This window comes from Natrix helvetica (genome assembly GCF_964273705.1).
Source record: "Natrix helvetica genome assembly, chromosome: 1".
NCBI classification, from domain to species: Eukaryota; Metazoa; Chordata; class Lepidosauria; order Squamata; family Natricidae; genus Natrix; species Natrix helvetica.
In genome coordinates this window covers 153,988,153-154,060,241 of record NC_138548.1, presented here as the reverse complement: position 1 = coordinate 154,060,241, position 72,089 = coordinate 153,988,153, and the positions used below count along the sequence as shown (strand labels likewise).

At 42.8% G+C, this 72,089-nt stretch overlaps 1 protein-coding gene across 4 annotated transcripts; it reads left to right on the top strand.

The window, feature by feature from the left end:
• Positions 1–33,842: 33,842 nt before the first annotated feature.
• On the top strand, positions 33,843–56,314 carry NR4A2 (nuclear receptor subfamily 4 group A member 2; the record flags this gene model as incomplete). 4 transcript variants are annotated; one of them, XM_081943346.1, is made up of 9 exons in its annotated part: positions 33,843–34,355; positions 34,392–34,499; positions 47,195–47,316; positions 47,937–48,934; positions 50,542–50,671; positions 51,320–51,483; positions 52,668–52,870; positions 53,157–53,335; positions 54,413–56,314. In XM_081943346.1, the coding sequence occupies 6 exons, from the start codon at positions 47,939–47,941 to the stop codon at positions 54,667–54,669; spliced, it is 1,929 nt and encodes a 642-aa protein (XP_081799472.1). In that variant the 3' UTR covers positions 54,670–56,314. The 4 variants fall into 4 exon arrangements, with proteins under 4 accessions (XP_081799472.1, XP_081799471.1, XP_081799473.1 ...); XM_081943345.1 differs by having other exon boundaries at positions 33,843–34,499; XM_081943347.1 differs by lacking the exons at positions 33,843–34,355; positions 34,392–34,499 and adding an exon at positions 45,338–45,355.
• Positions 56,315–72,089: the final 15,775 nt, after the last annotated feature.

Below are 72,089 nucleotides of genomic sequence, written 5' to 3'. Positions count from 1 at the left end.
TAGTCTCGAATAAGTTTTTAATGTCTGAAAGCCTCTTTTTCGGCCTGTAGTTTTTGGTAGGTTTTGGAACAAGAAGCCTCCCAGCTACCGCCTCTTTGCCAGCTAGAACCGAGCTGGTAGTGGTGGCTGCAGGCTTCTTGTGCCGAAAACTACCAACCTCCACTTCTTGAACACACCAAAAAGAGCTTCAGTCCCACCACTATCACCGCCCTGTTCTTCTGACGCAGCAGGCATGGGGCAAGAAGCCTGTAGCCGCTGCTGCCAGCTTGATTCCAGCTGGCAAAGAGGCGGCGGCTGGGAGGCTTCTCACACCAAAAAGAAGAGGAGATAGTTGCAGGCATCTCGCAACAAGGGGAGCAACATGTGGGTTGGGGAGCCCAGTGGTGATGGCTCAACTCTGGCTTGCTTTGCCCCCACCACCAGCCACAGAAGGATTAAGGTAAACCCTGTCAAGGGGGATTTCCACCCTGAATTAATGAGGCGAAGATCTTGGCATTCCTTAGAGCATACTTCCGAATAAGCAGAAATAAAACGCGAAGCATGTTCTAATAAAAACACTTTAATATAAAATAAAATAAAATACAAAAACTTGCTAACTCAATTAACTACATTTTGGCAGAGTTATGTTGCCCACCCTCTTGGCAGGCGAACGGAAAATCAGAAGGAAAGTAAAGAATGTGTGACTTATGTCTAACATGCGCACTAATCATTGTCAGATAAGAAACAGTTCAGTCTGCTGTATAACCCAGAATATAAGCACAAGTTGGCAAACCAATTAACGCAGTGACACCCCTTCTTTTGCCAGTTGGGCTGATGTCATCAAATCATCAAATAAGACACATCTTCTTTCGCAGATACTCGTGTTGAGCTGCTGGAAGCGGTTTGTTGAGCATGTCAGCAATTTGATCATGTGTAGATACATATTGCAATTTAACAAAACCTTGTTTAACTAATTGCTTTGTGTTTTGATATCGAATGTCAATGTGTCTGGACCTAGAACCTGTAAAATGTGACTCAGAAATATAAACCACCGATTCATTATCTTCCATCACGGTGATTGGTCGAATCGGACATGTCCAGATATCTGTGATCAAAGCATCAAACCATGTTAGAGAATTACATGCATCGGAAACACAAGCATATTCAGCTTCAGTAGATGAACACGAAACAAAACTCTGTTTTCTCACTTGCCAGTAAACAGGACATCCATTCAGGAACATCATGTAACCTGAAGTACTTTTGCATGATTTCTTATCACTTACCCAATCAGAGTCTGCATAACAACATAATTCTGCATAATCAGTATGTGTTGGTTCTAGCAATAACTTCATGTGTTTAGTGTGTTTCAGGTATTTCAATAACTTCTTAATGCATGTCCAATGAAATTGTGTTGACTTACCTACGTGTCTTGATAAGAGATTAACCCTAAGTGCAATGTCGGGTCTGGTCCAACTACTAATGTACAAGAGTGACCCAATGACTGAACGATAAAGTGTTTGATCCTCGAACTCAGGACTTGGTTCATGTGTTAAGTTGTGAAAATCTGTTTGCATGGGTGTCTTTGTTGTGTTAGTATCTTTCATGTTTCAATGATGCAGAATGTGGTCAATTTTCTCCTCTTGTGAAAGACTAAACCCCTTCTGTGTTTTGTCAATCTGAACACCTAAATAAGTGCTAATATGACCTAATGATTTCAATGTGAAGTATCTCTGCAAACTTTTAGCAAAAATCTCACTCATTTTCTTATTTGGACCAATATAAACAATATCATCAAGATAAACAAGAATTATCTCATATGCATTGTTAGATCTTTTTGTGAACACGCATTCATCAGTTTCGGACTTAATAAAGCCCATTGAATTTAGTTTGTCAGTAAGACATAAATACCACATTAAACCTGACTGTTTCAAACCATAAAGACTTTTGTTCAGGAACCAGATATCCCCTTCTTGCTGTCGGAATCCGGGATGGCCTCTCACGTAGATCTCTTCATCTAGGTCAGCATGTAGATAAGCCATGTCCACATCAAACTGGAAAATTTCTAAACCAAGAATAGTTGCAGTGGTTAAAGCAATTTTTACACTCTCAGTTCTGACTGTTGGTGAGTAAGTGTTTGTGTAGTCCTCAGGATAACGTTGAGCGAAACCCTGAGCTACAAGTCTGGCTTTGTACTCACCATTCGGTTTCTTCTTGATTCTATAGACCCATCGAGTGCCAATGACTTTTTTGTTTGCTGGAGGTTTTGCAGGTGTAAATACATTAAGTTTCTTTAAACTGTCCATTTCATCCTGCATTGCTTCATATCATTTGTCTTGCTCCGAATGAGGAAGCTGCTTGGTCTGTGTAAATGTATCAGGAGGAAGTGTAACATTGCAAATCTGTCAGTTGCCACGAATATCATTGTGGAGGGATTCCTTTTGTGACCCTCTTGGAACGTCTCGGAACAACAGTCCATTCTTCTTCTTTTTCGTCCTCGTCCTCACATTCGTCGCTAGCATCAGCATCTGCGGCTCATGAAGATGGAACATCAGGTTGTGAAGAACTGGTAGAAGGAATATCTGCCTGTGAATCTTGGTCATCAGGCTGCATGGCATCTGCAACATCATCTCTAGGAAAATAAACTCCAGGATCATTAGAATGAATTCTGGACTAGTCAATATCTTCCTCAAAATTAGCAGATTGAGAAATGACAATTACATGTTTAGGGTTAATAAATTTGCTCCATTTTGAATTATCATCAATACCCATAACTCTCAATCTCTTTGCTACTGGACCTCCTTTTCTTCTTTGAGCTAAGGCAGTGGTCGGCAAGCCGCGGCTCGCAAGCCACATGCAGCTCTTTACACCCTTTAATGCGGCTCTTCTGTGTGCCGGGCGCCCGCTCCCCTCCCTCCTCTCAGGCTTTGGAGGGAAGCTTCTGCAAAAGCCCGGGCGAGTGACAAGTTCCCGCCGTTACGAAGTCTCCGAGGCTGTAATTTTCTGAGCTGTGCGCGCGCGCCTGTTTTCCATGGCGTGGAGCAGCGGCAAGATTCTGCGTGGCCGGCAATGACTCAGGATGCCATCCGGGAAGATGAGGAACGCGAGGGGGGACCGTTGATGGCCTCTGCAATCATCGCTCGCCGCGCAGAGCCTCGCTGCTGCTCCACACCGTGGAAAACAGGCACGCGCGCACAGCTCAGAAAATTACAGCCTCCGAGACTTCGTAACGGCGGGAACTTGTTGTCACTCGCCCGGGCTTTTGCAGAAGCTTCCCTCCGAAGCGTTCCGAGGGAGGAAGGGCCAGTTGGGAAAGGGGCTTTGCTCCTGCTCTGGGCTGTAAGCTTCCCTCCGAAGTCTTGGGATGTTCTGAGGAGCCCCCCAAGGAAAAACGCCACTGCCAGGTAGTTAAAAGTACCTCTCTGATTCTGTCAGACTCTGTCAGTCTCTCTCTGATTCCCTCTCTCACTCCCTCTCTCTGTTCCTCTGTCTGTCTCACTCACACACACACACACACTGTGGTCACCTTGTTGAGTGTTCCAATCACATTTGAAACACTCAACAACTGGCCTGCATTTATGGTATTTTGCAGCATTCTGCAATCATAGGACCAATTTTGGTCCTATGACTGCAGAATGCTGCAAAATACCATAAATGCATGCCAGTTGTTGAGTGTTTCAAATGTGATTGGAACACTCAACAAGGTGACCACAGTGTGTGTGTGTGAGTGAGACAGACAGACAGAGAGAGGAACAGAGAGAGGGAGTGAGGGAGGGAATCAGAGAGAGACTGACAGACACACACACACACACACACACACAGAGGGGGAGGGAGGGAGAGAAAGATAGACAGACAGAGAGAGAGACACACACACAGAGTGAGTGATTAAGTGAATGAGTGAGAGACAGACACACCCACATACACAGAGTGACAGAGAAAGAGGAAGGTAGGGGAGAGAGACAGAGGGAGAGACAGAGACAGAAACACACACACACACACGCAGAGTGAGTGAGAGACAGACACACACACACAGAGTGACAGAGATGCAGGAAGGAGGAGAGAGAGACAGAGATACAGAGAGACAGACAGACAGATAGACACCCAGAGAAAATGACAGAGGGAGACAGAGAGGGAGGGAGGGAGAGAGAGACAAAGAGCCAGAGAGAGAGAGAGAGAAAGAAAAAGAAAAAAAGAAAGAAAGTGGGAGAGAGAGATAAAATTAAAAACAACAACATACAAACCTGACTTACTCAAACTATCCAAGGAAATGCAAGGCCAATGTTCACATTAGTGGTTGTGACTTTGTCAGTCATTGTCAGGATGTAATTTTCTCTACATTGTAAGGCAAATTTTACGGAATTTAACGTTATCGATAAATAATATCGTTCTAAAGTTTTTGTTTTATTAGTTGTGTTATTTGTATCCTCCCGACCTATGTGGATACTTGCATGCAGAATATTCTCAATAAAAACTTATTGAAACTAAAAACAGTGTACCATCCTATGTATTTTCGGTTTTAAAAATGTGGCTCTCAAAATAAATTTCAATCGTGGTTTTGGCGAGATTTGGCTCAGTTGAAAAAAAAGGTTGCCCACCACTGAGCTAAGGGAATGTTCACCATAGCGTATGAACCAAAAATGTGGAGGTTCTTGAGATCAGGCTTGTAGCCATACATCATGTAGAAAGGAGTTTGATTTATTACACTGCTCCAAGTACGGTTGACAATGTAGTTTGCATATTTGATAGCTTCACCCCAGTATATGTTAGTGAGATTGGCATCTTCTAGGAGACAACGCATCATGGTTTGTAGAACCCCTTGTCTTCTTTCTGCGACTCCGTTATGAGCCGGTGTATATGGAGCGGATGTCTGATGAAGAATTCCATTCTTACGCATCCAGTCCTGGAAATGCTGAGACATGAATTCTGCACCACGGTCACTCTGAATTCTGGCGATGCGAACTTGATATTGGGTAGAAACAAATGCTGCAAAGTCTTTAAAGATCTGAAAGGTCTCAGATTTCTCTCTCATAGGATATACAAAGCCATATCTAGAATGATTATCAACAATTGTTAGAAAATACTTTTTCTCACCAATTGTTGGTGGGAAAGGACCCACTATGTCAGTGTGTACCAAATGAAAAATGTGTGTTGACAGGCATGTAGCGTGTTCGGGAATGGAAGCTGCTTTGGATTTAGTTTTCCTGCAAACTGCACAATCCAAAAACACCTTACACCCCTTTAGATCCAAACCTTTTGCGAACTCCGGCATTTTTCTAAGAACACGGAAACTGGCGTGCCCCAATCTTCTATGCCCGTGATGGCGAACCTATGGCACGCGTGCCAGAAGGGGCACGCGGAGCCATTTGTCAGGGCACGCGAGGCGCTGCCCTGTCAGCTGGCCAGCGCGCATGCGCACGCTGGCCAGCTGAGTTCACCTTTTTAAAAGCTATTTTTCACCTTCCCCAGGCTCCAGAGGCTTTATAGGAGCCTGGGGAGGGTGAAAAGAGCCTCCCCGCCCCCCCCAGAGGCTTCAGGGACCGTCCGGAGGCTTCCCTGACGCCTTCGTAGCGCTTAAAACCACCCTCCAAGCAAACCGGAAGTTTAAAGGCAGCTGCATCCCACATAAGGTCTGGCAACTATTTTGAAAAACATCAGGCATTTACATAGGGAGATGTTGGGGGGGGGGGGTAGTGAAGTTTTTGCCTTTCTTGTATCCCCAGCTAATTTGTTCATGGAGGATCTTAGTAACCCCAGGACACGTGCCCACAGCAGTCTGAAGTGGCCAATGACAGCTGGACAGATCCCAACCTCTGATTAGATCAGCAAGATTTCAAGAAAGAATGCCAGAGGATTTCCGGTTCCGGCTGCTGATTGCGACGGGCAGGCTCTGCTCGCCCTGCGCTCTCCTGGTGGGCCCCTCACTCCTTGGGGGGCACAGGACGCCCCGTAGAGGCTCCTGCCGAGGGGGCAGCACCACGGGGGATCCCCTGAGTCGGCGGCGGCCGGGGGGTCCCCCGCATCGCCCTAGGCACCGGGAAGCATGATGGGGAGGTGCTCCAGCGTCTTCGTGAGGAGGCAGCTAGAAGAACGAGCAATCTGAAGGACGCAGTTGCTGTGTGGTGAGGTGGAAACTTCCCTCCATCCCTTTTGTCTGCTTATAAAGAAACTGTCAGCTATATTTAGAACTGCTTTCAACTTGTTTGGAGAAGCGCGGCTGGAGGGAGGGGGATTCCCCCCCCCCTCGGACAGGCGGCTGTAAACTGTTTTTGCTCTCAGCCCTAGAGGTGGAGGAAGGGAGAGAGCCTTTTAATGATTCCACGCTCATAGCAAAGGCGAATTTTGGACTATAACCTTACAAATGAAGTGATGATCTGAAAACTTTGGAAATTTTGAAAACTTTTTGTTATGTCTCTTAACTCCGAAGCTGGCAGGGCAAGATGGCACACTTCCGTTGTCTTTATAAACATTGAAAATTGACTCCACCTATAGAACTTCAGGCTTCCTGTCTTTGTCTCTGTGACACTCAGACAAATATCTTGTTGATTTGGATTCCCTGGAACAAAGGATTCATCACTCTATTGCCAGAGATTGTAACTAGAAAAAATCTCCTTCTGCCTGGACCTTTAGTCTCCTGAACTCTCTTGGCGGTTTTTCCTCTCTGACTGATTTCTCTCTGTATTGACTTTGAACTCTTTATTGCTCAGCACAATGCCACCTAAAAGACCACCCCCGGGGAAGCCGGGCTTTGCTGTCTCTGCCCCGACATCCACAGCATCTAGTCCTAGTCAACAAATGATAACATCTTTGATGCAGCCTAAACCTACTGAGACGGACTTCCAACAAATGTTTCAACAAATTTTAAAGGGACAGGAGGATATAAAAAGTCAACTAAAGGAGATGAAAGAAGAGCTTAAAGAGAACAAAGACCAGACGAGCCAAAACTCACAGAGACTGGATCTTTTGGAGGGGGGGACGGCTGAGATGAGGGGGGAGATGGAAGGGGTGCAGAAGGGGAACAAAGAACTTGAGATCCACCAGATGAAAACAGAATTTGAAAGAATGTCCTTTTTTCTTAGATTTCAAAATGTGGTTGAGGCAGATGATGAAGATTTAAGGGACATCATGACGAACATATTGGCTGAATACATTCAGAAAGAGAAGCAACAGATGGGGTGGGAACTAGAGCTGGTTTATAGAGTAAATTCAGCATATGCTAGAACACACAATGTACCCAGGGAGGTACACATTAAATTTCTCAGAAAGTCCACAAGAAATGAAATTCTGAGTGCACAAAGGGGGCAAGTTCTGAAATACCAAGATAGAGAGATAACCATTCTGAAACAGATCCCCAAGAAAGTGAGAGAGAAAAGGAAAAATTATTCGCAATTAGCAAAGAAACTTTATCAGAAGGGGGTGTGGTTTAGATGGTTGATGCCTGAAGGTATGTTAATATTCTGGGAGGATACAAGAGTTAGAATTAATACAACCATAGAGGCTCAGGCCTTTATGGAAAAAAACAAAGCACTCCTAGATAAACCAGATGATTTCACAAACAGATACACAGGACATGGGAGGGGCTGGAGCTCTGCTGACGGGGGGAGAAGGGGCAACACCAAGAAGGCTCAGATCACAAAAATGAGTAAGAAAATTTGCTTGATATAAACTGATTGAAATTATCACTTGAATTTACATGCTGACTAAATATTGCTATTTTGTATTGAATTCTGTTTAAATGTATACCATGAGTATGGGGGGAGGGGACACCTGCCACATATTGCAACTGCCAAAATTTGTAACCCTTTCCATCACCCCTTTCCTGTTTATTTCCTAAAAACCAATAAAACTTTGTTTTAAAAAAAAAGAATGCCAGAATTATGTTGCAGGAAGAGAGAATATTCTATTTTAAAACTGGGACGTTATAAGCTATCTCAGCTATGGGGTAGGCAAAAATACAACATTGTACAACACAATGGTAGCATCGCAAGGGCATGGCAGAAGAACATGCATTCTAGGGCATGTTCACATCACCATTGGAGAAAATGAGAATAGTATCATGAAAACATTTATTTTTGCAAGATTTCACTAAAAGTAGTCATGACTGCAATTGAGCCCACAAATTTTGTTGTTAAGCAATACAATTGAATTTTGCCCCATTTTACAACTTTTCTTGCCATAGTTGTTGAGTGAATCACTACAGTTGTTAAGTTAGTAACACAGTTGTTAAATAAATCAGGCTTCTCCATTGCTTATTAGGTCCCAAAGGGTGATCACATGACCCCAGGACACTGCAACTGTCCAAATTTTGATCATGTGACCATGGAGACACTGCAACAGTCCTAAGTGTGAAAAATGGCCATAAGTCACTTTTTTCAGTGTTGTAACTTTGAACGGTCACTAAAGGAATGGTGGTAAGTTGAGGGCTATCTATACATATTTTTTCTTAAGAATTTGCTTGTAAATAATAAGCTTAGTTGAAGGGCGTGATGGCTCAGTGGGTAAGATGCTGAGCTTGTCGATCAGAAAGGTCAGCAGTTCGGTGGTTTGAATCCCTAGCGCCGCATAACAGAGTGAGCTTCCGTTACTTGTCCCAGCTTCTGCCAACCTAGCACGTAAAAAGGCAAGTAGAAAAATAAGGAAGGTATTGGTGGAAGATAGCAGCATTCTGTGCGCCTTCGGTGTTTAGTCATGACCACAGAGACGTGTTCGGACAACGCTTGTTCTTTGGCTTTGAAACAGAGATGAGCACTGCCCCCTAGAGTCGGGAACAACTAGCACATATGTGCGAGGGGAACCTTTACCGTTACCTAATAAGCTTAGATCTGAAGACCAAAACATCAGCCTTGTGCATTCTTAGTAAGAGCTAGGTTACTGTGAAATTGGCAAGGGTTGTTTCTAAGGATTGGGGTATTTGTGACCTTTTACTTTTTCATAAGCTTTATGTGCTCTTGCTATGCTGAAAGGGATAGTGTCAGACTATATGGACCCTGCAACATTTAAAAAATGCTGACAATTTCTTGTATATGATAAATGTTACTTTAAAATTGAAGCTCCTGCTTTGTATGGTATATAAATCTTACTCTGTTTTGCCTATTCTGTTCATGAACACCGATAATTCTTTTAAAAGCTTAAGATTCTCTCTCTCTCTCTCTCTCTCTCTCTCTCTCTCTCTCTCTCTCTCTCTCCCTCCCTCCCTCCCTCCCTCCCTCTCCCTCTCCCTCTCCCTCTCTCTCCCTCCCTCCCTCCCTAAATGGAGAAACAAGTTATTGTGGTAGATAAGTGACATTTACAGTATATGATTGATGTCCAGGAAAATGCCATAATAACAATGCAACAGTCTAACAGGAGTATTAAATGCATTTAATTGCCATACAGCGTTTATGCCATTTAGTTCCAAGTATTGGAGTGTTCTCTAAGACTAAAGTATGATGACCAAAGAATTCTTTAAACTAAAACAACAAATTGTCCCAAAGGTGCTTTTTCGGGAGGCAACTGGACTTTCTTGTTTTTTTCTTTTGAAAATGTTTCGCTTCTCATCCAAGAAGCTTCTTCACCTCTGACAGGGGAGTGGGGAATGTAAAGATTTATATTCTCAAGGCTCTGTTTTGGGCCCAGTACTCTTCAACATCTTCATCAAATTTGGATGAGGGAATAAATGGGGAACTCATCAAATTTGCAGATGACACCAAGCTGGCAGGAATAGCCAACACTCCAGAAGATAGGCTAAAGATACAGAAGGATCTTGACAAACTTGAACATTGGGCAGTATCTAATAAAATGAAATTCAATAGTGAAAAGTGTAAGGTTCTACATTTAGGCAACAAAAACGAAATGCAAGTTACGTATAGGTGGTACCTTGCTCAACAGTAGTAACTGTGAAAGGGATCTTGGAGTCCTACTGGACAACCATTTAAATATGAGCCAGCAGTGTGCAGCAGCTGCCAAAAAAGCCAACACAGTTCTAGCATCAACAGAGGGATAGAATCAAGATCACGTGAAGTGTTAATACCACTTTATAATGCCTTGGTAAGGCCACACTTGGAATACTGCATTCAGTTTTGGTCGCCACGTTGTAGAAAAGATGTGGAGACTCTAGAAAGAGTGCAGAGAAGAGCAACAAAGATGATTAGGGGACTGGAGACTAAAACATATGAAGAACGGTTGCAGGAACTGGGTATGTCTAGTTTAATAGAAAGAAGGACTAGGGGAGACATGATAGCAGTTTTCCAATATCTCAGGGATTGCCACAAAGAAGAGGGAGTCAAACTATTTTCCAAGGCACCTGAGGGTAGAACAAGAAATAATGGGTGGAAACTAATCAAGGAGAGAAGCAACTTAGAACTGAGCAGAAACTTCCTGACAATTAGAACAATTAATCAGTGGAACAGCTTGCCTCCAGAAGTTGTGAATGTTCCAACACTGTAAATCTTTAAGAAGATGTTGGATAGCCATTTGTCTGAAACGGTATAGGGCAGCGATGGCGAACCTTTTTTGGCTCGAATGCCATAAGTGGGGGGAGCGCAGGGGGGTCGTGTGTGGGCGTGCTACACCCATAATGCAATGTGCGACCCCCCAGTGCACATGCACGCACTACAGGCGCAACCCCCCCATTTTTACATGCTTTTTTTGCCCTCCCCAGGCTCCAGAGGCTTTGCAGGAAGCTTTCGCATGGGGAGGGCGAAAACAGCCTCCCTCCCCCCGGATGCCCTCCAGAGGCATCAGGGAAGCCTCCGGACGGTCCCTGAAGCCTTCGGAGCGTTCAAAACAATCCTCCGAGCAAACTGGAGACTTCCGGTTTGCTCGGAGGGTCGTTTTGAGCGCTCCGAAGGCTTCAGGGACCATCCAGAGGCTTCCCTGAAGCCTTTGGAGTGCTCAAAACAACCCTCCGAGCAAACCGGAAGTCACTTCCGGTTTGCTCGGAGGGTCTTTTTGAGCGCTCCGAAGGCTTCAGAGACTGTCCAGAGGTTTTCCTGACGCCTCCGGAGGGCGGCTCGGGGGGGGGGGGCGGGAGAGGCTGTTTTCGCCCTCCCCAGGCTCCTATAAAGCCTCTGGAGCCTAGGGAGGGCGAAAAATGGCTTTAAAAAGGGTGAATTCAGCTGGCCAGTGCACAGAGCAGCGCCTTGCGTGGCCTGACAAATGGCTCCGCATGTCACCTGTGGCACGCGTGCCATAGGTTCGCCATCACTGGTATAAGGTTTCCTGCCTAGGCAGGGGGTTGAACTAGAAGATCTCCAAGGTCCCTTCCATCTCTGCTATTGTAATGTATATTCCTTGCAGACAGCTGGTGTGCATCCTTTTAGAGCAGGGGTGTCAAACTCATGGCGGCATGATGTATCACAACTTTTTTCCCCCTTTATTAAACTGGGCATGACGCATCTGGCCCATGGGCTGGGAGTTTGACACCCCTGTTTTAGAGGGTTGTTGAAGCACTTGGAGGCTTATCTGTGTCTTCAGGGTCACCTGAGTATTGCTCCTGGTTCCTGTAGTCTTCAATTTTTCTTCTGGAAATCCATTCCTACTCCCATACCATCCAAAAGAAAAGACAAGAAAGTCCGTTGCCTCCTGAAAAAGCACCTTTGGGACAACCATGACCTGGATGACTGAGAATTTCTACGGATTTTTAGCTATAAAGCAACAAATTGTTAAGCTAGGCTTGCAAACATGATTCGGGTAGTGCTTCCAGAAGTAGGAAAACATGCTTTGAAAGTAACAGGATACCCACAAGTGGTATTGTGCTGGGAAAAGGATACACTATAAGTGTAATGACCGGAAGCAGGCTTCTATTCCCTGTTTAAGAAGGCCTAATCTTCCTTTCCGGTTTCTTGCTCTCTACTTATAATCATTTTATTAGCCTCCCGCTTCTCTTGCATACGTGCATCATTTACCAATGTTGTTCTGACCCATGCTACCTGGGCTGCTTTCCTCTTGTTTCTTTAAAGGCTTCTCTTTCCTTATCTTCCATTCCATGCAACCTTCTCCCATGACACAAGTCCCCTCTTTCTCTCTCATTTTGTGGAGCCTGACAGTCCATGAAGATGTTGTGGCAGCCTAATGGAAAGGAAACTATTTCGAAATAAACAAAATCCCCCTTTAAAAAAAACAAACCATTGCTTACTAACCCCTGAATCGGGTGAAATGCTACTGGTTCACCCAAACCGGTAGTAAAAAGTGCTACCGGTTCAGGGAAACCAGTATTTCCGAAAATCAGCTGTGACACGCGATTTATATTAGCTAGAATAGTTGGATTTCCTGCTTTCTAGCTAATCTAAATTGTGTGGCACAGTGGATTCCCCCCCCCCTCAGCTATTCTACTTACCTTTGGAGGTGTGCTCGGTAGCAGGCTCAGCCCACCTGCCCAGATGTCATCACGTCCCCTTTTTGATGCTCTGCGCATGTGCAGAAGATCCTGTGCATGCGTGGGGGAGGCTCCTGCGCTCACATTTGCCAACCAGTACCGAAGGTAAGTTGATTTCACCCCTACTCTGAATCCCAAGTTTTCTGAGTATGAATCTATGTCAGTTTTGATATTAAGTTTGGATCTGCTTCGTAGATCCGCAGTTGGGCTTTGCCATTCCTTTCTAGGTATACTACGTATGGAATTTAACTCCTTTGTAATTGGTTGCCGAATTGGAACTACATACTTTTGTTCAAGGAAATAGGCATACGTGAAGCCAAGTTTGGGATGGTTCATAGAAATCAATTTAGTGGTCTATATACAGTAAGTGCTGCTTAGAGTACAGAAGTTAGAAATTTATTATTCATTTACTAAGCTTATATGGTGCCCATCTCACTATCAATTTGTTACACACCATGATAGATCACTTATCAAACCAGCCCAGTGCAACTTATGATGATTTCCAGCAGGCATATTTTACGTCTATTTGGAAATAGTGGGTTCTGAACCTATTTCTACTTATAATAAACAAGGACCATGTTTCTGTTGGAATTTATGAATCAAGCTTATCTTTATCAAGAGAATTATAAAGGAAAGAATTGTAATATTTGCACATATATATTTAATCAATCTTCATGGCACCTACTTGCTGATATGATTCTGGATGATTACCCTAACAGTATCTATTTACAACAAAAATAAAAAGCAACCATACACTCCAACCACTTGACACAGCGTACATTTAATGTCCTGGTTCAAATGCCCAGGGGGGAAAAATACCAGAATTTTAGTAGCTCCCAAAGGAGGGATGGTTAGCAGAGTTGGGGGTCAATCAAATTTGGGGAGGAGCGGAGCCATAAAAAAGAAACAAAAAGATCTGGAGGATTCCCATTCTGGAAGAGTGTGTGGGAATGGACAATGTAACCCAAGATAACAGTTGCACAAATAATGTTGTATATGTCATAACCAGCACCCAGTACATCCAGAATTCTGTTGGAAGCCTGTGCAACTTGCAAAGTTATAATTGCATTCCAAGCAATGGTGAAATTCAATTTTTTTACTACCAGTTCTGTGGGCATGGCTTGATAGGCGTGGTATGGTTTGGTGGGCGTGGCAGGGGAAGGATACTGCAAAATCTCTATTCCCATCCCACTCTGGAGCCAGCCAGAGGTGGTATTTGCCGAACTACTCAAAATTTCTGCTACCGGTTCTCCAGAACCTGCTGGATTTCACTCCTGATCCCAAGGTACATGCATAAGTAGCCATATTGCTGGTTCTGAACCAACTGCAGCGTCCTTATTGTTTTCAAGGAAAGCCCTATGTGGACATCATTGCAATAATCCAAAGAGAGGGAAATTAAAATGTAAGTGACCCTGAGCAAAGCTTCTCAGTCCAGGAACAGGTACAATTGCAGGCCAGTTAAAGGTGTGCAAAGCAGTCCTAGCCACAGCTGTCACCTGGTTCTTGAGCAGGAACCATGAGTACAGAAGGACATCTAAACTGAAGTGGTCCCAAGAGAGGAATGTAATGCTCCCACCAATATTTTAATAAATGTTTTAAAAACTGGTTATTAACATCAGCTCTTCATTTGGTTTTGTGATAGAAACCCATAGGTAGTCCTCAGCTTACAACAGTTTATTCAAAGTTACAACAGCAGTGAAAAAAGTGACTTATGACCGTTCACACAACTGTTGCAGCATTCCTATGGTCGTGATCAAAATTCACAAGTTTGGTGAATGGGTCCTATTTATGACGGTTGCAATGTCCCAGGGTCATGTGATCAGCTTTTGCAACCTTCTGACGAGCAAATTCAATGGGGAAGCCAGATGTACTTAACAACCATCTAACTAACTTAACAACTGTAATGATTCTATGGAAAGAAAAGTTGCAAAACGGGTCAAAATTCACTTAACAATTTTTTCACTTGGCAACATAAATGTTGGGCTCAGTTGTAACCATAAGTTGAGGACTACCTGTATATCAATATGTCTGTAAATATATTGGCTTTCTCCTGACATAATATGGAACCCCTACACTGCCCTGGGTTATAAAGTCCCCTTGGCTTACTTTTACTATAGTTTATACAGTAATTATTTTTAATCTGAATTCTAAAATCTCTCCTATTTCCTTATTACCGTATTTTTTGGACCATAAGACGCATCAAGATATTGAAGAGGTAAATTTAAAAAAAAATTGCACTCTGCAGCCTCCCAAACCCTCTGCATGCACTTTTTTTTTTTTGTGAAAAACGGGCCATGCAGAGAGTTTGGGAGGCCTGTAGAGTGCTCCTGGGGGCTGGGGAGGGAAAAAATGAGGGGAAAAACCAGCCTGTTTTTCACAAAAACGGGCCTGTTTTTTGCAAAAAAAACCCGGGGCGTGGAGTGAGTTTGGGAGGCCTGTAGAGTGCTCCTGGGGGTTGGGGAGGGCAAAAACACCCCCATTTTTGCAAAAAAAACCAGGCCCGCTTTTCACTCATTTTTACCCTCCCTAGCCCCTGGAACACTTTGCAGATCTCTCAAACCCTCTGCGCATCCATTTTTGTGAAAAACGGGATGCACAGGGCAGGGTTTTGGGAGGCCAAAAATGCTGTGTTCAGTGTATAAGACACACCCAGATGTTCACCCTTTTTTGAGCGGGGTGGGGGGTTGGGGGAGAAAGTGCATCTTATACTTGTATTTGTGCTTTCTTTGTCTCCTGTTTGTCATATTAATGTGTGTGCCTCTTCAACTTGCATTATTCCAAGACGGCTGCCTTTATTTCTCAGCCAGAAGTCCTTCCCCCACCCCCTGCCACCCCTTTTTTTTTTCTTCTTAAGGAAAAATCCGCCAGGCTAGGCTTCATTTAGGCACGTAGACTCAGCCTTTTGTTGTAAAAGGAAATTAATACATCTTCAAGAAGAGTTTGGATGGGCGAAAGCATCCTGTACCTTCATTATAATGCACTATGATTTGATGTTGTAATGCCTTATCTTACAAGAGGACGTCTCCTCACGATGTGATTTAGATAGGGCAAAAATCAGCTTCAATAAGATTTATTTTTATTAGATGACTCTTTGCCCTGTGGCTCAGTTTCAGAGATAGTCTTGTATCTTCCAAAGCACAATTAAATAGACATTTAAGAAGGGGGAAAATCTTGTTGGGAGTGTAGTATATTGTTAGTACAAAATAATATCTGCTTCTTTGCTGATGATTTTACATTGTTCTTCTCAATTAACAGAGTGCCTGCTTCTTTTTCAGCACTGAGTGCAATTAAAATAAATTATTATAGGGGCATGTACAGTAATAAGAAGAATATATCTTATGACAGTTGTATTACTGGCGATGAAGCAAACTTTTTTTATTTTATTTTCTCTTGAGCAAAATTAAATTAATTCCAGCTTTAATATAATACTACTGCATATTTTGTTTCAGAATCCTTTATAGCAAGACTGGTGGGCAAGCAAGTAGAATGATTCCTATACAGAGATTAAGGACAGAGTCCATACCTTGTCCGAAGGAGTGAATTCATAGCTGAACTGAACAGTCAGATTTCAGCTGAACTTCCACAATATTAGCTGCAATATTGTGGAAGTTCTCCATGATACCAATATATCCACGATATCCAAATATTGTTTGGATATTCTCCAAAGCCCCTGAGGATAGGACAAGAAGCAATGGGTGGAAACTAATCAAGGAGAGAAGCAACTTAGAACTAAGGAGAAATTTCCTGACAGTTAGAACAATTAATCAGTGGAACAACTTGCCTCCAGAAGTTGTGAATGCCCCAACACTGGAAGTCTTTAGGAAGATGTTGGATAGCCATTTGTCTGAAATGGTATAGGGTTTCCTGCCTAAGCAAGGGATTGGACTAGAAGACCTCTAAGGTCCTTTCCAACTCCTATTCTATTCTATTCTATTCTACTTAAAAGCAACTGATAATTTTTTTAAAACTACTTGGCCTCTCAAAAATTCAAGGCAGCTTATAACTTCAACTGGAGATATAACTGTACATACAAAAATATGTACCCTTTCTCACAAATACTGAAATAAAAAGGAGTAAAAGAATGCTAAACATAGAGAACAAGTGGAGTCTTCTATAGGCGATAATGTCACATTGGATCTGAAATATTATGTGTTGTGTTGATGAAGAAAGAAGGAGGCCATTGATTTGCAGCTGCAAAGTAGCTTTAAAAAGCTTCCGATTTTTTTTTTAAGCGATCAAAATAAGGAGAGTGTACTTGAAGTCTCAGTTCAGTACTTTGATATAATGGAAAATGGAAGTTAAAAAGACTAATAGAGGTTAAAAAAGAAGTCCCCCCTGTCCAAACCGGCCACAAACAGTGAGGGCTGAGTCTTTCATATCCTCCTCCCTGAAGCTCAGCACTGGCTCTCCTCAGGGCCGTGTGCTCAGTCCATACCTGTATTCATTGTATACATACGATAGTGTATCTTCTGATCTATCCACTGTGATAATAAAGTTTGCAGATGTTACCACCATATTGGGCCTCATTACAGGTGGAGATGAAGCAGCATACAGGTGGGAGGTTCAAAGATTATCCACATGCTGCTCAGAAAATAACTTGCACCTGAACAATATGTTACGCACATATATGTATAGAGCAGTGATTGCTAATCTTTTTGTAGTTGCATGTCGAAAGCGTGCATGCACCTGCACCCATAATGCAATGCATGCGTGACCCCCCTGCATGCCCCACCCCTGCATGCATGCACGTGCGACCCCCTGCGTGCACCCCACCCTCTGCATGAACGTGTGACTCCCTTGTGTGCGCCTTACTCTGTGCATGCATGCATTGTACCCCACAAGGAGGCTTTTCAGGGCCAAAATGGGGGGCGTGGGGGCCTCGCACAGTGCCTCCCGCCCTGTTCTGGTTTCCAGGTTGGTGCAGGCCTTCCAGACCCAAAACAGGATGTGGGAGGACCATGCACGCCCACCTCCGTGCCCTATTTTGGGCCTGGAAGTCCTCCTGCACCAATCTAGAAGCCAAAATGGGGCATGAGAGCGCTACGCAAGGCCTCACAGGTGCCCTGCCCCCCATACATGCACAGCAGAGACCTGAAGACCAGCTGGACAGCAGGAGTTTCATGCGCATGCGCAGTGGAGCTGGACAGGAGTAACGGCTGGTGTGCACGCAAAGACAGCTCTGCGTGTCATCTGTGACACGTGTGTCCTTGGTTCGCCATCAGGGGTATAGAGGATTGTGTGTTTGTTTTATCTGTTCAAATGAGCAGACTCTGCTGATTTCTATACAATATTTAATTATTCCTGTAAATATAATACAATTAATTTCATTATTGTCACTGCAGTGATAGGTTTGTAGAAATTCTTTATTTTCAGAATTAGATTGCTTTTGTGCCTATCCAGCATGTTATTTGTAATTAGCAGATAGGTGGGTGGATAGACTGACCCACAGAAGTTAAAAATGTATTTCATTCTTGTTAAATGCAGGGGAACACACTTTCTTTTTTCAGCAAGGGCTGTAATTGCTCTTGACTATCATTCTCAGAGATCCCCACTGCCGCCAAAAATAGTTTTTATTCAAGGGCAAAAAACTAAACATGAACTGGGGAGACCCAGGTTCAAGTCTACCCTCAGCCATGGAAATTGGCTGGGTGACTTTATAGCACTACTTTAGTTGTCTTGCAAAAACCTTAGTGACCATTACCTGGCAGCAAAGAGAGCAAAACAAAGCAAAACAAAACTCCAGGGCTTTGCTGACATTCAGTCGTTATCTGTATTTCTTCACTCCAGAATTGTTTCTCCTAAACTTTGGACAAGTCACCACCCAGCTCCCCTATAAGAGTCACCTTATCAAGGAGATATGTGGCATAGAAAATAAATAAATAAATAAATAAATAAAAATAAATAAATAAATAAATAAATAAATAAATAAGTCAGTCAGTCAGTCAGTCAGTCAGTTTGACAGTCAGTTTCCCTCAGCCTAAATGACTTCATAATATGGTTGTAGGAGAACAATGGGCATCACCATGTAAGCTGCCTTATGTCAATCTAACCAATAATAACTGTATTATTACAATGTCTCCTGATTTGTTTAATAATTTTTGCTTTCTGAAAATTATAGTTTGGTTGCAACTCTTGGGAGTTAGAGGATGTTTCAGTAGCTTGCAGTGGCCATCTATTGCCCTGGGACTTCAGGTTGTGCCCTCCTACTTTATAGAGATGTTTGTGGCTGGTGAAAATTGTACACTACAGGCAAGCTGGACACACAATTGTCTGCTGATATTATGGGACAGGTCTTCATCTTTCCTACCTCCTTGATTTTTCATAAAATATATGCCATAAAAGCATCACTGCAGAACAAAAGTCTCTCTGATATGCAAGTTGCTGTCTTACCTAGTATTGTCTGGACAACAATCTGCAATCGCTTGCCTTCATGGAAAAAAACAAAGCTCTCCTAGACAAAGCGGACAGTACACAAGATGTGAAGGAGGGAGGGGCCGAGGCTTTGCTGGCAGGCGGGGGGGGGGGGAGGAGGCAACAATGAGAAAACTCAGATCACAAAAGTAAGTTAGAAAAACATTGCAATTGCTGATACAATGAATCTTTTTGTTAGATACAAAGTAAATGATTGAAATTATTGAAAGATACAATGTAAAATAAGCTGTCAAGATTTAGTTAAGCAATAACATTTTGTTTATCATTTTGTAAAGGTTATGAGACTTGGGGGGAATACCATTTCCTGCACGATGTAGCTGTCAAAATTTGTACCCATACCCATTACCCCTTTCCTTAAAATTTTGTAAAACCAATAAAAAACTTTTTTTCAAAAAGAAAAAGAAAAAAAAACAATCTGCAATCGCTTAATGATAATGCTAACCATATTTTGACACTGTGACTATTGTTAATTTACATTCTATGTTACTGTCAGCCTTTCAAGGTAGACCAAACTAAGACACCAAAACCATACAGAGAAATACTACTTTTAATGCCGTGTTTCCCTGAAATTACGACATGTCCTGATAATAAGACCATGCCATATTTTTCCTGTGGGCAAAAATATATGCCCTCCCCCAATAATAAGCCCCCTGTACAACACCCCCCCTCCAGCCAGGCAGAGCGCCACTCACCAACCTAGCGATATCTCGATGGCGCAAAGCCGCAGAAGCCAGGGGGAGCGGGGGCAAAGGCGCTCACATTGCTTGACCCCTTTGGGATATTGTTAGGTTGGTGGATGGCGCTGTGCCCAGCTGGAGCGGGGGTTGCTGGGTAGCTGCTCTCATGAGCAACTGCATGGCAACTCCCCTTTGCAACCGGGCAGAGCGCCACTCACTGACCCAGTAATATGCCAAAGGCGCTAAGCCGTGTGGCGTTCTGCCTGGCTGGAAAGAGAGGTTGCGTGAGCACTTGTTCTGCCTCCAGCTCACGTGCCTCCCTGCCTCACCATTCCCAACTCTCCCTGCAGGGCTGGGCCAGGGCACTGCCACCGCTGCTGCCCCACTGTTGCCATGCTCCGAGCATAACCAGCTTCCAAACTCCGGAGATCCGCTGCCGGAAACCCACAACCATAGAGCATAGTCCCAGAGCGGCTGCTGCCAGAAGACTCGGCAGCGGATCTCTGGAGTTTGGAAGCTGCTTATGCTCGGAGCATGGCAGCAGTGGGGCTGCAGCGCCCTGGCCCAGCCCTGCAGGGAGTGTTGGGCATGGTTAGGCAGGGAGGCACGCGAGCTGGAGGCAGAACAAGTGCTCGCGCAACCTTTCTTTCCAGCCGGACAGAGCGCCACGCGGCTTAGCGTCTTTGGGATATTACTGGGTCAGTGAGTGGAGCTCTGCCCGGCTGCAAAGGGGGTTTTCCCGGGTGGCTGCTCATGAACGTGGTCGCTTCAAGGCTGTTGTGTTGTGCTGCTGCGACAGCGCAACACAGCCATTCGCCCATGAGGCTGTGTCCGGCTCTTTGGGAGCCCGCTCGCAAGAGAGCAGCCACCCAGCAACCCCAAAACAATAAACCCTCCCCCCATAATAAGGCCCAAGCCATATTTTGTGGGTAAAAAGAAAATAAGACCCTGTCGTCTTTTTGGGGAAACACGGTAATAATTCTCATAATAGAGGTTTTTTTGTTAACGGATTTTGCAAGTCTGCATGCACTTTTCCTTTCTCTCCTTTTATCTTTTGGAGAAGTAGGGAGAGTCAAGTGCAAGATGTTTTCTCAAATTACATTTCTGCCTCAGACTCAAATTTCTTTTATTTGACCATTGTCTTAATTGCGGCTCTTTCTTCTGTACCTCAAGGTTACATTTACTCAGCTTTTATGCTTAACTGCTACTTGTTTTATCTGAAAGGATACGTATGTTCTTCTCTATGCAGGGTCTGTGATGCCAACATCCCTAGACATGTTTGCGTCACCCTAGTTTATTTATAACAAACGAAGATTCGAGGCAATGAACCACTTTAAAAATTCCAATATCCTTGTAAGTCTTCTAATTACTTTCTAATTCCATGCTCATTAATTTTAGTTTTCATTGAAAAATTACCTCCAAGGCCTTCAAATTTTCACGGTGAGTACAGGCATTGAAATAATTTCACATGGTTCATGTAAAAATTCCTCAATTTCTCAATCTGCTTTTGTAAACAACATAAAGTTAATCCAATATTGTTATTCCCTAAATGACACACATATTCCCAATGCCATATGTTCATCATTGTTTGGAAAATCTCTCATTGCATCACTATATTCCAGATGTCTGGCAGGAAACGTGTATTATTGCAGTGAACTTTTTTTTTTAAAAAAAAAAGCCTGGATACCACAATGCAAACCTAACATTCAAATTTCTCAAAAATGTTCTCCTGTTGTATAACTGACCTCTTTGCGTCTGGATTTAATGCTGACATCAGAAGGAAACAATGTATCTTAATTCGCCAGTCCTTCCCATGTTGAGCTCATTTGTGGTATTCTAGAAATGTTTACAGATGCTCAGATTACATGTTTCATTTTCTTCCAACGCAAGGCTTTCAAATCTGCCACTGTCCACTGCTTTACAAATGAACAGGAATATCCCAGTAATAGGCTATTATTGCATTCTGTAGTTTTGCAAGTACACTGAGTGTTTCTGTACCAGAGACAAATTATTTGTGTGTCTAAGCACACTTGGCCAAATAAATTAAGTATAAGTATAAAGTATAAAATAAAATTCATTTTTTTAAAAAAAAGAAGATTTTGCAAAGGCTTAAAAATTACAAAAACATAGAAGAAATATTAAAAAGGTTACAAAAGGATTTTAAAAAAGTAAAGGATTACAAGCAAGAAAAAGATATCTAAAAAGTTACTTACAATCTTCTTTACTATACAGCAGTTACATAGTAAAGGTACCCTGTTTCCCCGAAAATAAGCCCTCCCCCGAAAATAAGGTCCCCCCCCAAAATATTGCAACACAGTAGCAGGCATGAAGTAATCACGCTTGCCGCCTCCTCCACCTCAAAAATAATAAGACTTCCCTAAAAATAAGGCCAAGCACTTATTTCCGGTATCAAAAGAAAATAAGACCCGGAAATATCTTTTGATATTTCCGGTATCAAAAGAAAATTCCCTGTATTTTCAGGGAAACACAGTAGTCCTCGACTTATGAAAATTCATTTAGTAATATTTCAAAATTACAACAGCACTAAAAAAGTGACTTATGACCATTTTTCATACTTATTATTGCAGCATTCCCAAGGTCACATAATCAAAATTCAAACGTTTGGCAACAGAGCAATAAACTATTTAGTGGAATAAGACTATATTTACAAGGGAGGAATTTAAAATAAATACAACCAAATGAAAGACACACACAATGTGAAAGTAACGGACTGTGATTCCATACAATTCTGAGATTTTTCCTCAAATCTGTACTGATTTTGCTCGGTTTCTGGGAGATTATTCTCCTTTCTATCTGAAGCACAGTTTTGAATGACATGATAAATTTCTCAGCTTTCAGTTTCTCTCTTCCAGTGGTTGTCAATAATAAGAAAATGGTTCCTCGGTCCTTTTCAAAAAAAATTGGAATAGATCACCACTCACCTGATTTTTTAAATTATTATTTATTTATTCGATTTTGACACCCAACTCCGGGCAGCTTACAATTTTAAAATTCTAAAACAATTTAAAAGACATTAAAACAATGAAAACCTTGTCCTTTTCCACAAAGTTCTCATAATTGCTTGTCTGGCTTCCCCTGTGTTTGTTAAAACAGGAAAGCTGGGGCCAAGTCAAAAATAATACAAGTAACTACTCAGTTTGTGAGCATAGACTTTGTAAGCAGTCTTTCTTCCTTTGTAAAGAAAACAAGGCATCTGATTGCTTCCAGTCTGGACCTCTTATCTTCCAGTAATGGTATCCTCTTATCTTCACTACCGGTTCGGTAACAGGAGCTCGCACACGGCACATCTGGGCACGTACAGAACCGTATGCGCATGTGCAAAAGGTCCGTGATGATGTCTGGGTGGGAGGGCAGAGCCTTGCACCACTGCCACTACCGTTTTGTCCGAACGGGTGCGAACCCACAGAATACCACCTCTGGTTTGGACCTACCCTTCCACAAAGAATCTTCAACAGAAGCCACAAAGAATCTTCAACAGAAGCCTGTGGCATCAGGGAATAACTAAGTGCTACCATTTTGTGACATAATTTTTAGTGCCGTCGCTGCCTCTTTATTGGCAGAAGATGGGGTTATCAGAGGTACTTTTCAAAGAGGATCATAAATGAGACGGATCTATTATTGGATGTAGTTTCTCTGAGCATGCTTGAACCCCCTTCTATGACACATTAGTGGTCTCTGGCCACACTTGAGAAATTACTGCTATAAAGAGTGAAAAATTAAAAGGCTCACTGAAGATAACGTTTTATTATTCTTTTATGGAATTTTTTAAAAGGGAAAAAGAATATCTCTGAAGGTTTTGCCATGAATAGAAACATGGCTGTAACAATCACATATAACGAGACGCTGTGATTGGGGTACTTATACAGATTTACATAGATTATAAATCAGAGGTTTCTAGACAGTTAAGTGATAATGTTTTTATAGACTTTTAATTTATAATCCCACATGAGAAGGCAAAAACAGAACCTTACTTGGAAATCAACAATGTAGTCCAATTATAATAGATGATTAAACAGAACATTCCATATTTGATTGCAGATTGCTAAAATAAAATACACTGCTGTGCACTTTCTAAATAAAATGTACAATTATTTATAGTGGGTTGGCATCATTTCTTAAACCATAAGCTCCTTTTATTGAAGAACTAAATTACATATTATCTCCAGTACACCTCACAAAAATTAGTTCAGAGATGTGATGATTTTGGAAATGAAAACAAATCTTCACACAGTACTAAATAAATATGTATTAAATGTGCAAATGTTTAGTTACTATCTGAATTTAAATTAATATTTTCCTCTTGCTAACAACCAGCCAATTTCTCCCCCAAATGTTTACAGTTTTATTAATTCAGCTACTTGATATTAATAGATTGGTATAAGGTAGTGGAGTAGATATTGAATATGAAGCGCAAAGTGGAGTTTTAATTAAGTGAGCGCCTTTGCCCACCTGGCTCCCGTGGCTTAGTGCCTTCGGGATACCGCTAGGTCGGTGAGCAGTGCTCTGCCTGGCCAGAGGGTGGGTTTCCAGGGGGTTTATTTTCAGGGGTGGGCTTATATTTTTGCCCACGTGAAAAATGTGGCAAGGCGTTAGTTTCAGGACAGGTCATATTTTCGGGGAAACACGGTATATTCCAGCCTTTTTTTTTTTCTGCTGCGTCTTTGTGACATTGTCTTTCCTTGACTCCAAGCCCACTCTAGAGGAAGCTTGAAATCATCCTTAACTTGTGATTAAAAATTAGGTCCCCCACCTCCTCTTTATCCTGAATCATCACTTGTTTCTCTCCTGCTTCATGGCACAGCAATCCCCATGCTTATCAACTTTAGTTTGGGCTGTTTTTGAATGTGGGTTTAGCTCTCTTCAGGAATAGAACAATTATCTGAAAAATTATCCACTGATATCAAAACTGTTAAAAACATACCTTTCTCCCATAATCCTAGCCATTTTAAGGGGAAAGAGGGAAAAAAGGGAAATAAAACTGGATAAACCCAGCTATCCCTAATTTAAAATACCCCATATATTCTAAATATGGATAATACCACTTACGAGCACCTTTCCTTGACAGGATCAAGTTAACCAACCTTATGCCATGCAGTTCAGTTTTCTGCTGATTCAAGAAGTATTAAACAGCTCTTTAACCCAGTCATGAGGAAGAACTCTATACTCATGAACAGCTCTTTTTGGGTTTTTTTTACAATGTGAACCTATGTACATAACTTCTAAAACTCTTTATAATCATGAACTTTAACTGGATGAAGTGGTACATCATATGGCAACAGTTTTTGACCAAGGTACTTCAAATTGGATTTACATAATGTGTCCAAAATATGGGACCCATGATTCCCGAGGAAATGAAATTTGGGAAAGTAATGGCTGCTTCGGTGCTACTGGCTGCTGCTGTGCCAATAAGCTACTGCTGCGTTAACATGAACTTCATTTTCAGTGTTCCATGACAGTTTCCCAGTCAGTCTCACAATCCCTTGCTCCCTCCTCCACCTGGCAGCAGTCACTTACCTGCCTGCTAGCTTTGCTTGTAACTTTCTGCCAGCTTTCCACTGACTTTCTCCCTGAAACCTTCCCAACAGGCAAAGTAAAGGGGAACACAGCAGGAATTAGAGTGAGTGGGTGAGGAAGGAAGGAAGGCAGGAAGGAAGGATAGAAGGAAGGAAAAAGAGAGGGAAGGAAAGAAAGACAAGGGAGGGAAGAAAGGAAAGGGAAGGAGGGAGGTTTCTGATGTTCCCTGACAGCTTCCCACAAGGAAATTTAATAGGGGAGCTGACAGGAGCTGCTCCTGCTCCCACTGCTTTTCTGCCTATAACCTGTGGTCGTTCTGTTTCTCTCTTTGGGTAAGGAAATATCCCTGAATCATTGACTCAATGGAGCATGGGTTGTCTATAATTTTTAAATCTAAGTGCAAATCACACCAACCATCCTTGAACACTTTCTAATATATTCAAAATTCAAGAGCAAGATACTCTTACAAGATCTGTGATGCTGGAAAACTAAATTGCAGTGTGTCCAGTAAAACAATATACCAAGTCTCTGTAAGTAATGCAATTTTATTTTAACAGCAAATATTGTCACAAGGAGACAATTCTGATGACTGCAAGCATTAAACGATGTGTACAGCACTAAGCAAGAACTTCATTCTACATCTGCTATACTTCAGTTAAATGAATTCTGGCTATTCAATATGAAGAAGCAGATGAATGATGATATGAAAATTGATTCTTATTTAATATTATTAGCAAAAACAAACATATTGCTCTTCAAACCAAAGAAGCTTAATAAATGAAAAAAATGAATGACACTAAATCAAAACTGAGTGTTATATTCATCAGTTAATTCGATAGAAGACCGAACAAAATTAGACTATATTGATACAATAAGCAAATGTGAATGCATTAGTTTCCTTATCACAAAATTTCAATACTCAAGATCATTAGAAAGCAAAATCAAATCTGTTATTATTTTTACAATAACCAATTATAATTAGCCTATATTATTCAAACAAGAATCACATTATTTCTAATTAGGTTTTTATTAACATACTGGAAGCTCAAACATGCTTACTAGTTTCATATCACATAATTTGGCACAGAAAGCAGAACAATCTCCAAATCAATATGATTTACATATTGCTAACTGATCCAAACCATAATCTATTTGCAACTGGTATAGTTAGTGGCTGAATTAGCAGACAATGATCTATAATACATCCCAGAATTATTTCTACATGATTGAGGATATGGGGCTCAATCGTTAATCAACACAAAATCCAACCAGTTTGAAAGTATCATGGTAGCATCTCACATAAAATATTGTGTCTGAAAACAGCAGCCTGACTTCCGGTTCCGGCGGCTACGGCGACGGGCAAGAACTTTGCCCGCTCCCGCTCTTCGGTGGGCTTCCCCCGTCTTCGGGGGGGGCACAGGACGCCCCGGAGAGGCGTCCTGCCGAGGGAGCGGCTTGCGGAAGGCTCTGGCACCGGCGGCGGCTGGTGGGGGCTTCTCCGCTTTGCTCCAGGCACCGGGGAGCAATTTCGGAGGGCGCGCCTGCGTCTCGCTCCATGCCGATCGGACAACGCAAAACTGAAGGAAGCAGCGGCGGTGCGGTGAGATGCTTCCTCTCTTCATTCCCTTACTTTTGAGTTGATGGACTTTTCAGTAATTTTAAAAGTTAATCTTTCGGATTTTTTCTTGGAGGAGCGGCTGGAGGGGAGGGGGACTTCCCCCCCCCTTGGACAAGCGGCTTGAAAAATTTTTGCTCTCGCCCCCAGGGGAAGGAGGAGGGGGGAGAGCCAACTAATGATGCCTCACCCCAGTAAAAGTGTTTTTCATTGGACTTAGTTCCAGAACTTATTGATGATCTGAGAACTTTGTGAACTTTTAAAATTTTTCCTATGCCTCTGAGCCCAAAGCTGGCAGGGCAAGATGGCACACTTCCGTTGTCTTTATGAACTGTGAAACCTGACTCCACCTTTAAAATTCAGGCTTCCGGTCTTTGTCTCCATGTCACCCAGAGGAATCTCTTGTGGATTGTTATTTCCTGAACTCTCTGGAGAGAAAATTTTCCTCTATTGCTAGACTGACTAAAGAAACTCCCACCTGTTTGGATCTTCTGCCTCCTGGACTCATCTGCCTGCTCTACTTCTCCAGCTGTCCAGTCTCCACACTGACTGATCTCTTTGTTTTATAAACCATGTCTCCAAAAAGACCACCACCTGGAAAACCTGGCTTCGCTACTTCTGTACCGACATCTGCAACATCCAGTCCTGCCACACAGTCAAAGATTACAGAACTGATGCAACCTAAGAGTACAGAGATGGATTTGCAACAAATGCTCTAGCAACTCATACAGGGCCAGGAAGAAATTAAGAAACAATTAAAAGAAATGAAGGAAGAAATTAAAGAGAATCAAGTCCAAATTTATAAGAACTCACAGAGACTGGACCTTGTGGAGGGGGGGTGGCGGAGGTGAGGGGGGGGTAGAGACTCTACAGAAGGGAAACAAAGAACTTGATATCCAACAAATGAAAACAGAGTTTGAGAGAATGTCCTTTTATCTTAGATTTCAAAATGTAATAGAAGCAGATGGGGAAAATATAAGGGACATTATGACTAATATTTTAGCTGAATACATACACAAAGATAAACAGCAGATGGAATGGGAGATAGATCTGGTCTATAGAGTGAATTCAGCATATGCCAGAACACACAATGTACCCAGGGAAGTTCATATTAAATTCCTTAGGAAAAGCACAAGAGATGAAATTCTGGGAGTACAAAGGGGGCAAGCATTGACATATCATGACAGGGAGATAACCATCCTGAAGCAGATCCCCCAAAAAATTAGGGAGAAAAGGAAAAACTATTCGCAATTGGCGAATAAACTATACCAGAAGGGGGTGTGGTTTAGATGGTTGATGCCTGAAGGTATGCTGATATTCTGGGAGGAGGCAAGAATCAGAATCAATACACCCATAGAGGCACAGGCCTTTATGGAAAAAAATAAAGCGAAACTAGAAAAAACAGAAGACGCTACAACGGTCATACAGGACACGGGAGGGGCCAGAGCTCTGCCAACGGGGGGTGAAGGGGCAACACCAAGAAAGCTCAGATCACAAAAATGAATAAGAAAACCACAATGTTATAAACAGACCGAAAGTAATAATGAAATTATATCTAGACTATATATCATAACTATATAAATTGAAAACTTTTTTTTAGAATTAATATGCTGATTTTTTATGATTATGTATTAATGTTTTATACTTAGATGTATCCTATGAGTTTGGAGGGAGGGGGCGTCTGCCACACTTGCAACTGCCAAAATTTGTAACCATTCCACTTACCCTTTTCCTATAAATGTTTTAAAAAATCAATAAAAATTTTTTGAAAAAAAACACAAAAAACAGCAGCCTGTTTATATTATTTATACTTTTCCTGAAGCATTATCCTATTATTTATAATTTTCCTGCAGCATAGTCTTATTCACATGTATAAAAAGCAAAGACAAGAAGTTATCAAAAAGCATGATCGATTTTATTTCTTATAAATTAGTGGAGAATATCAGGAAGATTTAAAGTCGTAAATGTGGGATATTTTTTTTATACTATAAAGAGTAGATATTGAAAACTGAATATGAATTGTGAGAAAAGTAGATATGGAAGCTGTAAGCAACTAGGAACAATATCAGAAAGGGCCTTAGAAGTTATAAATTAAAAACCTAGAAAAAATTTCTGGCACCAAAAAAATAACCACCTGTTTGGATTTCTTTAGGAAAATTATTCCATCCAATATGAGAGTTCCACTGGAAATTTCTTTTACTTGGATTCTTATTATTTGCTGAAAGATCTCAAGAACAGCGCCAGAATGTGATCTTAGATGTGGATTTAAGAAAGTTGAGATCCATAGACAATTCAGTCTTAATCCATTTTGACTGTTATCTGGTTAATACCAACATCTCACATTTGTTTCAGAAATGGACAAGACCATTTCTAAAATCTTTGGAGCAATGACAAAGCTCTGAGATAATCATTGTATCAGCCAATCTAAATGAATATTATTTATATAAGATATGGAGGGAGGGGAGATTCATGTGAAATCTTTATGCTAATAAATAGCGGCATCATTCCAATATATCACTTCTATACAGGCTGGCCACTCAATTAAAATTTTCTCCTCTAAATTTGAGTTTTAAATAGCAATGTTCATAGCCACTCGCAATGTTTCACTGCAGAAAAAAACATTTTAATTGATGAAACAATTCACCTTCTTGCTGACTATGACATCAGAGTGAGCAATCTGAATTCAATTTGCCTGTCTAACTACCAGTACTATTTCTGACACATGAAAGCAATAGCTATGTATTAATTTTACTTTAATTTCTGAAAATCTACAAAACTGGGGGGAAAACATATTATCCCAGACTGTGTACACATTGAGACCGCAATCACTTTCTGCATTGCCCTGCTTGCTAGCAGGCAGGCAGCCCTGTAGCCAACAGTTTCCTATCCCTTGTTGCTTTGCTATGGAGTTTTCAGAAATATAATCTTAACAGATCCATAGAGCACTAAATTAAGGCAGGCTTTTTTTTATTGCAGGTACTTGTTGCAAGCAGCTATTCTTATGCATAACAACATTTTAATAGTAGTTCTGCTCCATGTATGGGTGTCCAGAATAGGCAGTGGAGGAAATTACAAAAGGAGTGGGGTATCATCGTACGAAGACAGGGATGTATATACTTGTTTCAGACCATGGGGCACAAAAACATAAAATTGACATTTGGATGATGTCACTGCATGCAGAACACTAACTTTGGCATAGTGCTGGTTTGCTGCATAGGCCACTACACACATGATAATAAGAAATTCTAAGTAGTGGATCACAGCTTGCATTTGCCATCACTCTTTGCACATTTGATAAAATTGCCTAGGTGAAAGGAAATATTCTGATAACTCAGGGAGAAATATAATCCAGTCTCCTGAATCTTTACTGAAACCTTTACTGTTTCAGCTCCTCCCTCGTGATAGCATTATAGGTATAGGACATTACATGCCAAAACACTAGATAGTTTTCCCCCTAGTGCCATCACTCTGCTGAACACCTAATTCTCGCAATGCTGTCTAATGTCTATGCATATTTACCTATGCAGTACTGTTAATTATCCTCCTTATTATCTTCTTTACTTCATCCTCTTATTGGTATTTTTATGATTATTATTCTGTTGCTTTGCATGTACACTGAAAGCTTCTGAACCAGAGACAAATTCCTTGTGTGTCTAATCACACTGGGCCAAATAAAATACTCAATTCAGTTCAGTTCAATTCAATGCAATTTTAAAGCTGAGAATTAGAGTAGAAGGTATGCAGAAGATAATCCACTGCTACTCCCACTTAAAAAAACCCCAAACCTCTCAAAATAATTTAAAGGCACACTTTATTGACTTTATTGTGGCTGGCTATAATTTCAGTAAATAAATGTAGTTCTCTAAAATTCAACCATTGTAATCACTGAATATTGATGGGGCAATCTCAGGATGCTATTGGTTTGCTGATTTGTGAATTAACAAAATCCTTTTGAAGATGAATAGAATAGAATTCTTTATTGGCCAAGTGTGATTGGACACACAAGGAATTTGTCTTGGTACATATGCTCCCAGTGTGCATAAAAAGACAAGATACATTCACAGAGAATAATAAAAAATAAGGAAACCATTAGAGAGCATTTCACTGAGGCAGCCATCATCATCACCATCTTGGATCAAGAACAGGTTATCTGGAAATTGACTAATGTATTGCCACAGATGTATTGAGCTGGCTGCATTTTATCCAGTAGCAAACGAAATATGTTTGAGTATGTATGTTATACTGTACATGTGATTTTTATCTGATCAAGCCAGAAGACAAGCAAGTAATCATCCTTGCAATGGCGTTGTTGTTGCCTGGAACAGATATGCTGTATGTTATATTTTCTTTGTTTAACTATTACATAAAAAGTTTTACATAAGTATCACATTCCTCTTAAATAGATTGTGTGGGATCACACTCTGGTAAGCTTAAGCATGATCTTAAGCGCCACCACTTGACTTAATCTCTTTTCTGAGTAGCTAGGCAATTTTCCAACAAAGCACAAAGCTGCAACTGGTCACTATTTTGTTATTTAGATACAGATTCTAATTATTACATTAGAAGGTATTAACCTTTCATTTTACTAAGCTCTATATTTTGATGGTGATCTTATATTGGGCTATAGAATAGAGGGTTTTTTGTCTTCTTTACATATATTTTATAAATTGAGCTGTGTCTAGTCAAAAGGGCATGACAAAATATTATGATTACTAGTATTTTTTTTAATTAAAATGAGGTAGATGCTGTTAGACTTGCTTAAAGTGTAATGTAGCAGCAGCAGCAGCCAACAATTAGCAGGAGTCTCCTGGATTACAGAAAGCTAAGATACAGGTGGTCTTCCTTTATTTCTTGGAACAAGCTTGGATTGGGGAGAAAAAGTGACAGCAAAATGGGATAAAGATGAAATAACTATATGGGTGGAGCAAAAAGGAAGGGTAAAAATAGCCAGTCATTGTAGTGTAGAAAGCCAACACCTCCCCACCAGAAGAATGAAATATTTGGGAAATATTAAAAAGGCAGAATATATTTCCCTAAAGGAGAAATGGAGAAACATGCTCTTAAAGACATAAAGCAGACTCAGTTTTTCTTAATAGCCCCAGAATATATTTTGTGCCCATTAAGAAAGATTGGGCCAGCCTATTCAGAAACCAGCCTGTTTCCCTCTCCCAAGCAGAAACTGAAGAGGACAGCTTTTAGAAATGCAGATTTGGTAATCCATTCAGAAAGACTGGGTCAGGACAGAAACTCAGATAAGCAATAAACAAAAAGTTGACAAAATTAGCTCAAGCACTAGGATTTGCATTTCCTCTTTTGCCTATAGAGCCAGCTATGACTCCTACATAACCCCTACATGATCCTCGAAGGAATCTGACAACAGCCATAGAACATTAAAGGACATGTTCTTGCACAGGAACAGGAAACTCAAATACAAAGCCCAAATACAAAGCCCAAAGAAGGTATAAAAACCCACCCACTCTCAACTCCATTTTGTCAGCTGGCCAGAATTATATGTGGTTCTACTTCATCAATAAACCATCTTTCCGATCAGCCTCCACATTTCCAGTGTCTTTCTCCCAGCTTGGAACTGAACCAGTTGGATTTTCCTCCCAACAGTAGTAATTCTCAGATGAAGATGAAAAAGAGGACATCCAGTTGATAGAGAATAAAATGCATCAATTTTGGGGGAGTCTGCTATTTCTGAAAATTATTTTATCTTGGATATTTTGTTTTTATAGTTACTGGAAATTCAGCATCCCTTCAAATATTACTGCTTACCTCAATCTCAGAGCATGGGAGAAGGATCCAACAATTGCTAAAAGCTTATGCCACATCCGCCATATACAGGTTAAGGTAAAAGTTCCCCTCGCACATATGTGCTAGTCGTTCCCGACTCTACTGGGCAGTGCTCATCTCTGTTTCAAAGCCGAAGAGCCTGCGCTGTCCAAAGACGTCTCTGTGGTCATGTGGCTGGCATGACTAAATGCCAAAGGCACACGGAATGCCGTTACCTTCCCACCAAAGGTGGTCCCTATTTTTCTACTTGCATTTTTACATGCTTTCGAACTGCTAGGTTGGCAGAAGCTGGGACAAGTAACGGAAGCTCACTCTGTTACACGGTGCTAGGGATTCAAACCGCCAAACTACCGACCTTTCTGATCAACAAGTTCAGTGTCTTAGCCACTGAGCCACTACGTCCCTCTACGCAGGTTTAGGTAGAAATAAACTCCAGTCATTTCTCAAAAAAGAAAAAAGGAATGACTCTGACATAACTTGTATGTATTTAAACTACAGTATAGTATAGGTTAAATAATACAGGTAGTCTTTGACTTATGACCATAACTGAACTCAAAATTTCTGTTGGTAAGTAAGACAGTTGTGGAATGAGTTTTCCTGCATTTTATAACATTTCTTGCCACAGTTGTTAAGTGAATCATGGCAGTTAAGTTAGCAACATGATTCTTAACCAAATCTCACAAAAAGTGATCACCTGACTCCAGAACACTGCAACCATCATAAATATGAACCAGTTGCCAAGCGTCCACATTTTGACCATTTCAGCAAAGCATCGCTTTGACCACAGGGATGTTGCATAAGTGTGAAAAACAGTCATACGCCACTTTTTTCAGTGCCGTTGTAATGTTGAATGGTCACTAAACGAAGGATTCTAAGTTGAGGACTACCTCTTTTGGCTAGATCACCATCAATAACAATGATATAAATTGTTTTCTTTTAAGCATATGAGACAAAATGGCACTTGTTTCTTGTTAAATTTAGCTTTCTAGGATCTCATTAAAAGCCAGTTTAATGTGTAGGGGTGAAGGCACCTGGCTAGAAACCTAGACACTTGCCTTCTAGTCAGGTTTTGGGTATAAAACCAACTGGATGATTTTAGGCCAGTCATTCTCTTTTAGCTTAGGGAGCAAGAGAGGGCAAATTGCTTCTGCAAACGTCGCCCGGAGTAAAGGCTGACTTGACGGTGCGCGCGCGCACACAAAAGAATCCCGAACCCGGTCACATCATTCAGCAGTTGCAAGTTTGCAGTCTCAAAATGTTTCTGTAAGCAAGGATTTTCTGAAAGGAATAAATCTTTCTTTCAGATTTATTTGAAAGAATATCGATTTAAAAAAATAGATGTTGTTTGGGAGACCGTCTAAGAAGCTGAGGCGGCCACAGGAAAACAGTACAGAGATTGTGCCCGGGAGACAGAAAAATAAGAACTGTGCGTTTCTGGCGGGAAAGCCACAACGGGGAAACCCTCGCGACAACCGAGCTGGCGCAAAGCCAGGCGCCGTCCCCGGGTGGCGCGCGCGGCTCGCTTAGTCCCGGTGCGAGCAAGGAGGCGCGCGCTTGCTCGCTCGCTCCTGCCCCCAAAGCTATTGTTTCCATTCCTGGCGGCCTCAATGGAAATTCCACCTCACTCCCCCCCTTCCCTTCTGTTGCCCGGGCTGGGCCGGGCTATTTATACAGCTTGGCGCTGCCGTCACGGAGAGCCGTTTCGCTGACGAGGGATTGACGCTCTTGGCTGCCGGAGCCGCGCTTGCGGTTACAATGGGCGCTTTGTCTTGAAGCGACTCGGGGGCTTGGAAGAAACGGCGGGGAAGGAAGGAAAAAAAGACCGTCGCCCTTTGGCCGCCCCGTTTTGCAAACCCCCGAAATCTTCCTGCCGAAGAGGCGCCCGCGGCGGAGAACCCTTCCCCCCGGAGGTGTAAGCCCTTGCCTCAGAGCCGAAAAGGTTGCGCCCTGGAAAGGAGAGTTTGAACGGCTGGTTCAGAAGAAAGGAAAGAAAGAAAAAGAAAGAAAGAAAAAGAAAGAAAGAAAGAAAGAAAAAGAAAGAAAGAAAGAAAAGGGGGCGAGGGAAGCGGGCAACCTAGCAGAAAAGCCTGGGCTTCTGGCGGAGCCCAAGGAAAAGGTAACTATTACTATTCTCATCCGTTCGCAACAATGTAAAGTCGCCGCTCCCCCAGGTCTGTAGCGGCTGCTGGCTTTTCATGCGCGCACCTAGTTCTTCCCAAGAAGCTAGGATGCCGTAATGGAGCGGCGTAGCTTATGTGGGTCTGTTACTATTATTATTATTATTAGTGTGTGGGCGGAGGGGGGGGAGGCGCACCATTGACCCAAACTGCAGGAAGCCCGCGCTTCCGGAAAAAGTAAGTTCTTCGTTTGAATTCATGGGGGAGAGGGGGGAGGAGCTTCTCACCTTTGTCTCCACCCCTAAATGAACCCGCTGTTTCTAGCTCGAGAAGACCTTAAGGGGCGGGGAGGAGCTCTTTCTATGCCTTTGGAAGCTTCCGGGTGGGGGGGGGAAGAGAGCCTTATAGTAACTGCAGCGTCGTGGTGGAAGCTTTGCAGGTCTTTTCCTTCGATCCGTTTGCTCGCCCATCCGTGCTGTGTGTGTGGTTTTTTTTTTAATCGTACAGCACATTTCCTGTGGAAAAGAAAACCTTAATTCTCCTCCCCTCCCTTTTAATCCACTCGTTTATGCCTTTGCAGACGGAGAAAAACGGGTCTATATTATGCTGGCAATGGAAAAACTCTTTTTTCCCCCGTTTAATTGACAATAGCTTTCAGCGCAGCTGGATTTCCGCTAGGTGCAGATGTTGCTAATGGCAGCTTCAGCATGGATGGGCAGATAGCATATGGAATGCAACATGTTGCCATATGGTCCCCCTTTAGCCTTTCACCTCCCAAGAATATCAATCAAATATATTCTGGGAGGTGGGTGGGTGGGATTTAATGACTGAACAAGAAGATGAATTGCTTTGGACAATTTATATTCCTTGACCTGAGACTTTTAAAGTCAGTAAGGTGGTATTCCTATGCAGGGCGCAACCTTTCGCCTCACAGGCAAGCAGCTACCTTCTCTGGGAAGTGAATGCGATGGCACTGAATGGGGATGACTTGTGGAAGAAATATGTATGATATTGAACAGAGTGGATTTTACAGTGTGCCTAGTGAGACTGAGAGCAAAATGCAGAAGGACTTCAAATGCTGCAAACACCTATTTGTCAGCTAGGATCCGGGAAACTGTCAAATATGTTATATGGCCTAGTCCCCTTAATATAACCCGACAGACAAAGAAGAATTACATGTATTTAAAACTACAATATCTTATTAAAATATTGTTAACCTCGCATTCTATTTGTGTGTATTTGTACTCGCCATTTCTTTCTGTTCCAGAAAATGAAGTAAATGTAAGTAAATTAAAGCTGAAGGAAGCTAATAATTTGTATTTTGTTGTCTTTTAAGGTTACGTTTTCATATGGTTTTTTTAAAAGCATACTTATCTCAATTACTTATCTAATCAGGCTCCATAACAATTATAGAAAAGGGTTAGTTATCCTCTTTTGAATTATATGTATATTTTAGCAATTCATATTTATTTGTTAGCAAAGACACCATTATGTAAAATATTAACAACCTTATACAGTATTTTCTTTGAGGTTGGTTTCAGATTCTTGTCCATGGGTTAGTTACAAAAGTAATGGAATACATTCACTGAAATCAATGAAACAACATGACAAAGTCCCATTGGTTTAATAAGGCTAATCTTAACTGAGAAATTTGAAATCAATTTGATGGGTATAGAGTAACATTCTTTAAACTTTAAACATGCGTTTCTAGGGGGAAATCCTGTTGAATTCTACAGAATTGACTTCAGAATAAATAGCATAGTCCTTAAAATAGTATTCTTTAGGGATTTGTCTTTATTATACTTGCCTGCCTCAGGTTCTGCATTCTGAACTACCTTAGAAAAATGTTTTTTGCATAAAGGCTTTACAGAGCTCAGGTTTAATGGTACACAGTACTTCTGTGTTTAGATTTTGAACATTGCTTCTAAATGCTGTAGTTTCCCATAATTTCTGATTCTGACATTAAAAAGGTAGAAAATATTTCAACACATTTTAACTCTATATTGGCACCCACTTTTTATTTTTAGTTTCACAGCATAGGCTTCTCCCTTATTTTTAATTATTGTTTACAAAGTATGGATGCAAACCAATCTAATAATTTATTAAAGATAGATTTAATAAGAAAGAAAAAAGCTTTCACTTTTGAATCCTATTACAGTATTTTATTTCTGCAACGGTCTGGGCTCTGGATGAAGCTATCCTAGGCTGCAACTTCTAAGATTTAATCAGTTCTTTTTCCTGAGTTCTCTAGCATTTGAATTTTTTTTTTGAGACTGGCATATAATCATTCCAAAACTCTACCATTTATATAATGAACTATTGAAACAATGTTTTGACATCCATAGATATAAAAATGGGGTAGTTTTGCCTACAGAAGCACAATTTAAAATAGCAGTCTAAAACTGCCTCTATGCATATGCACATGTAAGTCAGCATCTCTCAACAAAATAATTCCAGAGCCAATATATAACTTTAAATGCAACCATGTGTAATTTTAGACCAATATGACCCCAGCCCAGCCCACCTGCTCCTTGCGATTACAAAAGGCTGGCTAGAGGGAGGAGAACATTTTGTGATCAGTTGGGACTTTAAAACCTTTCCTTTTCAACTTCTGCCAGTATAAAATATCCTTCCAGAATATTTGCTATAGATAAGAAACCCTTAGACACTAATATTAACTATACAAACAGTGTAATGCGTAGTTTAGCTAGGTGAATGTTATTAAGTTTTCTATGAATTGAGAAAGCACTTTCACTATCCTTCTGAACCACAATTCAATATAGGCCTTTTAAGAAGCTCTGATACATTTTCTGCTGTTAGAACTAAATATTTTGCATACAAACAATGCAGAAATATTTCCCATAAAAGCTCTTATTACCTTTCTGTTCATATATTGGGTTTTACTATACATGGAAAGTATTTTGTTAATTTGAAGGTGTCTCTTATTCTCTAAATAAGAATAATTTTGGAAACATTAAAGGTTGGAAACTAGTTGGAAACATCAAGAAAACAATGCCCTCAGTGAGATATATTTTAATATGGATCTTCTAAAATGTGGCTTCCACTGGCTCAGAAATATTCATCATTCACCTTTTCATGTGCTCAACTGTCACTATATAGTACTGCTGATAACACAATGACATACACCGTTCATTACAAAGGCAACATACAATAAATACTTTATGCTGTGGACTCAAATGTTTTCTTGTAAATATTACTCTGCCTTTATTGCAGTTGCTGTCTTCTTGATACTAATATTTTGACACTCTTTTTTTGTTGTCACATAATCCTAATCAGAGTTGACCCTTATGTTTTAAGATCAGAAAATTGAAGAGCTTTTCTTCAAAACAATCCACTAGATTAACATTATTTTTAATCTCCTGAGTTAATTTGTTCTGAAATATACTTTGCTGAGATACTGTTAGGTTACAAGGGTGATTCTTAGCCTACAATGGTATTTGGGACTAAAATTGTACTTGGCAACCAGAATTCCAGACGCTGTCAGCTTGGAAATGGAGGAGATGGGGTTTTTTTTGCAGGAATTTTACAAAATGTCAAACTGCTTTTCCTTTATAACTCCAGTTCTAGAGAGTGAACCTCTTGTACTGAATTCTCTGTGCAGGTATTTAGGTACCAAAAGGCATGATTTTGTTACATCTATAAGAACTGTTTGCATTCATTTAACGTAGACTTCTTTTTGAAGCATGGAGCCATGGATGTTTGTTCTCTCTCTTCTTTTTTTCACATCATTACTCTGATACTGCTTGATTAGCTCCCTCCCCAGTCATGATTGGTAATTAAAATAGGCATTAAAATTAGTCACTTAGCAATTTTGCTGTTCAATTGGCAATTAAATTACTTAATTGCAATTAAAGTCCTAATTTTAATTGGCAAAATGATAGATGTAGATTTAAGATAATATGTATAAATACTTTAATAAGTGTCTATATAAGGATTACTTAATTACTCAACTTGAAGTTTATGTTGTTAACTTCAAAACTTTAAAATGAGCAATGAAATTTTATATTGCATGGATTCTAAAGCTATGTTAATTAAATATGTACCTAACAATATAAGGGCTCAACTATGTTTCGTCTATAATGTTGCAAATATAGCATGGGAAACCCTTTATAATAATCAGCAAAGGAAACCATATTGCTTATTTTAAAAGCATTTAAATCAATAAATCATACTCAAAAGTAAATATATCTAGGGGGGTATGATGCAAATAACAGTGTAAAAGAGTGTTACTAAAACATGAGGGAAGTATTACTTTGGTAAAGAACTGTAACTGAAATAATATTGATGCAAAAAGAGATTGTTGCTTTTTTCTAATTAACATTCATTCCATACTGAGATATTGGCATTAGCAGAAATTGCAACTAATATTTAAAGCTAAGTCCTATAGTATTCTGTCTTTGGGTGAATGGATTAAAAAAAACCTCTTGCATCTTTGATTAATTGCCCTAAACAGGGCATTCTGGCAGATTTATCATGGTATTTGAGGAGAGGGTTAAAAAAAAGCACATACCAGTAGTTAAATTCTTTCTTCAATAGTCCAAGAACATTTTTTCCATTTCCCTCTGCACACCTAACCTCCTTTGAAAGCATGCTTTGTCGATGTTAGTTTTCAGTTCTCATAAATATAATTCCCCCCCCCAAAAAAAAAGATGGAAGAAAATTGCTCAAATGTAGGTTAAAATACAGTCATGTGTCTTCTAAAAACTAAAATTATTTGTTATTGCCAACACAAACATTACGATGTACAGTCTTTTTTCTTTTTATAGACCATTATCACGGTCTTTCCAGTTTGGCTTTGTTATCTTTCCTGAAATTATGTTCATGCAAGTTCCTGAGGGAAAGCTCATAATTGGGAGCACATCTTAAACTGGCAATCAATATTCTCAGCTCTTAATATGGGTAAAGTTACCTATTCCATTTCTTCCACATGAAACAACATTTGAAGACTCTGCTTTCATTTTTGAACACTTAGAATCAATTTGCATTAAATTAAGAGAAATTGTTTATTTTGAATGTTACAAACAAAATAATTCTTATATATAACAAGCTACATCATACTTTCATTTATTCTTGGTATATACGATAAATTATCTAGATCGGTGTGAGAAGTAGCATCTTATTCATTTTGATATATTCCTAATCACAGTATTTCCCATGTACTAGAAATAAAAATCTATGTGCCTCAAGAGCCTGTACTCATTGTCTTTTTAGTTACATTCTTGGAACAGCAGAGACAAATAAATGTGCACAGACCTTCAATATAAGAAATTAATTTGTTACCCATGTTGTAAATAAATGTGTTCACATTCAGGGTTCAATCTTAATTACAGAAGTATCATTAAATTATGAGCACTGTGTTCTTATATAATACTTTTCATTTAGACTTCCCCTACAGCCACTTACATGAAAGTTGTTGAACTTAATATGATAAGCATACACACAGTGTAGTGCTTTTATATATTTTATCACATTTCCTTTTATAAGCTGCAGATTTTATCATATGAAGCTTTGTAATATTACAAGAGAGGCAATTTGATATAGTGGTTAAGGCTAGAAACTGGAGGTGGTGAATTCTAATTCTGCCTTAAGCAAAAGCCAACTGAGTGACCTTGGACCAATCACAGACTCTTAGCCCTAGGAAAGAAACAATAGCAAACCACTTTTCAAAAACCTAAGAAAACTGCAGGAACCTTCCCCAGGCAGCCTCTGAGAGAGAGACATGATTGAACAGAAGAATAAAAAAATGATGCTATACAGTGTTTTAAATTATGCAGGGCACCATCTGGTATTTGACAGAAAATCTGATCACAGAATCCCCCTCTGATTTTTTTAAAGGGAGATTTTAATTTAAAAACAGCCCTTATGATATCAGGAACATATTTCCCACCTAGTGATCTGCAAGTAAACATGCAAGGAACTGAGATGTCAGTTGAGGTATAAACTCAGCAACCAGAATAAAATAATTTTCTTATCCTCTTAACCTTGTTTAAATATGATATAAACACAGAGGGATAACTCTTATACTTTGGTGAATCAACCTTGAATATTAACATATTTACCTATAATTAATTTCCTAGTTTAAAAATGCATGTGTATGTTTGTGTGTATATACATATAGACATAAAATGACTTCATTCCTCATTTCTCACAAACTAGAAGTTTATGTTTCAATATAGCTCTCCTCCTCATCCACTGCTTCAGTTAGGAAAATAATTTCATCCTATGATGTATTACTAGGCATACATGAAAGTTTCCGAATACCTATATCAAAATTTGTTCTACATCAGTTTAAAAATGATGTAACTGTTAAATATGACGGCACAAAGACTGTACCCAGATGACAAGATAAGATTAATGATGTAAGAATGGTTATGGAAAAATTAAAACTTTAAAAAATCAGTTCTAGAACAGTACTTTTCAAACAAAATGTCACAGTCTAGGTTTGTAAAAATGGTTTTGTGGCAGTGAAATTAAAGACGCCTGCATAAATCTATGGATTTCAAATTCCACAGCCATACAAATGCTTATGTGTGTCGCATCCCTAAGGATTTAGAAAAAAATATATAAAGAAATTAAAGAGTCTTATCTCTAGCATTCATATTGTTATATAGAAAAGTAACATTATTTCAAGTGCTTGTGTAGAAAAGATTTTTAATAGGATGCCACTTCCTTGAAATTAATGGAAACAGCCGGCCCTCTTAAAGAATACAACTATTTTGGGGCAAATTATACAATACGTTATTTTACACATTCAAATTAAATTGTAGTTAATGGCAAAGGAAATATCTGTTGACTCGAGAGATCAATCTTGAATATTGAAGATAGGGGACTTTATATATCTCAACTGCATTCAACAAATTATTGGAAGTGATTATGCATTTATCTTACAAAATACATCCAAGTTTTACCAATGTTACTTCAAATGTTCTTGGTTATGTTGACTGCAGAGTCCAGCTCTGACACAATCAGAGACATGCAATACTAAATTATTCTAATTGGGCAACTTCAGAAGAACTTTAGACTAATATAAAACCCATTGAGCTGTTTGGTTTTCATTCTTTTATAGTCCTTGCTGTCCAAATTAATGGAGCAAAAATATTTAAAGCCTCAAAAAGAAAACACACTCCATTTGGCCAATTATTAGGACAGGAGACACATTAGGAATGGCTTTGATCCACGTGTGGAAGTTATTTGGGCCTCAGGGTAACCTCTCAGTTGGGTAAAAAGAAAACCAAATGACCACAAGATGGCATCAAAGAAACCCTGAAAGTCTATTTGCTGCCGCCTAGTGATCCTCCTAATACTGGTATTTTCTGCCTATAGGTAGGCAGAGAGGAACAGCAAATCGCCTGAAGCTTGCCAGCTGATGCAGGAGTGATGCTGGGTGGAAATATAAGCAGAGTCCCTGGTTTTTTCTTCACCCACTCCCGTGTGTAGTCTATGGTGTGTGGGCTGCTTCAAATCCGTACCATTCACCGGAGAGAGATAGGCAAGTCGATGGGCTGACATCTAGTGGTCGCCCGTAGTTCTGCAGCCCAGATGCAGTGGCCTTATCCCGCCACGACCCGGAGGTTTCAAGGCGCAGGGAGGGGGGCAAGGGAGAACCTGGGGGTCCCCTTGCCTGAGGACGCCAAGGTATCTACTTTTCCTTGCCTTTCTTGTCCATCGCTGTAGAGAATCATTTATACCAGCCTGACTTCCCTTTGCAAAAAAGTGACGGTTCAAGCGAGAGAGAAAAAGTTATTTGCGAGCTCCTCTTTTCTCTCACACCCACGCTTATTAAATAGGATTCTTATTACATCCTTTTCTTACACGGGTTTGACAGCATTAGCAAAGGAGGAGGGAGTTAGCGCTACCCCACTGGCAGCCCAGTCCTTCTCTCTGGAGCAACTTCAACCCTAGTGCTAGAGAAAAGGAAGTTTTCAATCTCGAAACGCAGCGCCCAGGAAAAAAAGAGGTTTAAAAATAAATCCCCTTTGGCTGCTTTCGAGTTTCCGATTCGCAGAGCCTTAAAATAGCCCAGCCCACTCTCAGGCTGTTGCTTTCCCCGTCTTCTCAGCGCAATGGAGCAGGCACCACCGGGGCAAGCTGGGCGCTCGCGATTGCTATTTTCGGAGCCATCCCAAGCCTGTTGCGTCAATGGCACCGTCCCCTTGCGTCACGCGCCACCCCGCCCCTCTCACTCCTCCCCACTCTCACTTTTTCCTTTTCGTGCGCTTCAGCCCACGGGCGGCGGCGGCGGCTGACGCGGCTGCGCTCGTGCTAATGAGCTCGAGCTTTCCTTGTCCCAGCCCTCTGGCAGCCTCGCGCCGGGGCCAGCAGCCGGAGGAGGAGGAGGAGGAAGAGGAGGACTTAAGGTGGCTGCTCAGGGTTCCTCCCGCCTTCGTTGCCAAAGTTTATGCCTTTAAAAAAAACTCGCCCCTCTATTTATAGGATTCCTAAAAATAGCCCGGGGGGAGAAGTTTCCTCGTCTGGGAGGGAATCCCATTGACTCAAGCGTTCTTCGAAAGTTCAGGAACATTTTTTTTAGGAAGAGGCGGAAATCCTAATGGATTGGCCAACTTGCAAAGAGAAGCACTCCGGAAGGGGAGCTAAGGCAAGCCAGAGAGGCCGGTGCCCCCAAATTAACTCGGAGGTAACAGCCTCCCTTTAAGTCTGCACTTACTTGGAAACAAGCCCTGTGAAGATCGGCGGGGTTTGCTTTCAGATCAACCAGCACGGGATCTACCTTCACCGGATCACTATGGGAAGGGGGTATGGGTGTAGAAGTACCATTCCTTGATTTATGGAAGGCGTGCCCTATTAATCCCAATGACAGCTAAAGGTCTATGGAGATTCTCAGCCATCCAGGTCATGGTTGTCCCAAAGGTGCTTTTTCAAGAGGCAATCCTTCCATTCACCACCATCCGGTCAGAGTTGAAGAAGCTTCTTGGATGAGAAGCGAAAGGTCTTCAAAGAAAAAACAGAAAGTCTGGTTGCCCTTGAAAAAGCACCTTTGGGACCCAATGACAGCTTTGACTTCAAAGGAGATAAGGTTCCTGAACATCTACTTACCTTCTTAAGTTACCTTCCGTGTCCTCAGTTAATCCTTTTGTCCTTTTACCTGCAAGGTTTCAAATCGGCGGCCAAAGCAAGATCAGTAGAGGGAGGGGAAATTTTCTCCGCTTAACACGCTGAAGGTGGGCAGGAGGAGTGTGTGTGTTCAGGACAAGAGAACAGCAAACTGCCTAAAGCCCCCTAACCCTCAGCCTGTTGGGAAGGGTAGTGGGAACACGCACCCCCGTTCCTTACCTCCAGCGCCGCGGCTGGTTCGTCGATTACCTGCGTGGGTTGCAACGTCCACGCTATTTTCTGGCAAACACGCGGGAATCAGAACATAAGCAGGCATTCCAACGACGTTTCCCACGGAGATAGCAAAGGATCCTTGGAGCTTCGCTGCCCATCTACACGGAAGTAACTCCCACTGGTTCCGTTTAGGGTTCACCCCCCCCCTCCAGATCAAAGTGCTCGGAGTAGAGGCACTACTTCCCTGTAAGCGAATCCTTCTGGGTGGCAGTGATTCTGACCCACGTGCACGCTTTGGACTTTGACCATTAGTTTGTTTCATACTCAGCTGCAGAAACGGGACTGTATACAATTTGGATGTATGCCTATAAGATAACAAAATACCAATATTTAGAATCTAGTTTATATATTTATCTTGAGGGCACGCGCCCGTGCAAACACACACACACACACTCACACACTCACATACTTTCCCCCTCCAAATATAATAGCATCCGTGGGCATTTTTTAAGCAGTTGAAGTGCAACGGGGGAGAGGGGGGAAGCGAGAGAAGTATGTTTCGGGACGTAAATCGGTCTGGGAACGATTGTGCAACTTGTTGAATGCGTTGTCTCTGTTTTAAAAGGATGGACTGGGTGCGTCAATACATTCCTGCCTTTTTACCTGTAAAGTGCCTTCTGTAGAGAACACCGCCGAGATAAGGTGGTACCTGGGAGGGAGGGGTTAAGAAGTCGCAGTTCTAGGCAGATCAAAGGTAGGTGGACATCCCACGTATGTTTGCCCGGGTTTGTTGTAATGTTCGCTCTGGAAAGCGAACACACCTGGAAAACACACACCTGTTCCGCTTGGTGAGAAAGTATAATGTGGGAAAAAAGGCACTCGGGCAGAGCGCGCGATGGATTGACAGCGCCTAGAGATTCATGGATTTATGACAACAGGGGGGCGGGGAGAGAAAGGGAGCATTCAGCCTTTGTTTACGGTCTCGGATCTCTTCCACCAGACCAGGGAAAGGAGAAGGAAAAGGATCGGGGATCTGTCCCTAATTTTGCAAAAAGCTTTCGCCAAGGTGAAGGCAAAGCAGGAGAGCCGTTTCCCACCTTAAAAGCGCCACTCTTGGTGATGTCACGTCGGAAATTTACCAAAGCAAGATCTAGCCAACTGTACCGAGAGATCCAGCCCCTTGACTGGCTGATTGGGCAAGGCGGCACTGACGTGCACTGACGTTTGAAGACTTGGGATGCATTTGGCTGTGCAATACAGAGCCCACATAAACAAAGGCACATTGGAGGGAAGGGCCAGTCTGTCCTGCTTGCTCGCCCCGCGCTTCGCTCGTACTCTACTTCCCTAAGGAGCGAAAGGAAGAGCGGCGTGTCCGCGCGCTGGCAGAGGCGAGTGAAAGGCGAAAGGAAAACGAGGACGAAGCGCTCGGCGGCGAGAAGTGGCTCTCCGCTTCCTCCCGCTCGCCCGCCCGCCCGCTCGCCCTGGGAATCCGAACTGCCAACAGTTGAATGAATGAATGAATGAATGAAAGAGACACGCCACCTAACAAGTAAGTGGACTGCGACGGAGAATCTATTCTGTCTTTTGGCTGGATGATGCAACATTTTCCTTCCCTTCAGGCAAAGAAAAGTAGCCCGGAGATGGGATGGAGTGGATAGGTTGGGTGAGATTGGCGGGGGGTGGGTGGGATTGGGACCGGGAAAGATCGCGGTTGCCAGATATCAAATATTAACCCCACCCACCCCCGCCCCGTGCAGGCTTATCCAAAAAGTACCTCTTAAAAGGGCCTCGCCTATCAGCCTTCATTCAGATCCGGAGACCTTCCCACAGCCCACCTCGCAACTTCCATTCCCCGCAAAGTGTGGATTTTTTCGGATAGAAGGCCGGAAGAGGAAACTTTGAGCGCAGCCCCTGCGCTTTGGTTTTCGGGGGTTCAGCGCCGTGGCATCCCATCCTGTGGAAGAGGTCCGCGGGAGGACTTCAATCGCAGGAAGAAGAAAGAAAAAAAGTTGTTGGGCGGAGGATTTGGGTTACTTGGGAACACTTTGATCTCCAGTCAGCGCCAAGGCTGAGAGCAGGGGAGGACCAGCGCTCGGTCCTGGAGCAATTACGCTGCCTGCCAGGTTGATCGCCGCCGGAGGTGGGCAGACTGCAAAGTAAAATGATTCCAGAGCACGTCGCCTAATAGCGGGGCCGGCCGGCTTCCTTGTTTGATGCGTGGGAGGCAGGAAAAGAAGGCAAATCGCCCCCCAGCCCTAGTTGAAACGGCCTAGCTAGCAGGTTGTACAGAGGGAGAGGGATTGTCGGCTTCCAACGGAGTTTGAATTAAAGGGCACAAGACTTCGGAGTACAAACAGAGAGAGGCTAGCTGAGCAGTCCAAGTATGAAACTTCCCAGGGTTTGCTACTTGTACCCATGAGAAGCTGTTCTGCGGTGTGTGTGTGTGTGTGTGTTATCGGAGGGACGCAATCATCGGAAAAGCCCCCGGAAAAAAACGATTTGCGTCAGTTCCGAAGGGGATCCGGAAGAGATGGCTAGAGGCATTCCCATCTCCCGTTCGATTCGGCTGCACGGCTTGGCCACGCGCATCCTTCGGACCCTCCCGCACTCAGCTCGGCGCGGCTCGGGTTGCTGCTTTCTTTGGCCTTTTAATTGCCTTCGCCTTTGTGTGCGCGCGCGTGCGAGAGCCAGCGAGCGGCTGCGTGCTCTAATTAAATGCTGTCTCTTTGCCGCTTGTGTCCCCCCCCCCCCTTTGAAGATTTGGAAGCCGAAGAAGAGTGGCGGAATGTGGGGGGGAAGCGGGAGCGCGGGCCCCTCTTCTTCCTCCTCCCCTCCTCCCGTCGCGCTTCTCATTCTTATGTCATCCCCGCTCGCGATGGAGAGAAGTTAGCCCCCTGGGACGGCCAAACACGCCTTTGGAGGCTTGCGGGAGTTGTCAAGTGTAAGACTTTGGAGTCTCTGCGGGCAGATGCGTGTGGACAAGCTATGAGGGAGCTGGGTGGGTGGGTGGGTGGGAGGGATAACTTGAATGTCTGAATACTTTTGTTGCACAATGAGGGAATCAAGGGGAAAACCTGGACAAGACTTTGTCCATAAATATGTTCTGTATGAATCAAATAGCGCAACGACAACCAGAAAAGCCCCTCAGGCAAAAAGGGCTTTTCTTTGCCATCCAGCTGGAAGATATACACTCTCTGCCTTTTAGCGGCTTTTTAGGAGGCTGTATTCCCAGCTCTCCTAAGACACCTCTGAGCCTGGCAGAAGCAGGAATTTTGTGGCAGGCGCTAGTCCTCGTGGCCTTCCCCCCTCCCCCCCCCCGGTCTAGGTGAGGCTGGAAAAAAAAGTAACGTCGTCTCCCTCTCTCCACACCTTTGCCCGTCTTTTTCAGGGAGCAACCGGACAGACTGGAGTCCTCGGCGCCTCGCTCAAGTCTTGGCAACTTGTCTATCCGTTGACTTCCGACGCTGTCTGCCTTCAATTCTCCCGAAAACGCCACTCACGCGGCTGAAGGTGGGTGACGCGGGTTGACCCTTTCCTCACCCCCCCCCTCACTCCGCCCCGCCAACCAGGAAGTCAAACTCTCTTTTAAAAACCCGGAGGAAAGCGGCCCCTCTGCCTTTAGCAGGTGTTGGGCTGGCGGAACTCAGGCGAGAAAAGAGGGACCGCGTGCATGTGTGTTGCGGGTGGAGAGGAGGGGGCGTACTGGGCTCCACTCTCAGCAGCTCCAGCGCGAGCAGCTCAGCATCCCATCTAGCCTCCCGTGTTCTTGGCAGCGGGGGCATTGCTTTTTACTGACACCCCCGTCTCTCTCCTCCCCCACCGACGTTTAGTAAAGACCTCACTGCTCTCTCTCTCCCCCTTCTCTCTCTAGCAAGCCCTTCTGCGGTTCCTCCTTGCCCGTTTTGATTCGCGTTTTACCTCCCTCTCTGCCACCGCTTGTGCTGCCCCATCCTTTATCGTCTGCCCGTCCCATACCCTGGCATCATCTTCCTTCCCCTCCTGGCTTGGCTTCTTTATGGGAAGGGAGGGAGGGCGGGCGGGGAATGGGTGGGTGGGTGGGTGGGAGAGGATTGGGATTGTTGCCCAGGAAAGCTGAGCCATGCTCTTGTTGTGCCGTGTTTCGTTTGCAGCCATGCCCTGCGTCCAGGCTCAGTACGGGTCCTCGCCGCAAGGAGCCAGCCCGGCCACGCAGAGCTACTCGTACCACCACTCGGCGGCTGCCGGGGAATACAGCTCGGACTTCTTAACGCCCGAGTTTGTCAAGTTTAGCATGGACCTGACCAACACTGAAATCACTGCCACCACTTCTCTCCCCAGCTTCAGTACCTTTATGGACAACTACGGCGCCGCTGCCGCCGCCGCTGCGGGTTACGACGTCAAGCCGCCCTGCCTCTACCAAATGCCGTCGCAGCCCCCGCCACCCCCGCCACCGGCGCCCTCCATCAAGGTCGAGGAGCTGCCCCTGCACGGCCACGGCTACCCGCCGCCGCCGCAGCCCCCCGCTGCCGGCGGTCCCCAGGCGCCTGATGAGCTGGCCGTCTACTACAAGCCCTGCGCCTCGCCACCCACCCCGGCCGCTGGTTTCGCGCCGGGTCAGAGCGTTTGGGACGAGGCCGGGCCGCTGCACGGCTTCCATCATCACCACCACCATCACCACCAAGCTTACGGTGGGGCGGCAGGAGGAGCGGCTGGCGGCGGCGGCGTGCATAAGGCAGCACCGACGGCGGTGCCGCGGCTCTCGCTTTTCTCCTTCAAGCAATCGCCGCCCGGCATGCCGGTGGGCAGCTGCCAGATGCGCTTTGACGGGCCCCTGCATGCCCTACCGCTCAATGGGGAGCCCTCGGGCCACGGGCCTGGCGCCCACCACCACCATCACCACCATCACCACCACCACGACGGGCAGCCTTTCGCTCTGCCGAACCCTATCCGCAAGCAGGCCAGTGCCGCCGCCGTCGGGTTCCCCGGACTGCAGATCGGGCATGCTTCCCAGCTCCTGGATGCCCAGGTGCCTTCGCCGCCTTCGCGGGGCTCACCCTCCAACGAGGGGCTGTGCGCCGTCTGCGGAGACAACGCTGCCTGCCAGCACTACGGCGTGCGCACTTGCGAGGGCTGCAAAGGCTTCTTTAAGGTGAGCTGATGCTCATGCTGCCTCCTGGGGAGGCGGGGGTGGCGACGGCTGCGGGAGTCTTGTGTGTGTGTGCCTGTCTCCCCGATGCCAAGTGCTATGCCGCTGATCTCCCATCCCTCCGTCCATCTCCTCCACCGTTTCCCTTTATCTTCAAGTCCCTGCCTCTGCTGAGTAGAAACTAACTCGCTTTAGACAACAACCGCTGTCAGTCTTGAGACTGGGCATCTAGAAGAAAAGAACAGGATCTCTATTTGGGGATCTAGTCTTAGCCTCCTTCCTGTCTCCAGATGTTAGCTGGATTCAGAATGATAAAGGCGACTTAGATCAAAATCCATACTTACCAGGTTTTTACTTCATAGGGAAAGAAAAAAAGCTCTAGAAGAGAGAAGCAAGTGGGATTATCACCTTATTAAACGGCATATATTCACTGCCCGTTTATTAGGCTGTTTGTCATCTAATCCCTAAAATAGTTCGGGCTCCTTGTACAGAGGTACTTGGGCCACATCTATCTAACACTAGATGGGAATATGCCGCTCACCACAGGGAAAAAAAAACACCTCTCAGTTTTATTGTCCTGATACAGATTTGAGGCCTAGCTTTCCTGCTTTATTAAGAATAACATTTCATTCCTATGACAGCCCCCCCCATAACGCAGCCCTTCATTTTGCCACGTTTTCCCTGCCCTAGATTTTGATGGAGATAGTGCAGCAGGAGAGGAACTGGCCGTTTTAGCGGATGAATTCCTCCGCATCCTTTCCCCGAGTCTGGGGAAGAAAGAACGTTTGAAGGAATCGGAGCATCGCTTTTTATTTAATCGGAGCTTTGAAGCTCGGAAGGGAAAGTGCCACAATGCCCCTGTTCTCTTTCTCTTCCTTTCTCCCTTGTACCCAACCCACATTCCAAGAGGCTTTTAAAATGCGCTGATTTAGACAAGGGCCTATTCCCAAACTATAATCTACAAAAACGACCTGCAATGGAGAACGAGTTGTTGGGGTGTTCAACGCCTGTTGCCCTCTCCTGATCTCCCCGCCTTTCTCTCTGTCAGTTCCAGTCCCACCTAGGATGTGTGTGTATGGGGGACTCTTGTCCTGTCTGGGGACGAGCTGAGCCGGGCGAACTAGGGGGGAGGGTTTCTTTTTTTGCAGTTCATTTGCTTTAGGACTGGTTAGAAGAGAGAAGGCCGTCTTAGCTAACAAACTAGACCCGCAATCCCGATGGTCGAATTAAATTGTGACTCTTACACACACACACACACACACACACACACACACACACACACACACACACACACACCGTAACTTCCTAACTGAATAGCCGCATCCTTGAAAAGAAAAGGAATTTAAAAAAAAAACCTCATAGGAATGCCTCAGATTTGTGTATTGTGTAGGTTATAGCAGGCTCGCCAGACGGTGCTCGGCGCGCCTGCTCCCCAATTTTGGGTTAGAGGACCTGGAAAAAGAGAGGCCGCTGGAGCGAGAGAGGAAGAAGAAGAAGGGATCTGCTCAGCCCGCGAAGTGCCTCAAACTCGGACCGCCTTCCGGGGCTCCTCTCCGCTCTGTTCCGCTCACCACCTCACCTCCCCCCTCCTCTCTCCCCTGTCTCTGCAGCGCACCGTCCAGAAAAACGCCAAATACGTTTGCTTAGCGAATAAGAACTGCCCCGTGGACAAACGCCGCCGGAATCGGTGCCAGTACTGTCGCTTTCAGAAGTGCCTTGGGGTCGGCATGGTCAAAGAAGGTAGAGCCTGCCGTGGGGCGGGCGCCTGGGGTGGCCACAAGCACAGGCGGAGCAGCAGCGTCCCCAGTAGTGGCGAGAGGAGGCGCAGCGAAGCTCCAGCTGAGCTTCCACGGGCGGCTTCTTCTGACCCTTGGGGTGCCTAGGGCTTCCTTCCACCCAGGTCCTTCGGGCCCATCTCCAGAGCATAAACCCTCGGGGTAGTGACAGGAACCGAAGGCCTGTGCAAACCCGGACTAGACCTAAAATAATCTTACCTGACACAAGGCGCTTGCACCCCGTCTTAGGTTTAACTTTAAAGGGATGCCAAGGCCAGGGCAGATTGGGTTCATGCGAAGGAACGTCAGAAAGGTTTTGTGCTGTCGTACGTGTTTTTCTAAACTCGTGTCTAAAAAGTCAGCCTCATGTTTGGAAACTGAGCTCCGCAGGAGCCAAAGGAAGTCCGGAAAATAATACAATACTGAACAGCCACAATTTCTCCCTGAAAACTTTTTCTCCGGGGTGATATATTCAGCCACGAAGTTTTGATCCCAGTAGAAAAACAGGACGTTAGGTGGGTATGTGGGTGGGGGAGTTGTGTTTTCTTTTTCTCTGACTGGCCGGGCGACCTGAGGCATGTTCTCTGAGTGGAGGCATCTCGTCTTTTTTCAGTAGTTCGCACAGACAGCTTAAAAGGCCGAAGGGGTCGTTTGCCCTCGAAACCGAAGAGCCCCCAGGAGCCTTCTCCCCCTTCGCCCCCGGTGAGTCTGATCAGTGCCCTGGTGAGAGCTCATGTCGACTCCAACCCGGCTATGACCAGCCTGGACTATTCCAGGGTAAGCTGGAGACAATATTTGCCTACGGGTCCCCCTCGCGGGCCACCAAATGAAATCCGCCTAGTCCCCAGTAAGGTCATTCTCCCTTCCACCACCCCATTTGATGTGATTGTGCAGACGCCTCCGAGGTGTTGGTGTCCCAGAGGGCTTGGAGATGTCTGGGCAAGAATTTGGTGTGTATGTGTGTGCGTGTGTGCCTGCTGAAGGAGGAAGGGGAACTTCAAGCAGATGCAGATTGCATCTCTCTCCCTCCCCTCCCTCCCCTCCCTCTCTCTCTCCGCCCCACTTCTCGGACTGTGGGCTACTTTTGCAAATAGCGTTTACTGCTAGTTAAATATACATAGATTATTTTGTTCCATACTAGTATAAGTTATTTCTCCCTTGCCAGTTAATTGAAGCAATGCTTTAGTTCGAAAAGGAGGTGTTCCCCATTCAGACATGCTTAGGAAATGAAAGCCGTTAAGAAAGATTAAACTCTGGGCAGGACACTCCCAAAGGAGATGACCAGAGCACCTGCCTCCTGGAAACTAACCTTCAGCTCCTTACTACAAGGATGCTGGTTTGTTTTTCTCTTCTGCCTTATGGGACCCATGGTATGAATAAGGAATAAGGAGAGAAAGTCGCCTCTTTTTCAAGGCGGGATCGGTTGCTCCCTTCTCACAGTAGAACCACATGCGAACGTGCATTTTTTAATACATAAGAAATGAAATGTGATAGAGAGCCATAGGCGCTTGTGCTGAATGCATGCTACATATTTGTATTGTGTGTATGGATTGATGGGTGGATTTTCCTTCCCCTTATTACTTCATTAGCAGAACCGCTCATTTGCTCCCCCCTCCCACTGGCTTTCCAGAAGCTAAGCCAAACCCTGGGATTTTTGCTTCAGGGTGTTTTTCCAGAGTGTTTAAAGTTGACCCTTCCTCCTGGCCACAGCCATTTCCCCTCTCCGAGGGCCATCCCTCCTAGCGCCACCCCTAATTGAATTAATTGCCATGGGACATCTAATTTCTTCACTGGCCAGAGCGAGGTTTAATTGTTATAAAAACTTGGCTCCCCTCCTCGAAATGGGGTTAGCAATTTCACGGGCTATAGATTTCAGAGAGCCTCATTAAATTGCTGGGGTCTTTCTCTTACTTCCCTCCCCCTCCCCCTTCTCTCCCATCTTCCTTGCCATGGAATCCCAGTTCCAAGCAAACCCAGATTATCAGATGAGCGGTGACGACACGCAGCACATCCAGCAGTTTTATGATCTCTTAACTGGTTCCATGGATATTATCCGGGCCTGGGCAGAAAAGATCCCGGGCTTCACTGACCTTCCCAAACAAGACCAAGACCTGCTGTTTGAATCTGCCTTCCTGGAACTTTTCGTCCTGCGGCTAGCCTATAGGTAAGTAGGAAGTGCTCTCTCCAAGTTGAAGGTCACCTGCAAGTGTCTACGTGGATGTGCAGGCCTGTGGGATACATGTGCACACCCAGACACATCCCTTGCCATCCTTGTGATGAGCAAACCTGCGACGTTCAAGGTCCGCTGAGCTGCGTTTTTATTAACTCCTCAGTAATTAGGTCCCTCTTAAGCCTTCCATTTATTGCTTGGCGAATAATTAGTTGTTTGCCTTTCTCTATTCCCCCTCTCCCCTTTTCTGGCCGCCCTGTAAACCCCTCCCCCCACGCAGGTCAAACCCCGTGGAAGGGAAGCTCATCTTTTGTAATGGTGTGGTCCTGCACCGGCTGCAATGTGTCCGTGGGTTCGGGGAATGGATCGATTCCATTGTGGAGTTCTCTTCCAGCCTGCAGAATATGAACGTTGATATCTCTGCCTTCTCCTGCATCGCTGCCCTAGCCATGGTGACAGGTGAGACCCAGCTTCTGGCTCTTCCTCTTTATTCTGATGACCCAGGGGTGTTTTATTTCAGATTAAGTGATCTGGAATAAGTAACCAGTTTCTCCATATTAGTGATGACTATAGATTAATTTTTAAAAGGAATTTTAGTCTTTCTGGGCAAGCTGAAAATCTCTGCCCTATGCCCTGTTTCAACTTGTCAGGGCAGATGAGAATTCCCAGTTAGAAGAGATTCACATTCCTCCAATATAGAGTTAAAATCCATAATAGGTCACACTCCTTGCCCTTGTTTTATTTTAGAAGTTCTAAACTGCATATTGGGTTTTCTCACTTCTTTTCCCATAAACTCCTGGTTTTTTTTAAATTATGGATTGTGTAAATCTATTCCTTTAACCTTCCTGTGCTCCTATTTAAAGCAAACTAAAGTTTATCATTATGTCCCGGATGAATATGAAGTAATCCAAAGTAATTGCCCTTTTATACAATCACCATTGGCAATAGGGAATAGAATTCACAAATCAAGATATATGCATGGAGACATGTTTATGTTCACATGACACACTGAATCACAAAGTAGCCAATCATATTTTATTTTAATATGGTGGACAATCCAACCCCTGTGATTAATTTAAGGTCCAGCATGCCTGCCAATCCAGAGTATTGGGCTAATTGATCAAACCATGGAGGGGCTGTTATGAACAGAAACTTTATGAGAGACCATTTACGTTTGAATTGCTATAATACAGATAGTTCTGTGGCACACTGGAAGTTCAAGAGTACTGATTCAAATGGAGGAGTCGCAATCTGACCCACAACTGCAATTTCACAATGCTGTCTAATTTGTAGCAAGAATTTCTAATTTGTAGAAATGAAAGAAAGTCCCTTGAGTTCAGAAACGTCAGTTTATTCCAAACTATGTTGTTTAGCATTGGAACTTTAAGGAGTAAGGGATAGTTAAAGGAGGGGTAGGATCTCCCAATGCATAATTGATAGTCTCTTAACAAGGCCTGTTGAAGTGCCCCTCCTTCAGCTACCCCCTTAGATTGGTCCAGAGCTGAGTCTAAATCGGCCATTTCTTGTCCTTTGCAGAGAGGCACGGCCTGAAGGAGCCCAAACGGGTGGAAGAACTACAGAACAAGATTGTCAATTGCCTCAAGGACCACGTGACTTTCAACAACGGCGGCCTGAACCGGCCAAATTACTTGTCGAAACTCCTGGGCAAGCTCCCGGAACTGCGCACTCTCTGCACGCAAGGCCTGCAGCGTATTTTCTACCTGAAACTGGAAGATTTGGTGCCGCCGCCAGCAATAATTGACAAACTTTTCTTGGACACTTTACCTTTTTAAAAAACAAAGACAGAGAGAGGGAAAGAGAGAAAGTGTAAGGGAAGGGAGGGAAATCTAGAAAGAAAGACAATGCTGCTGCGCTCTCAGAGTTGAAGAACTTTCAAAGCCTCGAAGGTGGGGGGGGGGGAATGCGAGCAAGCAAGGAGATCGAAGCCCCCGGAGGAAAGCGAGAGCCCCCTCCCCCCATAAGGAAGGAGCACCTCCGGTTGTCGCATGCTCCCACCCTCCAAACTGTGGCTTAGCTTGTCCTGCAGAACAGTGACTGAAAACTGGGGGCTTTGGCCACGCTGAATTCCGTTCCTTGGACTACACACAGATTCCCATGGTACAAGCTTTTTATTCTTGCCTAAACAAACAAGCAAACAAAAAACAAAAGTCTCTTTCGCTCCCATCCACTCCCCTTCTCCCCCCCACAAAGCAAAAACGACACACAGATTTTTTTTAAAGAGTTCATTACTATGATTGTGAGAATGGCTGGGACCAAGGACTAAAAGTTAGGAAGCTGAGTCTTGCTTGGGCTTTAGCTGCTGCTGCTGCTGCTGGCAAGAGTATTAAGATGACCCACTCAATCTCCCCTTCCCACTTTCTTAAGACTTTTAAAGGGTTTTCTGCTGTAAAGGGAAAGCTGTAATATATAAAAGATGGAATTAAGGGTGGGGGAGGGAGAGGGTGCAGCATGAATCGACAGAAGGCAAAGGATTGTACACTGAACCAGATGCAGTTTGGCTTTTTCTTTCTAAAAAACAAAGCAAAACTATTCTGTGCCTATTTATGAATAAGCTATTCAAAACCTTTATAAAATTAGAGAGAGAGAAAAAGAGACTAAATCAAAGGGATTTGGACAAAAAGATTTGATTATTTAAGATTTAAATCAAAAGAAAGTGATGATTCTAGGAAGACAATGTTATTATAGGCACTTGCTATTTCAGTAATGTCTATATTCTATAAATAGTTATTTCAGACACTATGTAGTCTGCTAGATTTTATAAAGATTGGTAGTTCTCTAAGAAGCTTCAAACATTTTTCTCAGTTGTAAAATAGGTGGGCACAGGTGTTACACAAATCCAACAGACTCCCCACCCACATCCATTTCTGGAAAAATCTTCCGAAAGGGACCCATATTTCCGTGTTTGTAAACACCGTTTGGCATTCCTTGTTTGTAAGTGTCGTATGTATTGTTGATGCTGATTAAAAAGAAAACAGTTTATATCTTGATCATTTTGTTGTCTGAGGAGAAACCAGTCTTGCATGCACAAGCTTTTTTGACTATTTCCAGAGTGTTTATCTCATATATAGATCTCCCTGGAAATTATTGAGCACTTTGTCTTTTTATTTCAAGTTTCTTTTGTTGAGGGAGGGAGTTGTTTTTTTAATGCCTAAAATTGTTAATATATTATTTTACGTATCAATACAATGTTTTTTAATGCCATATTCTGTAGTATATCTATTTTTCTTTGTATATTTCCAGTATGGCATATTTTAAAACCACTGCCTCTTCCCTTTCCTCTCTCTTACTCTACCCACCCCACAATTTCTCCATGTGGTGTATATGACAGTTAGAAGCTGACACTTTCTCCCTAAACTCTTTCTTGGAGAAAGATAATTTTAATGTTTACAGCAAATAAATCCATGTCAACGAACAGAATCCCGTCTTTTTTCTCTTTAGGAAAAAAAAAGTTCCAGAAGCCTCCCATGATAGATAGTTACTCGGATGATGATGATGGTGAGGATGATTCATAGCACTGAAACAGCAGGTTAAAGAAATGCTATATCTATGATGGCTTATCTTACCTGGGAAAAGGAATTTGCTGTTTTAAGTGGCAAAAGGAGGCAAAGCTAAGATGTATAGTTTACTTTCTTTTTCTAACTTCAGTACCATGTAGTGTTTGTTGTTTCTACCATTTTAGCCTTCCTTTGAAACCTCTGGGAACCTAAGTTAAAAATATAAATATTTGCCTTATCTAGCTCTAAAAAATTAAATAGGTCTTACTTAGTGCAATGCATTCTAGTGGAATTATCTTTTGTGAGCAATCTGTGCATCAGTCTCTGTTTGTTCTACAGCAAATGGAGTAGGCAAGATGTAGCAAAAAAGAAATGGGGTAGAAACAGGCTGGAATAAGTTAAGGTATTTGGAACTGGAGCATTTATGTCCATTGCTGAAATTTAAATAGGCTAAATTGTATGAAATTGATTTTAACGGGCAGTAGGCATGCATGTGTGTGAACGCCATATACCTGTGGCATGTTTAGTGGAAAGCAAGTTCCACAGAGTTTAAAGAATCTGAGGATCTCCTAACTGCAAAAAGCTGCAGTCTTACTTTATTTGCAATGAAAAGCTAAGAATGCAACCCAAACACATTCCTGTTGAATTCACATGACTCTTTTCCAGAGAAGCATGTGGTTACATTCCTAAATCGTTTACTAATGTAAATATAATTTGAATTCAGTGTGATTTTTACAGAATAGGCAGAATTAGGATTGGGCTGTTAAGGTTTGGACAAAAAAAATAATGCTTCTGTACTTCATGTGGAAGAAAAATGGTTTAATTCAATGGAATTTTCTGCAGACTAGGTATATTTAGGTTTGGGCTGATGGAAATCCATAGAGTGTTGAATCTTCCCCAATAAGGTTTAGGAAGTGGAAGTCAAGCAATCCAGCACATGCTATAGATCTGGAAGTGTATCTTATTGTACTTGAATACAATATCTTCATTTCTTTTAAAAGAATTTATGGTTTTTATTAGCAGATTAGGATTTTTAATATATATTTAAAAAACAACACCAACATTAAATGCATAAGCGAAGGAAACGGTATCTTTGGAGATCCCTCCGAGTCATTAAACTTCAAACTCAATTTATTTCAAACCAAAATATATAGCCCGGTGCGGGACACAGCTAAGAAACTTGATGAGAGGATCCGTGTTTTAGATACAAACACATTTGCGAGGAGGTGCTTTTCAAAAATATATGTTTTCGGGTGGGGGGTAGCAACGCTGATATTACCATTATTATTATTTTTTTGAGGGAGGGAAGGTTTCATAATCACACAACTACCGTATTTGGCTGTCTGTTTTGAATTGCGGGGTCAGAAGTAGTAGCTAGTTTTAAGTTTTCTCTCCATTCTTCCTGTGCTTACCAGTATCAAGCGGCTTAGGAAGGCAGGGTGGGGGTGGGGGTGGGGTGAGCGGGCGGCTAAGACGAGACCCCCGGTCGTTGGGATCAAGGAAAGATGACATTCGAGATAAATAATGATAATAATAACAATAACAATAACAATAACAATTGCTGTTGTTTGTCCAAGGAGGGAATCCGTCGGATCCCTAGCCTTAGTTTGATGCATCGCAAGCAGGAGTCAGGTCGGGGGAAACAGCTGGTTTTCCAGGGAAAGGTTCCTTAAGATTGCGCAGCCGACGCGAGCCTGTTCGGGAGTGGGCCCCGGGGGTTTGAGTGGGGCTTTATTCTTAAGAAAGGGGGAGAAGGAGCGCGCGGCCTGCCACGCTCGAGCGGTTCTCAGACCCAGCGCCCTTCTTCTTTCCAGATTGGCTCTTTCGGCGGGTCCCCGTCGGACCGTCGCGAGGCCTCTTTCCCGGCATAACTGGAGCTCAGAAACGTGCGAGACTAGGAGACGGCTACCTTTAGGGCTGGCAGCAAAGGACCGGGAGGGGGGGGTCTAACTCAGCCATGGGTTCAAATCATACTCTCTCTTTTTTGGAGGCAACGTTCCCCAGAGATGTCAAACTCTCCTTCAGCCCCCACCCCGTCGGGCCCACAACCGGAGCGTGTGGCTCTACAAGGGTCGAGCGTGCAGTTCGTCTTTCGGACCGTCCCGGTTTTCGTGTCATTTCATTATTTCATTTTTCAAGGCAACAAACAATTATACAAGTTGTAAGAAAGCGAGTGGGCATTCTAAGGGCTCTCCGGAAGACTTTAGACTAGAAGCGAGAAATCTCTTCAGGCAAGAGAAGCCTGAGGGAATTCGGAGGACAAGCCCCGTGTGTGTGCGTGTGAAAATTTCCCGCCCGAAAAATAGCGGTTCCCTCAGAGAAAGCGCGCCCAGCGTAAGGCAGCTCGACGCTGCGCTCTCTTTTCCCGCCCATTTGCAGGCAGGAGGCTCAGGCGCTACCGCTGCTTCAAGGCAGGAGGACGGACGCCTCCACCACACCCCCATTTCCGTGCCCCTCCGCGACCCTAGCCCGGCTGTTTTAACGGGAGCGGAAAGGGGAGGTTGTGCCCCCCCACTTTTCTCGAGGCTTTTCTCGAGGCTTTTCTGGTGTGTGTGTGTGTTTGAATTCCAGCGACGCCTTGCTGATAATTGTGGGGAGGGAGCGGGCGAGCGGTGTCTCCGCTGGATGGGCGACTGCGGGGCGCGCCGCGGAGAAAGCATGCGATGGAATGTGCTTTCCCCACGCGGCTGAATTTTCTAGGCATTAGTGGAGATGGAGGCTTTCATCTGGCGTGGGGGAATTTGGGGAGAAGTAAAGCCGCCTCTCCGGTGAGAACTAAGAAGAGGGGCGAGGGGGAGACGAGTGGAGAGGCGGCTTTTTCCTCAGTCGCCACGCCATTGGGGCGCTTCCATTCCTCCCAACCTTTCCGCCTCCGAGAGCTCTTGGGGTGCTTAGGAAGGCTTCTCCCGCGCCGCCTCTTGAAGGGAAGCCTCTGCTAAGAGAGAACGTACTTCGGCTGGTTTGTTTTTCTCTCGGGTCGGCCCGAAGCTGGGGACGCAGCGAGAGGGCTCGGCTTGTATTTATGGACGCTGCTTAAAGGCGCGTTTGAGTGCAAGCAAGTCTTCTCAGCGGCTGGAAATAAACAAGCCGCTCTCGCCGTCGCGGCCGTCTCTGCTTAGCGCCTTCTTGAGCGAAGGGGAAATGGCGGGGCAGAGGGAATGGGAGGCTCAGCGGCCGCAAGACTCCTCGGTAGTCGAAATAGGGTAAACCCGGGGAAAGCGACTCCCGGAGAGGGAATTAGAGGTCCATTAATTCGAATGCGATGCCTTGGGGGAAATGTGGCGGGGTTGACGCCCAATAACCTGAATGGAACGACCTAGGGGAAAGGAAACTATCGACGCTCGAACTTGAGCAAGAATATTTGGGGAGAAGGTGACTGGAGAGGCCTGTAGCTGGCGCATCGCTGGTATCTCGGGTATATCTCAATAGGAGAGGAAGCGACGTGCTGTGGCCAGTTCCTTCCTGGGTCATTTGCCCTTGGCCATCACTTTCCTCCCCGCCTCCCAAGCAAGCAACAGGGAAGTTCCTGTTGACAGCAGGGAGTGAAAGGAGGTTGGGGGAACTTTGTTCCTTTCGAGGGATGCACGGTGTTGCAACTGGCACCTAGGTTGCCCTACCTGTTGCGCTACTTTAGCGTTGCCCAACCCTTCTTTTGCAGTTCCCGAGCGGGGACTGTCTCCGCCCCCTGGGAACCTGTAGGGTGATCCGTCACACACCCCAAGTGGGCTGATCGGCAGGATGGGGCGCCCATCCTTGCAAGACACTGGGCCGGACCTAACTCTTTCTTCCTCCGTGAAGGAAGACACGCCCCGGGGGTTCTGCGAAAGGACCCGATGCACCTTAAATACTACGATCCCGCAGGCTAAGTCCGTTTCCTCCACTTGCCTCCTTAAACTTTAAAATATATATATTTCAGCAATGAGGCGGTAAGAGGATTGAGGTGGCCGGAATGCAAAATGCGATTCGACGTCAGGGTTTTATTGATTTGAAAATTATTCCAACCCGCGAAATCCTGGGCCGATTTCCGCCTGCTCCGTTAGTCTTCTCTACCTGCCGCCTTCCGTTCATAGCACCTGTTCTACATTTTGTAGGCTTAGCAGCCCATCCGTTGCTCCATGTCCCTTCTTTCGTGAAGGTTACCCCATCGCTGAAGAATTCAGCTTGATTGTATGACATGAAGGCTACAAATCCTATGCCCATTTTAACTTGGTTCTATGCTTGTGTTGAATTCAATGGGATTGACCGGGAGTGATGGTGGTAATTCATAGGTTTGTAATGTAAACTAATCAGTGCCAGTGCCTTTCTGGGTGTCTGTTCAAATGTAAATCATCTGGTTTCACTGACAGATATTCTCAGATAAGGGAGAATAGCTCTGCAACCTGAAAACCTACCATTTCAACTGCAAGGATACCCCAAACGCTGCCATTCTCGACAGATTTTTCTTCATCCGTGATTCGACTTTCCATCTCTTCTAGGCAAATATCCCCTCCCCCGCTCCCAACTTGGTACATCGACCTAAAATCTTGAGGCTAGGTTTGTCCTAGCTGCTGCAATCAGGAATATAATATATTGATAATAATTTGCTTCAGCGTTCATTCGCATTATTTTATATTTCGCAAATCACCACCAGGCTACTGCAAGAGCGCAAGGCAGTGATTTCTAGAAGATGGTCCACAATGACTTTCAAAACCGCTGAACTGAAAGTCCACTCTGCAACCTCCCAATCCTTCACAGTTCATGTCGAAGATATTTATTTGCAAGCCAAGCTCAACATCTCGAAGCTCTTTATCAATCCAGGCAGACCTATCCCATTAAAAAAAAAAAAAACAGAAGAAGAAATCATAATACCTCATTACCAACTGAAAGATAAAACCAATTTCAGTTGCCGGCATCTTTTCCTCCACTCCACAACTGCCTCCTAATTGACGCCTACTTCGCTACTATTTTCTAGGCATTTGATAGAGAAGAATCAAGCTCTTTTCGAACAGAAATTGAGACCCTTCAGAAAGATCTCACCTCAGTTTCGCACTAGTCAGGGTTTAGGTTCCAAAGTTCTGCCAACTCTTGGGTCTTAATCAAAGATTGTTGAAGAAATCACAGCTGATTGACAAACCTTCGTTCGCAAATCACAGTAACAAGTTTCAAACATTCGCGAAGACAAATCGGAACAAGTCCTAATATGGGTTTGCTGCAACGCTATATGTGAAGTATCTCTCAATTCCTTTGTCCTCAGAGGTCCGGTTGGATGAAGACCGAGACTACAACATGGAGCGCAGAAGAACTCCGAGTCATGACTGCGGGTGGTGAGAGGGAGAGAAGTAAACAAATGCTTTTAATTGTTCCCCATAATAAATGAAACACAAGAAGCTTGTCTTTGGTGGATTTTTATTTTATACATACCGGGGCGTTAGATATTAGGAGGCCTTCCATCTTCCACTCCGCCAGGAATGGGACGGCACTGGAAGGGGGCTGTTGAACTGGCTATTACTATACCAGCTCCGTTTTTGTGCCAGTTGCTCTGCCTTGGAAGGAGACTCCACTGGTCCCAGGCAAGCCCACTGCAGGCGGCTTGCCTCCGTGACCGAAAGGTCTTAGCCAGCGAATAACTTTCAGGCTGTATTGCCCCAGCGAGGCTAACTGAAACAGAGTTGACTTGTGCCAGTTCTCTAAGTTGGTATCATGCATGGATCTTAAACCAATTATCGCGCAACATACTAAGATAAAATGTAGTTGACCACTTCGTGGCGCAACACAGGACCAGCGATGCTTAGTTTCAAATCCTACAATAGAGTGGCACTGCAATCCCAAGGACACGGGACTCTCGGATCAAGCTAAGGCACGGATTTCTTAATTATGGTTTCTCGAATAAGTCTTCATTGGCTGGGTCTGCAACAGGTTAAGCCCTGCCCTGCCTTGCCCTTGCTTTCAGAACTGAAACAAGATTTCAGCCCGATTTCGAAAATACAAGTGTTCTGCTTGCGTCTGTTTGCCCGGCTTCCCAACAAAGCAGCGAGTAAAATCAGTTTGAAATCGTGAAGTGCACTGAACTCATGTGGGGGTTCAGTCCTGTTCTTCGACAGATGGAGACTTATTGCTTGGTAAGATCTGCAGCTGTTGCTTCAGTGCTTAGGAGCTCCAAGCAAAGTCTGTAGCCTCTCTCTGCCCAACAATCAAAAAAGCAACCAACGTTGTCAAGCACGCCCGAGAGGATGCATTTCCCACAGACTTGTATACACGGCTAACTTAATCATAGTTTGCTCAAGTTACCAGCCTGCTGGGATTCCTAGTACAGTTCTGCTATAGGCTGGTTTTGTACAATAGGCTGGGGCAAAATATGGCTGCTGAAATTGTGATTCGGTGTGTCCTGCGAATTTGCTTAGAATTGAATTTGCACAAACAGGAGCCTCATTCTCCTCGGTTCAGTCTCCAGAAACTTGTGGCCATTGCTTCCTTTCAGCTGCAACTCACAGCTGCAGAGAAAACATATTGTAAATTGGAAACTTAGTGCTAGCAAGACCAACACAGCAGACTGCAACGCTGAAAGTCCAGATTGACCTACAGTTGAGAGCTGTCTGCCTACTTTGATTTTCTGCCAGGGCTTCAGAGAGCAGAAGAAAACCTAACTATCTTGGGCTTCTGATCCTACAATCTCCCCCCCCCTCCCATCTTAAAACTCACACCAACAATGAGTGACATGTATAACATGGCTACTGTATGATACAGTAAGCTTCTGTTTCAAAGGTTCTTTTTCAAAAGGCAGATGGACTTTCTTTGTTTTTGCTTGAAGATGTTTTACTTCTCATCCAAGAAGCTTCTTCAGTTCATATAGACACTTCTGTTTTAAAGCCCCACTGAGAGGGGATTGGATTCTTAGAATCCAGCATAGGATCATACCAGCCAGCATCTCTCCTTGGTTAGAAGTTCCTTCAATAGACAGTGTCTAAAGGCAAAGAAGTCAATCTCTTGTGCAACTTCATTTTTTAGGGTAGGGTTTTCCCTGGGATTCTTTCTGGATTTGGTACCATAAAGTGGTAGTTGAATAAGAACAGCTGCTAAGTTCCTGCTGAGAAGTACATCTTGAAATTTGTGTTATATCTACTAAACAAAAGCAGCATACTTAAGAGTAGAGAGTCGTGGTCCTAGATCTGAGATGCTCACACTTCTTACCTAGATTTAAGTTCTACTGGAGAACAAAAAACGTGGAGCTTATTTCTAAGCAAATGTGCCTCCTGCTGTATTTCTGAAGACTGAAAAAATCAGAACTGTTGGCACTAGCCCTAACTCACCCATTCACTCTTCCCAACAAGAGTCTTTCAGATAAGGAGGGGCTGCAGTTCCCTTATTCCCAAACAACATGGCCAATGGAGGTGAATGAAAGGACAGACATGGGACTGGAGGGGAGGGAAATAGATTTACTCATACTTTCTACTCAATAACTACAGTTCGTTGCCTTGCATTTCCTAAAATTTTCTGACTGATGAATCAGAAGAGCACCTTTTCTGAAGAAAAAAAGGAAGTAGTTTGAATTAGAGATTTCAACATCTATGCATGCCTCACTCCAATATAAGTTCACTATGCTCAGCTGATGTTTGCTACCAAAAATGAAGCCTTTCTGGGGACTGCAATTAGAGCCTAAATGTACATTTTCAAAAAACTAAATAAATAATAAAGCCATATGAATTTCATCATGTTGATTTCTGAATATACCGCCATGAGATTGGGCTGTACAGTGATAGAAAACATATTTAACTGATGTATATGCATACATAGATTGGGACCTTAAACCTTTGGATATTAATAGATCAACTGCTTTGAAATTATGGGAATCTAAAATGCTGTCTAACAGAAATCAGTCCACTATTCCATATAGCTCAATACTGTTTATTCAGACCAGTGATGGGTCTCTAGGGATCCAGCCAAGCATGGGATTGCATGTAAAGTAAATGATCTACACTGTATTATAGTATCACTGAGTGATATCTGTAGGTTTGCAGACGCTGTGGCATTTGGATTGGGATCTTGCACAACTTTAATTGATGTGGATTCCTCTTTTGACTCTATGATTTTGTTTAACTCCCCCTGCCACCTACAAAGGATAAGAACTACTGTTTGCCTAAATTTATCACTGGCTAAGCTTTCAATAAACCATGAAACAGTAATCTTACATTTTAGTTTACTGAACATATATAGTGCAAACCCAGTTCGGGCACAGCCTTGTTTTGTCCAGTAAAAACCTGTCTGAGTTTGAAGAGGAACACTTACATGGCAAAAGTTACAGCTGTTTCACCAGTGGTGAAATTCAAATTTTTTTACTACTGGTTCTGTGGCTGTGGCTTGGTGGGTGTGGCAGGGGAAGGATACTGCAAAATCTCCATTCCCACCGTAGTCTGGGGCCAGCCAGAGGTGGTATTTGCTAGTTCTCCAAACAACTCAAAATTTACGCTACTGGTTCTCCAGAACCTGTCAGAACCTGCTGAATTTCACTCCTGAAATGAACTGAGAATTAGCAGACAGTGTGGGCACATTTCTTAATCTGGGAGGCTTTCTGTTTAGGACTGGTGTTACTCTTCAAACAAAGCAATTTGCTTGCAGTATAAATGAGCTACAATTCCTGCAAGCTTTTTAACTAAAATTCAAAATAATGCAAGAGAGAACTTCCATGCAGGCTGCTATGCAGCTTTTAGGAATAGTGAGACATATTCCTTCTGGATTAACAAGCTGCTCAGTAGTGGGCATACATTTTTAGAAAATGCCTTTTGTGTTGTTTCAAGCAGGGTCCCTCTTGCTGTAACAGTTACATGTCAGCATAGAATTCAGTAGATGGGCTCACTCCACCAAAGAGCTGTGATCAGGGGGAAAGATGGATCTTTTGAATTTTTGCATATCCTGTGCCTATTAAAAATGGATGGATCCAACGGCAAGGCTGCGGTAAAACAGGAGTGCAGGGATACTTCTGACTGTTTGAGCATTTGCTATGTTATCAGAGTTCCACCTTATTTTTATGGAAATATATTCTGATACTAGCCCTGGTCTGAACAATGCAGGTAGGTCTGAGGTGGTCTTGATGAAACTAAGATCATAGCAAAATGACAGCCATTTCTCTTTCTATTATTTGACAGTGATTAAGTTCTTCTTGCAGTGTTTCAACCATATACCAGAGGCTACATTATCATGTCTGATCTCCAGAAATAGGCAAGGTTGGGCCTGGTTCTTGGATGAGAGAATATCAAGAAACTCTAGGACTAGACCGGGAAGTTCATTAAAAAAAATCTTGGCAAATCATTTCTCCACTATTGTCAAGAAATCATATGGAGTTGGCTGTTTAGCCAAAAGGAATCAAGCTTGGCTCAAGGGACACTTTAGCTTTTAACATTGTCCAGATAGATCAAAGAGCAAGGCCAGTAGTATATGGTAAAACAAAGAAGAAACTACCATAGTACATGAATAGGCCAAAATGGAATGGGGAAAGCAAATTTTTATTACTGAAAAAGCTTCCTCCCATTTATCCTAGTTTACAAAGAAAGAAGAAAGAGAGAAAAATAAGTGCTCACTAAAGCAAGAAGAATGAAATATAATAATACAATAATAATAAAAACAATAAAATTGTATAATAATACAAATTTTCTTTAAATATATAAGACAATAACAAATAATAATTATTTTTGAGTGTGTGCTGAGCATCTGATCTTCAGTAGCAATGTCCCAAAAGTTATCACTTTGAGGCTAGCATGATAGTATGATTTGTGAGAATCCCCCCCTCCTTTTTTTAAGGAAAGTGCCATTGTAATTGTAGACTGTGATTCCATGGCATGCTAAGCCAAACACCTTACTTAGCATTTTCTCCCTCTTCCCCCATGGTCGTGCATGAATGTTTATTTGAAGTTTGCTACTTACTATGGTCATCTAGATCAGTGGTGGTATTCTGCTGGTTCTTATTGGTTTGGGCGAAACTGTAGTGGCAGCTGCTGGAGGCTCCGCCCACCTGCCCTGATGTAATGTGCAACCTTCTGCGTGCTCACATTTGTGAACCGGTAGCGAAGGTAAGTGAACCCCACCACTGATCTAGATCTGAAATAATGGCTGTCTCAAGGTTATGAAGTTAGCTCTGACAGGTTCAGAATTTGGTATCTGGACTTCCAAGTTTGTTTCAGATGATATAATGAAATGCTCCATATGACAAGTATTATAGGCACGCTCGCCATACAAAGTTGGTAGTTTTTAGCATGACTAGTTATTATTTATAATTTGGTATCAAAACCTAAGATTTCCACTCTTGGGGGACATAACTTCCAAGTCTGTTGCCGTAAAGACAGTTCATGGGCTAGACAGGAGGTACCAAACCTATGTTGCTATGTGTCATTGATATTAATTCTAACAAAATGTGCCAGTCAGACCTAACCAACTAATTAATAACTAGGTTTACATATTGCACTAAGTCACAATTAAATTTAACCATAGTTTGTTGAACATTGTACAAATATAACAATAAATGTATTTATAAACTTCAAGTGTCCAATTCAATCACTATACTAACCCTATATATAACAAAACAAAATATTCTGGCACAGTGACATAAAGCAGAACCCAAATCTACTGAAATCATTATCAAATTTGATAATAAAACATCAGGGTTTGGTAATGGTTTTTTTTTTTGCTCATTTTATAAAGAAAACAAATGTTGAAATAAGCATTTGAAATCTTTAGTGACTTAGTTTTAATTATACAAATAAATGAACATTTCAGCTTTCTACCCCTCCATTGTTGCATCATCTATCACCTTCCAAGGGGGAGGGGAGGGAAGAAAAAGAAAGGAAATATCTGTAGTAAGATGGCCAGTCCCTAACTTAACTCAGTGTTGAACCCAGATATAGGAAGTCCTCAACGTACAACCACAATTGAGCTGAACATTTTTGTTGTTAAGGGAGAAATTTATTAAGTAAGGTTTGCCCAATTTTATGACTGTTTGCCACTTTTATTAAATGAATCACTGCAGTTGTTAAATTAGTATTATGGTTTTTAAATGAATCTGGTTTCTCCATTGACTTTGCTTGTCAGAAGGTCGCAAAAGCGGATCATATGATCCTGGGATACTGCAATCGTCATAAACATGAGTCAGTTGCCAAGCATCTGAATTTTAGTCACATGACCATGGTGATGCTACAATAGTCATAAGTATGAAAAATGATCATAAGTCACTTTTTTCAGTGCCTTTGTAACTTCAAACGGTCACTAAACAAACTGTTGTAAGTCAAAGACTACCTGTATTCCGCCAAGCAAATTGCTTTTCTGAATTCTCTGAATAGCAGACAATTCCTCTAGTGTAATGAACAGAGTAGATGACAACTCCCCATCTCACCCAATCTTGAAAGGTAGATCTGGATATGAAAATAACACTAGAAATAGCGTAACAGAGAATGTAATCTACAATCTAGAAGCTATGCTTCTTAAAATTAAATCTGTTGAAGGCAGCGAGATTTATTTCTGACTAGATACGCACAATATTATGATGGTAAGGAGATATTTAAGCTGTCAAAACTTAAAAGCAGCAGCAGTGGATTTGCAACTCTGTGGAAGTATTTTGTTTTCCTTAATGTATGTATTTGTGGCTACTCCCTAAAATTGTATGTAGAACATTATTAACACTTACTGACTTTTCCTTGGTGTTTTTTTTTCTCTTTCTGCTTAGGGAAGTCAGGAGTGTGTAGATAAATTATTTTGTAATGAGTATTTTAGTGCTTTATGTGCTAAGTTTGTTTTTTAATCTCGATCAGTTTCTCCTTTTCAGCATCCTACTTCAGCATCCATTGCCTTTTGAAGAAGGTTGCTAATATTCTCTTTCTTTTCTTCCAGTCTGTTTTTTCAGATATAGAAATAGATGTTTGGATACACAGAAATATTACTTAAGATACTGTAGGTCTCCATGAAACCTTGTTTGAAAGGGGAATAATATCTTTTCAAAGCTTCATTATGTATCTGAATATTATACTTAGTGACCTGAAGGTGAGAAAGTTCTTAAATGTTTTGGTTAAAAGAATGCATAGCTTTTGGCAGATAAATTGCAACAATTCTGCAAGCCATAAACCTGTCTTCCTAAAATAATTTTTGAAAGCAAGCTTAATAGAACCTAATGGAGCTTTGAATAAGTAGGTGTAGCAAGGATGGGGGAGCAGCAGCATTCTGGATATTTCTGAATGTTTGTTTCCATTATTTTCCATTTTTTCCAGGGCATGTGGGTTACTGGGAATTATAGTGCAGCAATACCTGAAATGCTACCAGTTTTCCAACCCTCTCATTTATATTGCGTGTGCTATACTTTCATCTATATATCTGGACTACCTTAAAGTCTGTTTTTGGTTATAGATGATAAAGGAATTTTGTATTGTCAGATGGAGAAACAAAAGTTTAAGTACATATTTATAGATATGCAGAAAAAGCATTACTCTTCTACAATTATTGAAGCTGCATACATTGTCTGGGGAGATTGGCTAAAACAATGGACTTTGTCCATTTGGATTAAATCAATTTTAGAGAATGATGGACTAGACATTTTAGAGATTTGTAAGAAAATGATAATGATATGTTGAAGATTAGTACAGAAACAAATGCTATAAAAGTTAATGTCCAGGGTAAAGAACTGATGAAAACTAGGTCATAAATACTGTAAGAATGTTGAAAAATGGTAAAATTATAGGTGTGTATAGTGTTAATGGATGAATATGTTATTCATGAATGAATATGTTATTCATGAATGTGTCAAAATATGTTATTTTCTTTTTAGCACTTGGCCTTATTCTCGGGGGGGTCTTATTATTTTTGAAGTGCAGAAGGTGGTGAGCGTGGTCACCTCATGGCTGCTGCTGTGTTGCAATATTTTCGGAGAGGGCTTATTTTCAGGGGAGGGATTATTTTAGCGCATGCGCTCAAAAGCCCAATTGGGCTTATTATCCAGGGACAGCTTATTTTAGGGGAAACAGGGTATTAGCAATTCGTTTATGGAATGAAGATTTAACATAAGTGAAGATTAGAAATCTGATTTAAAGGCTAAAAGAGGTGACAGGAAGCAAAATTTGGGAAGTGCAGTGTGACTTTGTTCAAGGACGGGAACATGGAGATCCTACAGAAGGTCATTGAGAAATATATGAATGGGAGAAAGTTGAACTTTAGTTGATTTAGAGAAAGTCTATGATAAATGAATAGAGTTGAATGATGAAATATGTGTGGATTTGGAGTTGAAGGTTAGTTTTGAACTATGTTAAATTTGGCATATCCTGAAAGTAAAACATGGTGAAAATAAATGGAATGCTTGGTTCAACATTAAACAGGGAGAAAAAAAGCAATGTGTCTTGTCTCTTTGGAAGTTTTATGTTTAATATATTTATGGATGAAAGCTTAAGGATTGCTTGTAATGACATTACTGGTATGTTGGTTGGAGATGTGAACATGCATGTATTTTGTTTGCAGGCCATGTCAGGATGTGGGCTGAGAAATAGAATGAATTGCAGTGAATGTTAGATAGAGTGTAATTTTTGATGGACAGGAATGACAGGGACATGAAACTATATATAAATTGAGATAAATTTAAACAAGTATATGAATTTGTGAACTATAATAGCATACTTACTAAAAATGGGGAAGTGGGTGAGTAAATTTTAAGATATACAAGTGCTGGAAAAAAAGTAATGGTAGCATGCAGTCTGTTAGAATGAATGCTATAGAAAAGTCCCCTGAAGATGGGTTCCAACAAAACTCAGAAGACAAAACCTCTGCTCTCTGTGACTGATCCAGATTGGATCCTGCAACATTATGCAGGGACATGTATATTTGCTTTCATTCATTCATGAATGTTTGTCAAAAGATGCAAAAAAAGTGCAATATGCAGGTAGTCCCTGAATTACAACAGTTGAGCCCAAAATTTATGTTGTTAAGTGAGACCTTTGTTAAGTGAGTTTTGCCCCATTTTACAATCTTTCTTGCCACAGTTGTTAAGTGAATCACCGGAGCTGATAAGTTAGTAACCCAGTTGTTAAGTGAATCTGGCTTCCCCACTGACTTTGCTTGTCAGATGGTTGCAAAAGGGGATCACAAGACCCCTTTTATTTATTCACATTTATGATACAGTAATGGTCATAAATGTGAACCAGTTGCCAAGCATCTGAAGTTTGCTGCAAAGGTCGTAACTGTGAAAATGGGCATAAGTCACATTTTTAGAGCTGTTGTGAGTGGTTCCTAAATGAACTGTTGTCAGTCAAGGACAGTGGTGGGTTGCAGGCGGTATGCCCCGGTACGGGTGTACTGGAGCCTGCCCGGAGCACTAGATACCATTCCGGTACGGTGCTCCGGAGGGCCCACCGCCCGCCCGCGCTCTTTACCTGTCTTTAAAGTCTTCGTCGCTTCCACTCACGTACACAGCACGTACAGAGCCTGCACGACGCTCTGCCGAGCAGCTGGAGCGTCTCGGAGGCATGCGGAGGCATTGCTGGATGCTAAGACGCATGCATGCACTGCGCACGTCCATGTGGATGGCGCCGTTTGGAACGGGATCTGGAACCCACCACTGGTCAAGGACTACTTGGATAAGAGCGTCTGGCTGTGTATTTTATTTTATGGGAATGAGATTTGGTTGTAGGAGAAACAGAAAAATAGTTGTATATAATTGGAGTGGATGCTCAGGAAATATGGGCTAAAACGGGAAGTGATATTGTCAGGAACTAATGAGTTCTAAATAATGTAGAGTGAATATATAAGTGATTTACCTAGGAAAGAAATACTTAGAAATGATTTGTTTCTATTGAGAAAATGAATGAATATTAAATTGTAAAACAAATGTACAAAGAAGGAGTGAATTGGCAGGAAGGGAGGGAGGGGGAAGAAAGCCTGAAAAAAATGTGATTGGATAGAGTTGAGATTCTGAAAAGCAGAATAGTGAAAATTTTAAATAAATACAGCATATGAAGTAGTGTAAAGGTGTAATAGAAGAAAATTGGATTGCAAGTATAGAAAATAATGGAAAGGTATTGTGAATGGGATTGCAGTGCACAGATAGAGTTAAGACTTGCTTTCCTCATCCACTGGCTTCTTTTGCTCTGTACTCCTCACTGTGTATTTTCCGTAAGACGGCTCTTAGCAGAGGAACATATAGATGACCTTGGAGAAAAATTGCATAGATGGTCAGCAAAACAACAAATTCAGGTTATTAGCAAACTTGAGCAAAAAACTGCCCCCCAAATAGCCAAGGGAAAAAAAAGTTACCCCATTTTGACCCTTTTAGATGTAAGAGGGAGGGGAAGGGAAAGGGTGTTCAAGATTCCCTTACTATAGTTTGTATCAGTAACAGTATTTCTTGTGGTGTCAATGTTGTGTCTTGACCTACCTCAAAGAGTTCATCCTCACTCACAAGGAGTGTGAGTAAGGAAGAGAAAATGATGACATGTGCGTTGAGATACTGCAATGCAGATTCTACCCTTTACATATGCCTGGAACATTGCAATGCAAGTATAAAATAATGCAGCATGTAATGTTGATTCCACAGTGTATGTTTTGATGACATAGCATGCTTAGGAAGAGATGCTTATGTCTGTCTGCCTGCCTGCCTGTCTCTCTCTCTCTTTTTTTTAAAAAAAGAATTGTATTGGTTTTTGAACATTTATAGGGAAAGGTAAAAAGAGTACAAAGAAAATTTTGGCAGCTCCCGTGCTAGT